Genomic DNA, 56,382 nt, shown 5'->3' with positions numbered 1-56,382 from the left:
AAGCAAAGGTGAGTCAAAAACATATACCTAAATCAGCTTTTTTGTCACCACAGTTGGGGCACTCTGTGAACTCATAGGTCAGCCTGTCACAAAATCATTCTGGCATTTGTCATGCAGCATTCTGAGGAGAAAGAACAAGCTTTCCCTCTTCCCCATATAGGGTAGCTGTTCAGGATCAAGCCTTATGCCAATAAGTAGGTCCTTTTCTTCTCACCTAGACATGATTATGTCTAGTTTTAAAATACTATAAGGCATTTATTAAGTTCTTTGACATAAAAATTTTAAAAATAAAAATGTGATTTAAATAATGTGCACAGGGATATAACTCCTCCCCTTCTTTGTTTTTTAAGAAGTTATAGTTTTTAAAGTTCCACAATACCTTGTCTTTGAGAATTATAAAAAGTCTCAGTAACATGGGTAACATTAAATTGTTGAGAAAACATCTCAAATACTTGACTATTATAGCCAGTTCCAATATCAGTTTTAATCTGATTTTGAACACCAAGTATATAAAAAAAAATTTTAACATAGACAATAGCTAAATACACTTTTAGTTGTTTCTTTTGTAGAGCAGTTGTAACTAAAAAACTTGAAAAGGTATTAATAGTCACATGTGCATAATTTCTTAATCAGAAATAAGAGTATCTATTTGCAGCAATTGATTAAGTATAAGTTCTCAAGAACTAACACCATTATGTGTAAACAGGTAGAAACTGAGGACACTAAGAACAAATTTTTACAATTTGACATGCACATTCTCTAAAAATACCAAAATATTATCTTAAGCCATTACTATTTTGATGATGTAAAGAACGAGATTATATGGCCAGTTATTCTTTTGTGGCCTGTAATCTGCCTGGGGTATAAATCTAGCATGGCATTGCCTTAAGAGGTCTTGTCCAGGCAATCTAGAACAAATTCTTAAATGTCCAAAGGCAGTCTTCTTAAAAGAATAGCATTTTTTCTTAAAAGAATAGCATTTTAGAAAATGCATAAACAATTGCAAATTAGAGAATTTATAGTAGCTGAGGGGCGAACAGTTTTAAGCAATTGTAAGCTCTGAGATATATATTAACTATTAGTATACAAATTAAAGCTTGATTATCCAACATTTTAAAACACCATCTAGCTGGGCGTGGTGGCGCACGCCTTTAATCCCAGCACTCGGGATGCAGAGGCAAGCAGATTTCTGAGTTTGAGGCCAGCCTGGTCTACAGAGTTAGTTCCAGGACAGCCAGGGGGATACAGAGAAACCCTGTCTCAAAAAACAAACAAAAAACACCATCTACAGCACACAATTTAATTATCTGTGCTGAAGTAGGAGGAAACTCAAAAGAAACATGTGATCTAATTCACATATACTTTCTCCCATAGAAGGGCTGTTTTTAAACACAGTAAATGGGATGCATGCATGCATGAATTTATAGAAGATACAAAAGCATGCATAAAAGTAGCTTTTAACTTATGTTTAGGGTACTGATTATCAATTTTATTTAAAATGATGGTATGCAATAGGCCAAATATCAATATTCTGCAATAACCAATTTAATTGCTGTTTGGAACAAGGAACAGACACTTTGTCAGATTTTTAAGACACAATTTTTTGTTATAGTTTTTCTAAAATATATGAATTTATCTTACAATTCTTAATTATCACCACAGCAGCCTTATAATAGGATGTCAAAACTTCACTTTGAGGTGAAGAAAGATGATTTTACATTAATGTTTTCTCTTGCCAAAGAATTGCTGTGGGCACATTTAATCACCATAACTAAAATAAGCAGCTAGTACTTAATTACCATTGATTATAATTGATAAAAATTATAAAAAATTCCTTTATTTTCTGCAAAACCTTTTGTTCTTTACTAGTTAATTTGTTTCTCTCGAGATAACATCCAAGAAAGGTTTGAAGGAGGAAAATTACTGAACTCTTCCTGAACTCTTCAACTCAGAGTCCTCCTACCCCTCCCATCTGGAGATTGTTCCCGGAACACTCCTGAACTTCTCACCCCAGAGTACATTCCTGAACTCTTCACCCCAGAGTCCGACCCCCTCCCAAATGAAAACTGTTCCAAGAACATTTTTTAGATAAGGGTCTCCTGGAACAAACCTAGTCCAACCCCTCCCAACTGAGGACTGTACCAGGAACATTTTTGAGATAAGGGTTTGAACAAACCTCAGAATGTTCCAATAAGATCGGGTACATTGCCAAAATATAGGACACGACCCCTTGGTTACGGAAAGCCCCTTGGAAAAACCCTTGGCAAAAACAAGCCCCTTGGAAAAACCCTTGGCAAGACCCTTTAATGACGTAAAACTTGTACTTTCCCTGCCCTGCTCCCCCCCTTGGCTTTTTCCTATATAAGCCTGTGAAAAATTTGGGCCGGGCGTCGATTCTCCTCTGCACCATGCTTGGTGTATGAGTTTCGGCCCCAGAGCTCTGGTTCATGTGCTTGCTTGTTGTTGCTTTATAAAATCTTACTCTCTACATCTTAAGTTCGGTCTCAGTGTCTTCTTGGGTTCGCGGCTGTCCCGAGACTTGAGTGAGGGTCTCCCTCCGGGGGTCTTTCAGGTTTAAGTCACTTTAAGACCTTAAGGTGAGGCCTTAGCCAATTAACATCTCCTGGAAGCTCTTGAAAATAAAATTTTGAAGCAAATCAATTTTTCATTCTTAGATTTTCTGTACCACAATTTTCTAGTATAACTAAAACCCTAAATATTAAAAAGATAATGCCTTTGAATCTTTTCTGGAGCAACAGCTACTCCCCAGAACTTAAAAGCAAAGATTTGAAGTAAGCTTCCCTGTTGCGGCCTGCCCGCAGTCCACAACACGAACGGTTCAACTGAGAATGGCAGTTCGAGCTGAAAAGAGGAATCTAGACGGGGCGGAAGAAAGAATGGAGCTAAGACAACATTCTGATCAAAGCTCAATTTTACTATTTCCAGACACTCAGTTATAAAGGAAGGGGGAGGGAACCCAATATCCCGCCAAGTAACTCAGGGTCCAGTAGCAGGACGAACACGTGTGTGCCTCCAGGCAGCAAAGGCAGGGTCCAGCAGTAGGCGTGGCAGGATGAATGAGCAGGTAGCTCCACCCTTGAGCAAGCAGGTTCCAGGCTGGGGGAAGGGAGGCCACACTTCCCTTTAGAGGCATTAGCTAATAAAATACTTTCCACACTGAAAGATTCAAACTGTTAGCTTCTTGTATTGCAGAGACAATAAAAATTTTTCTTACATGAGGTAAAGCTATATTAGCCATACCTAGAGGCAAAATTTTCCAGTGATCACCAGTTCACTAGAAGCAAACCCTTTACAATTATCAGGATGCAAAGGAAAAAACAAACTTAAATCTATAATAACTTTATATGAAGTAGGCAAGCCAGATTGTAATGCCTTTATAAGTTCTACAGCCTGATTGACTTTTTATAAATTCTGAATTTAAGCATTATTTTTAGAACAAATTCTGGATAGATTTGCAACATTGTTTTTTGTTTGTTTGTTTGTTTTGTTTTTTTCCCTAAAAGAAATTCCCCAGAAGGCAGGCAAGAACTTCCCTAGGCACTGTTTGCAAAACAAAAGAAAGCCACACAAGCCTGGCTGAGGCTGCTCTGAGCTTTGCATGGCTGTATGGCCATAGAGAGCTGTATTAGTGCTCTCATAAGATGATTACTCTTGTAATTATCCTAATTACAATATAATTTTTGGTGAGCAAAACCCAATTTTAAACAATTTATCATCTTTAAAATCAATACTAGAAACAGCAATATCATGTTACGAAGTTTCGCTGCCACTTTATACATTTGAATGCATGACAGTGCAAATTTTAATGCTTCATTAAAGAGACATTGTTTTAAATCTTATCTCTGTAAGTCTACTTTCTAGGATTAATTAAATATTATCTCAATTTAGAAGTATCCTAGAGGCCTAGTTTTCTGGGCTGGTTTTTGCCACGTGTTGTTATTTAAAATTACTCCAATCCTGAGTTACCAATTTAAAGCTAACTTTTGTAACCAATGTTACACCTCTTTGATCATACCCAATAACTATAAACCAATATTCTATGACCAAGACATGCAAAGCATATTTAGACCTTTAAGACCAGTCAAAAACCAAATGAAGGGGCTACATGAATCTTAGAAATTTAGACCAATCAAAGAATTTTACTTTTTATAGCTATAATTTTAAGATAAAAAGTACTTTGTCAATTGCTGAACCCAATTGTAGAGAATTTTCTAGGAAAAAAACCAACTATCTGCTTTTTTTGCCTTAGAACTAAGAAGCTGCAGACTCTTTTTTTTTTTTTTTTTTTTTTTTAACAGTTTTTCAGCAGGAGCTTCCTGGCTACAGTGCAGGGCATTTTAAATAAGCCTCTGCTGTGTAAACTGACTAAATCAAGAGATGGAAAGCCAGCAGATAAAGTTTTAACCATTTTTCTTTTTCGGTTTTTTTTTTTTTTTTTTTGGTTTTTCGAGACAGGGTTTCTCTGTATAGCCTTGGCTGTCCTGGAACTCACTTTGTAGACCAGGCTGGCCTCGAACTCAGAAATCCGCCTGCCTCTGCCTCCCGAGTGCTGGGATTAAAGGCGTGCGCCACCACGCCCAGCTCCATTTTTCTTTTTCAACATGAAACATAAAACAACAGTCATGGGCTGGTGAGATGGCTCAGTGGGTAAGAGCACCCGACTGCTCTTCCGAAGGTCCGAAGTTCAAATCCCAGCAACCACATGGTGGCTCACAACCACCCGTAATGAGATCTGATGCCCTCTTCTGGTGCGTTTGAGGACAGCTACAGTGTACTTACATTAAATAAATAAATAAATAAATATTAAAAAAAAAAAAAACAACAGTCATTCATACAACGAAACAAAGACAGACATGAATTGACACATGGACATATATTGGTGTACCAAACACAAACATCACAGAGAAGGTAGAGAACTTGATGTAACCAAATCTATGAGTGTCTCCTGTAAGGGCCAGAAAGAAGGCCGGATGTCTCCAGATTTCCCTGTGTCCCTGGGAAAGTTCTGAAATCCATTTTCCTTCTCTTGATCTCTCTCTCTCTCTCTCCCTATTTTTTCTTTTAATTTTACTATTTTTATTTTATTTTATTATTTTAAGCCCTACTCCTCTCCTCTGATGCAGTTCTTGACTGTGGACAAATGCCTGTTTTCTTTTTCACTCCCATTTTCCACTGTCAACCCCTAGCTGATATCAGCGCTGGGCCCACTGACTCAGTCTAACCTGTATCCCTTTGCACCTCCTGCAACAATTTTGAAAAGATGAAGTTTAAAGCCAGCACTAGCATGAATACAAAGTGTTGCTCACTGTGCCCGTTATATCTTCTTAATCTTTCCTGTAGAGCTCTACCAAGACAGTGTTCTCTCGGTTGATCCACCCATACTCAGGTCCCTGTTCGGGCATCACCTGTAAGCCGACTGCGGTCGCCTGTGCCCACACTAACTGGGTTCCTGAGTGGGAGGCCGGAGCTGTATGGAAGGAAATGACAAGAGAAATAATGGAGGCCAAGGCATGTTTCTGTTCAAGGCCCTCAAGTTTATTAAGAGTCTGTGCTTATAAAGTGGGAGGCCCATGCCCCGCCAATCCATTCTTGGTGCCTGTTGCCAGCCTGTAGGTGATCTGCTGTCTCCAGAATATCAAGGGCCTCTCAGTAGGTAGCAGTGTCTTGGAGAAGTGCAGCAGCAGGTGACAGAACAATAGAGCCATCAAAGTCGGAAGGCTCCACCCCAGGTGGTCTCATTCTCAGTGGCAGCAAGGTCAAAGCCAGCCTACTACTGAAGGCTGGGGGAGGCTACAATTAACAAATTTCATTACTAATAGGGACTACCCATAAGTTCTGTGACCCTAGAGAACCCTAATACACCACCCTTGCCTTACACTCTCCTTCCCCCTTATAGGTTGGCTACTCCAAGAAATCTTCACAATACTTTCTCTCTCTCTCTCTCTCTCTCTCTCTTTCTCTCTCTCTCTCTCTCTCTCTCTCTCTCTCTCTCTCTCTCCTTCCTTTCTTTTTTTTCCTTTTCCTTTTCTTTTCTTTTTTTTTTTTTTTAAGACAAAGCCTTAATAGGAAGCCTAGGTTCACCTCAAACAGCAGTCCTTCTGCCTGAGACATCTGAGACTGTAAGACCCCTGAAGCTGGGCCTCCGCTCAAGTCCAGGATGAGCTGGCCGATACCCCAATGACCCGAGAGAAAACCACACCTGATGCAAACTGCAAGAGGTTTTATTATCCGCTAGCTGAGGACGAACTCCTCGAACCACACAGGGCAGGGGAGTTCAACCCCAAGCTGTAACAATAAGGGGCTTTTAACAGCTAGCTGAGAAATTAGGAGGAGTTGGGAGGAGTTCTTCTCTGCCTGGTGTCCTTGGTGAAATTTACAAGGCATGAGGAGTGGGGAGTGAGTTCTTTATGAATTTTTATCTCCATGTCCTCGGCACAGGAAGCCAGGAGAAGTGCCTGGCTGGGTCTTTTACATCTCTGGTTGTAAAGTATAGAAACAAAAAGGCTTTTTGCTGGCTATAGAGAACAAAGAGCTTCTTTCTAGCTGGATTTTTAGAGACCAGGGAAAACAAGCTTAGGGAAATATTTTAGGGGCTTTACCTTTCAGAGAGAAATGCTTTAAGCCGGGGTCTCTCAAGACCACAGGGGGAAAAAAAGGTTCTAAAGTTGTAGCAAATGTGTCAATTTTCAGTCATATCTGCTCAGCACCCAAGTTCCTGTACTTGTTGACAACCCCTTCCTGAAAGTATAGATCTGCTCTGTCTGAAAGGTTTCCCTGATTACCAGAGAATGCTTGGCTCACAGGACATACCAGAAAAGCCAGCATGTTAATGTCCCAAGCAGCAACCACTATGCAATAAACACCCAGAACTGCTGTGGACCTAACTTCAGTTGCTTATTGCTGGCAACAAACCTCACCCAAATCTAGTGTCTTGACAACTGTTTTGTTGTTGTTGGGCAGAATATGGCTCACCTGTAACCCCAGCACTTGAGAAGTAGAGATAGGAAGGTCAGAAGTTCAAACTCAGGGGCTGGAGAGATGATGACTCAGTGAGCACTGACTGCTCTTCCCGAGGTCCTGAGTTCAAATCCCTGCAACTGCATGGTGACTCAAAACCATCCATAATGACTCTTCTGCAGTATCTGAAGACAGCAATAGTGTATTTATATATAAGAAAAAGAAGGAAGGGAGGGAGGGAGGAGAGAGAGAGAAAGAAAGAAAGTTCAAACTCATCTTTAGTTCCTGGGAGTTTGGGGCCAGTCTGAGATGCAGGAAACCATCACAAATAAAATTGAAATAAGGTATAAATAAAGCATTGGGGTCTGTTAAGGCACCTATTTGACCTTATTTTATTCCCTGCCTGCCCCCAGACACATAGCCAAGGATGACCTTGAACTTCTCCTGCCTCCGCTTCCGGGGTGTTAGGGATGGAAACCAGAGTTTTGTGTATACTAGGCAAGTACTCTACAAATTGAATGACATTCCAAGCCGCTATTCTTCATTTTAAATATATTTTGCTATAACATCTCTTTTTCCCAATAATGTGATTTATTTTTTGGCTCTTAGCAATGAGATCTCGGGTTAGAGAGATGGTTTAGTGGTTAAGAGCACTGACTGCTCTTCTGAGTTCAAACCCCAGCATGGTGGCTCACATCCACCTGTAATGAGATCTGATGCCTTCCTCTGGTGCATCTGAAGACAGCTACAATGTACTTGTGTATAATAAATAAATCTCTGGGGCTAAGCGAGCAGGGTTGACTGAAGCAAGCAGGACCTACCGGAGCAAGCAGAGGTCCTAAAAATTCAATACCCAACAACCACATGAAGACTCACAACCATCTGTTCAGCTATAGTGCACTCATATACATAAAATAAATAAATCTTTAAAAAAGAAATGAGATCTCACTGTGCAGCCTTGACCTGGAATTTGATATGTAGACCAGGGTGACCTCGAACTCAAAGAAACCTGCCACCTGTATCAGTGTCTCAAATGCCTGGCTGTAGTGTGTTATTCTATGGAGCACTGATAGGTTGAAACATAAAAGGAAAGGCAAGGGAGTGAACACAACCGTAGACAGAAAGAATTTAGTGTTTAGGAATTTAGGAAGCTTGTGCAATATTCTGGTCAAGATTTGATGAAGCCAGCTGTAGGGGAGCACACTGTGATCTCATGTGTATTATCACAAGCTCAAGACCAGCCGATCTCCATAGTAAGGTACCATACCAACCAGGGCTATAAGGAAGGACTCTATAAATACATGTGTGTGTATATATATATATATATATATATATATATATATATATATATATATATATTTTAACGTTGGGTAGATAGATGAGCAGTTAAGACCACTTGTTTGAAGAGGACTCAGGTTTGATTCTTAGCACCAGCATGATGCCTGACAGCCATCTTAACCCAGTTTCAGGGCATCTACCAAGTACACACACATGCATGTAGGCAAAACATACATATACAGAATGGAAAACAAATAACATCTAAAAATACTTTAAGGGAAAAGGAAAAATTTCAATGAAGAAAGGGTAGTTGACTGTGAACCTGATGAAAAACAAGCACTTTGGCTAAAAGCACAGACAGCTCACTGAGCCCTGCAGATGTCTACCAAGGAGCTAAGAGCCTTGGTTTTGTGAGTCTCTTTTGCTAGGAGCCATTCACTCCTCTCTTCTTGTTTATGATCAACACAGGATCTCCAGTATCCCCAGCTGCCCCTGAATTCACTATGTAGTAAGTATAGTGTAGGAAGTATGTAGTCTTCCTGTTTGCTTTACCTCTCCCCCAGGGCCTTGCAGTGCCAGGCAAGCCTCAAAACACTAGGTTATGTCAGCTTTTTTTTTTCCTTCTCCTTTTCCCCCCTAATTTTCACATTTCTCTGTTTGTTTGGCTTTGGAGGATAGAGTTGGTTTGTATGGACCCCCAGAATGGACTCTCTTCCTCAGGACTCTCGTTACTTGAGTACGTGCTGCCCAAAGCACTATTAACAAGCCTTTCACACTGTGTTCATTCAACAGTCAGTGAATGAATGAATGAATGACTATAATCTTTACTGATGAAGTGAGTAATGTTATAAATTATTCCAACTGGATTCCATTTTCTAGTTGATAAGACTTTTGTATAGGTGCCTTTGGGCATGGATAGGTCAGGTTTTTTGTTTTTGTTTTTCGAGACAAGGTTTCTCTCTGTAGCCCTGGCTGTCCTAGAGCTCACTTTGTAGACCAGGCTGGCCTCAAACTAGAGATCTCTGCCTGCCTCTGATGAAATTAAAGGTGTGTACTGACATCACCCAGCTTAAAAGTCAATTTTAACTTGGCTTTGCTTGCTAGTTTCCTGAGGTCCGGATTGGGTTCCTTGAACACCAACTGAGCATCTTCTGGGTACAAGGCCACCTTAATTTCCTCTGAGCATTGTTCTTTCTCAATGATGCATTTGCTGTGTGACTCCCTAGATTGCTTGTGTGTGTGTGTGTGTGTGTGTGTGTGTGTGTGTGTGTGTGTGTGTGTGCAGGCATGGGCTGGCTCCCATGGAGCTAGAAGTGAATGTGAGGGACCTACTCTATTCCTCTCTATCTTCCTTGCTTGAGATTCAGGCTCACTGAAGCTCACTGATGGGCTAGACTGGCTGGCCAGGAGCCCCTGGATGGTCCTGTCTCCAATCCTAGCTTTAGGGTCAGTGGTGCACGTAGCCTGGCTTTTTATGTGGGTGCTGGGACTCAGGCTCAGGTTCTCATGCTTGCAGCACAAGCACTTTACCTACTGAACCATCTCCCAGCCCTAGAGTGTTCTCGGATCTATTTCTTTGGGTAAAGGGGATATTTTGTTGGTTAGTTTTTCTTTTTTATTAATTTTTTAATCATTTATATGGGTGTGTGTCTCTCTGTAGGTGAGTGTAGGTACCCTGGGAATCTAGAAGTATTGGATCCCTGAAGTTGCAGGCAATTGTAAGTCACGTGCTGTGGGTGCTGGAGACCAAACCTGGATCCTATACAAGAATAGTCTCTCCAGGCCCACACTGGTCTTCTTGAGACAGGACATTACTGTACATAACCTAGGCTCACTTGGAGTTTGCCATGGAGATCAATTTTGCCTTGAACTTGCAATGATCCTGCTTCTGCCTTTCCAATGCTGGGATTATAGATGTGGGCCACTGTGCCCTACTGAGGTTAATCATTTCAATGCAGGTAACCCTTGGACCACAGTATAAGAAAAATAGCTAAGGGGATGGAATAAGCACACATTGGACTTTTTTTTTTTCCAAGACAGGGTTTCTCTGTATAGGGTTTCTCTGGCTGTCCTGGAACTCACTCTGTAGACCAGGCTGGCCTCGAACTCAGAAATCCACCTGCCTCTGCCTCCCAAGTGCTGGGATTACACATTGGACTTTTAAAAAGCTATCCTGCTTCATGGACTCTGTGGTCAAGAGCATCAGTTGTGAGACTGGAGTGATGGCTCAGTGGATAAAAGCACTTGTTCATCTTACGGAGGTTGAGCACCCATATTAGGTAGCTCACAACCTCCTGTCACTCCAGTGCCAGATGATCTGATGCCCTTTGACTTCCTGGGCATCTATCTGCATACACGTGGTGCACAAAGACTAATGCAGGCACACATACATACATACATACATACATACATACATACATACATACATGTAAATAAAAATAATTAACATTAGTTGTGGACAAGTATGATGCCTTAGCACGTAAAGGTGCTTGCTGCTAAGCCTGATGGCCTGAGTTTAGTCCCCAGAATCCATATGTGGGGAAAGAACCTACTTCCTTAATTTGTCTTTTGACCTCCATACACATACATACAAACAAAACATCAGTGGGAATGGCGTCAGTGGTGCTGGCCATCCAGAGCCCAGCCTACCTACCCCACTGCTGTGATCAGCTTCTTCATTTGATTCCTTGTTTCCAGTACTGAGGATCAAACCCAGGGTCTTGCTGCCACCTACCCTCACTCAGTGGTAGCTTCAGCCATCATATTCTCATTCTGAGAATGCTGTCGCATCTGCTACTACCACACTGCCCATTCACGAGATCACTGCACTTGTGACTCTTGGGGGTCTCGTCCACAAGTCACACCCCCACCTATCTGATCCAAACCTCTCAGTCAGTCCCGTTCTCACCAACTGGGCACTAAGACTGAGAGCCTGTGGCTAGACCACATCAGCAGGACCTTTTCTGTTATACTCATGTAGTAAGCTGTTGTTTTCCTTGGTACCCATGGAATAGAGAAGTAGCACACTGTAGAGAAAAAATACAGGCTTTGGGGCTAGGAGGATCTGTGCCATCACCACGTGGACAGATAAGATTCAACTTCCCCAACTCTCCTCTGCACTCAGAATGGCCATATTTTCTACCTCGGAAGAGTACTCAAACTTGTGCTTTAAGTGTGTGTTAAGTTAAGTCACAAATGACTGAAGTGCTCATAAATTGGATGCTGGCTGCCAAGTTCTGCCAGCATTCCTCAGTCTCTGTTACCAGGCAGGCCCTCCTGATTATCATTCCCTGTCCCCTCCCCTGATCTCTGCAGCCCAGGTATTTCCTCCTCCAAGCATTTCTGACGCAGATATAAGTCAGCCAATTTTGGCTATGCCAGTGCCTTGGCCAAGGCCTACCCTCTTGGTTGGTGGTTCCTTTCCCCTTTCTCCTCTCCCAACTCCTCACATATTCCAGCCTCCTCACATATCCCAGCTCGGGATTCAGGGTTGTGCTCACTCTGGACTCTCCCAATGTCTCTGGCTCTGCCTCTGTTCTCCCTCTTATCTCCAGTAAACCTCTTCCACCAGACCTAGGAGCAGTCATGTCCTTCTGTAGCTTGACTTTTGGGTTCTATGATCTACTGCCCTTCCAACACTTATTCCACCCTAATCCCTTCAAACCCTCCAAAGAAAAAAGTTAGAGAGGAAAGAGGCTGTAGGCCTTTTTAGACTACCTCCTGCTGATTAAGGGCATCAGGTTCCTGGGGGCAAGTCCAATCTCAGTCATCAGGATACCTCCAACCAGAAACTCAGCAATCCAGCAATAGCAAAAGCAGCCGCAACAGTGGGAACAGCAGCTGCCACAAGGCCTCTCGCATTTATACCTTCTCAAGAGTCCCCAGAGGGGGCTGGAGAGATGGCTCAGAAGTTAAGAGCACTGGCTGCTCTCCCAGAGGTCCTGAGTTCAATTCCCAGAAACCATTTGATAGCTCACAATCATCTGTAATGAGTTCTGATGCCCTCTTCTAGTGTGTCTGAAGACAGCTATGGTGTACCCACATACATAAAATAAATAAATAAATCTTTAAAATTAAAAAAAAAAGAGTCCCCAGAATGCCAAACATAAACTATATGCAGCTGTCAAAATTCACGCCCTCCTAGAGCATGAGACAATCACAGTCAGTGGCTATGGACAGTCTGAAGCAGCCCCATATCCCACACCTGGGATTAGAACAAAACCATGTTCACATATCATAACTGGGTTTTCAAAGAAACCAAAATTCTCACTATATCTTTTTTTATATTTTTATTCAAAGAGCCCAATGCAAGCCCTGGCAGATGTCTTCAACACCAGAGTGACACTCAGCCTGAAGGCCAGGATTGAAGGCTGGAAGTACAGGGGCAAGAAATACCTTTGAAAATACACCCTTGTCCAAACTGCTCACTGGTGAGCTGCCTGTGAGCCAGGGCATGAGGCTTTGGTGGGGTCACTTGCCAAGGGACTCCAGTGGAGCCAGCTTGAGGCAGTAATGCCAAAAAGCTGCTCATGAGAAATGAATTTCTAGGACTCTTCTCCTGGAGGTCTGACGAAAGTCAGCTCTCCAGTTTGGGTCAGTTTGACAGGCGTAAAGCCTGGAAGCTGTTCTTGAGGATCAGAGTTCCATGGTAATTCCCCTCCCGGAGCTTTGGCGTTTTCTCCTGAACCCATAATAATCAAATTCCCACCTCATTAGTCTAATGTATAGACTCACGTGCACTTTATTAAGCATTACCTTATAGTAAATGCCTTTTAAGATTGTATTCTAACATAGCTAAAGCCTTTTCCCAGTGTTCTTAGATTCCAGATAGCAGCAAGGAGTTTAACCTATTCAGTAACTAATTTAGGTTTGTACCATAAAACAATAAAATAATAACAAAAACAATAAAATAATAACAAAAACAATAAAATAATAACAAAAACAATAAAAGCACTAGCCATTAGCTCAGTTATCTGCAGAAAAAGACTAAAAGTCTCACTGAGATAGAAATATTTACTACAAACTACATTCCACACCACAGCAAGTTAATATACTATCCTGATAATGGGAATTCTCCAAACTAGATAAAATTTAACAAGGCCTAGAGAATTTCGGGGTCAGTGACACTACATTACTCTTGAAGCCTGTCAAGAGTTAAACCCCCTGGAGCAATTAACAAAGTGTAAAACTCTTGCCTGGCCAGGGCTGATTTGAAGCAGGCGCTAATCTCTAAGTAAACATAGTCCTTTTAAAGTCACTCCTCTTGCATCTGGAGGGATACTTATCTCTAACCTAAACATTTATCTGGTTCCTGCAAATTCTTTTGTAGTCACTCCTCTTGCACTTGGGAAACTTCAATGTACCTTATCTGTTATGTTTTACAATTTATGATATTCGCTGTAATATAATTAGTCTAAGCTCGACCAGAAAATTACATTCAGATTCAACACCTCTCTTGTGTGTGACTGTCTGTCCCATCCGACTCTTTGCCCATCTGCTCGAGAGACTTGTTTTTACGCAGGCACAGGAAAAAGAAGGTCTGCGGCAGTCACTACTTTTCATTCCCTCCAAGATGGACAAGATGTTTGTTTTGTGCACAGTAAGTGGAACATGGGGCCTCCGGCAGGGTGCTTGTATGTCCTCTTCAGAAACTAAGGTTTGTACTGGGATGCAGCACTGTCTGTATGCCAGACGTATGCATGTGCTTTTCATGAATGTTTTTCTGTCTAATCCCTGACAGCTAACCTGAGTATTCCCTATCAATTCTGAGGTGAGCCATAACTCAGAACTAAGGGTCTGAAGGCTGCTATCATAGACCATGAGCAGCTGCTCCAACCACAGCCCTGGCACAGACCTCCCATAAGAGCATTTCCACCTCCTGGGAAGATAAATTCATACTTATATGGTCTCTGTCTCTCCATCTTGTGAGTATGGGAGGAGTGATATGTGCATGTATTTAGAGGCCAAAAGTGTCTTCCTAAGTCTTACCTTTTCCTTTTTGAGAATGAATCTCAGGCTGGTGAAATGGCTCACTAGGCAAAGGTGCTTGCCACCAAGCCTAATTACCTGAGACTCAGATGGGAAGAGGGAACTTATGCTGTCCTCTGATCTCCAATGCATGCCTTGACACTGAGCAAAATAAGTAAATGAATAGGCAAGTAGATAAATGTGCAGTTTAAAAGAGGGAGTTTCTCACTAAGCCTGGCGCTCACATATTTGGTTGGACTAACTAGTCAGCCTCAGGGACCCCCTTTCCCTGCTTCCCCAGGGCTGGTTCTGGTGCATCTGGCTTTTTACGTGGGGACTGGGGATTCAGTCGCAACTACTCATGACTTTCCCGACTGGACCCTTTCCCTTTATCCTCCCTCAATTCAAATACACTCAATTTGGATCATATATGTTACAGCACATATGTGTGGGTGGGTGGGTGTGCCCATGCTGTAGCACAGATATGGAGATCAGAGGACAACTCGTAGGCATCAGTTGTCTCTCCTACTATGTGTGGGCCCTGGGGATCCAATCAGGCTGCCGGCCTTGGCAGCAGGCTCTTTGCCCACTGTGCTCTCTTACCAGCCCTAGCCTATCTATTATCCTTTTCTTTCTTCCCGTGCCAGGAATGGAGCAGTGTCTTGAACATGCTACACAAGCCCCCTAACAGCAAGCGAATCTAGCAGCTCTACAGACATCCTTTCACTGAGCAGTTATTTCTCCTCCGATGTTCTGGTCGCTGGGGGCAGCCTCCAAACACTTTTTGAAAAAGCTGGAGAGAAAGGCGAGCTTGAAAAGGGGAATGCAGGAGGCAAAGGGAGAGAAGCAGGCAAGCGACTCCACAAAATGATACTCATTCCTTTATTGTCAAATGTGTTCATCTCAACAGGGCTGGGGCCTGCAGGCTGCTGGCAGCACCAAGCTAAGGTGCATTTCCACTCAACAGAAAGGCCTTCATCCTAAACCAAGGGGGCAGAGGTTAATGCTTTATATATATTTATATATTTATATATTACATATGTCCCATATGTATAGAGTGACAAGAATGGGCTACTTTGTGTAACTTTAACTAAAGGCCATAGCAACAGACATAGAAATTTGATCCTAATTAAGGCCCGTACTTTGTCAATCAAATGTCTGATACAGTAAAAGAAAAAGGAGAGAGACAGAGACTGAGATCCAGCCACCTCCGGTAGTCCTGTCTCCAGGGTATCTTACATTGAGTGCAGTGCCCCCTGTACAGGTAAACATAAACACACACACATAAACACACACATATAATACCACAGGCAGGAGCACCTCTTCTGACCACACCTTGGGCCCAGCCTTTGGCTGCGGTGCTGAAGTGGGGTATATTGTGCTATAAGACTGTGAGGTTAGTGGACCAGACAATGTGGAGTCAGTGTGTCCAAGTGATGAATGGGGTGACTCATGCAGCTTCATCTACAAATGACAGAGAGGTCAGGGGGAGGTCCCTCAATGCCCAGTTCACATCAGGAGATTTCTACACACAGCTCCTGTTCCAGAGAAAGCCATTCCTCTGATTTGAATCCTGAGTATCAATCACAGGGTTCTGACAGAAACCTAGGATTCCCTTGAAGGGCAGGCAGCCGCAAGGCTCAGCCATTCAGTCCAGTGGAGCAGTAGAGAGCACAACAGTGGAGTCAAAGCAAGTGATGCTCAGACAGGACCTTGAATGGTGCAAGAGGGACTCATTTCCCAAAGGACGAGAAGGGCCTGCTGCCCTTTGCCACACAGAACTTCTGGCAGATCTGTCAGCTTCATGTCTTACATAAGTAACAGACCTGCTCATAAGCCAGGGAAGGAGACTCCCAACATTAGGGCACTGGAAATCCTAACTCCCTGTTTTCTCTCCCCAAATTTACCCACTACCACCCACCAAAGTATGCATATTGAAAATAAGTCAACATATTTGGCAGTATGATTTTTAGTACTAAGAGAATTTCTTAATTTTTCAACCTAATTTTATACTCAATAAATAATAATTAAGTAGTGAATTGTTAAGTGTTGACAGCAGAAATTACAATTCCTTATACAACAAACTGTGTGCTTCTGCATAGCTCCAGGACTTGGAAAAGATTCAACATTGGGCTAGGCATGGTGTTACATACCTGTAATCTCTGCACTCTAGAGGCAGAGGCAGGAAAGTAGCTGTAAGCTTCATCCATGCTGGTCTACACAGTGTGTTCCAGGCCAGCCAGGGCTACAGACAGAGAGACCCTGTCTCAGAATAAAACAAAGCAACACAAAACAGCAGAAATAGAGGGTTATAGATCTTTTTTTTCCTTAGAGGCATATCAGAAACACAATTAGGGAAGGAATCCAAGTTAGTTGTAGAACAGCTAGAACTGGATAGTTTTAATGTAAACTTTTAAATTTATTATTTATTTTCTCTTTTTTGCTATGGAGTCAAGGGAGACTTTGAACTCCTGGTCTACCTACCTCTGTCTCCCAGGTGCTGGGAGTAAAGGTGTGCATGCACCAGACTCCGATCAAACCCAACTATAAGAAACTTATTTCATCTTTAGTTATATGTGTGTCTGTATCTGTAGGAGGGTATGTTCACGTGTGCACAGGTCATGCAAAGGCCATAGGAGAGTTCCAGATCCCCTGGAGCCGCCTGGTGTGGATGCTGGAAACCCACCTTGGGTCCCTCTGGAACAGCAGCAAGTGCTATTAACCACTGAACCTTCTCTCCCGCTTTGAAAAAATTTTTTAAACAAGGTTTCAGTTTATAGAATGAGCTATCATCACTGGCAATTCTTCTACCTCAACCTGAGTGACTCTAAACAATTTTTGTGGAATTGCATATATACATATACACAAAAACATTTTAAAAATAAAGACTGGGCATCATAGCTCACGTCTATAACCCCAGCACCTGGGAAGCTGAGGCAGGAATACCTCAATTTTGAGGCAAGGTGGGCCACAGAGTAAGTGAATACTAGTAGCAAGCCAGGACCACATCTTAAAAAAAAGAAAAAGAAAAAGAAGAGGAAGCAGCCAGACGTGGCTCAGCAGTTAGAGCACATTGCTCCTCCAGAAGGACCTGAGTTCAAGTCCCAGCACTCAGGTCAGGTGACTCCAGCTCCAGGGGGTCCATGCCTCTGGCCTTTGCACTCATGTATGTAGACACACATGGTTTAAAAATAATAAAAATAAATCTTAAAAAAATATGTTTTATCTTGCATGTAAAAAATAAAGGTCAATGAAAATTAACTTTTTAAAATAGAAATTTACTTATCACTTGCAATACCCGGAGACATTTGGGGTGGTCACAAAGGAAGGTGAGGAAGGACCAAGTCACACAAGTAGTAAAGAATGGATTGATTTTTCAACAAAATAGTGCCCCCTCCCCCAAGATGTGACTAAGAAATAGGGGTAAAAGGTAAATCTGGCAAAAATTGGGCCTGGGTTTGTTTCTTGTCTTAGCTGGAGGCACAAAGCAAAGGATTTTGTCATCTGCATTCAGTAAGGGGAGAAGAGCACTGGTTCTCTCCGCTGTGGACGGAGACCTGACAGCTTCAGGGAACAGTGATGAGCGCAGGAAGGAGCCACATCTCACTGGAGGAGAGGTGGCCTGATGGTTTGTTCTCCAAAGGAGCTTCTTGGAGAAGGGAGGGCACTGAAGAAAGATTGTCCCTGACGGCAGGCCATGTGTTCTCCACACTGTTCCATTTTCTGCAGGTCTCGTGGTGGCAACAACTGTTTGGTTGACAATTCCCAATCCAAGGGCAGAGAGGGCTGGCAATGAAGTGGAGTTGGGGAAGCCACAAGTTCCTGCCAAGGCTGGAAAGCCTGGGATGAGTCTTGGGCTACTGAAAGTCCTTGGGGAAGAGCCCTGGAGGCTGGAAGAGTCTAGGGCCCAGAAAGAATCGAGCACAGCTCAGTCCACTGGGAGTGCAAGCCCAACACCATTAGGACACCTCTCACCCTCAGAGGACACCAGCAGTCTCCCTGTGCCAGAAAGCATCCACGGCTGCTCACCATCACACAAGAAGATGGAAACTGTGGACTTGGATGGGTAAAGGAAGCACTGTCTTCTCAGGCACTAGCCATCTTCCCTCTCAGGGGCAGCTGACATAAGGAGCTCGGGGCCTGCCTAAGGTCTCTCCCTAGTCAAGAGAACAGGAGGCTATGCTGTGACCATGGCAGGACCAGGCATCTCAAGCAAGGGGATCTCTTCTCACTAACCAAGCTCCATGAATAAATAACATGAATTAAATAAAGGAGGCACAGAGAACAGGCAGAGACACCACCTGACAGTTTCTTGCCCCTTCACACACACTGGTACACACACTAGTTCACACACACACACATGCATACATACCACACACACAAACACACACGCACCAAGCATCAGATGGGATGAACCAGGGATGGGCAGCCTGACTGGGGGGTATCAGTCATGGTCTACCACTGTTGCAGGGTGCAGAGGAACAGAGGTCACGGAGGCATGAGCTGTGGAGGGTGGAGGCATCCGCTGAGGACTCTGGCACCTGTAGAGAGGCAATGAGATGGACCAAAGGAAAGATTAGGAAAATCAGAGAACAGAAATCAAAGCTTTTCCTCCCCTCTCCTCAGCCCCCACCCCCACCTCCCCACACTCTCTTTGGTTGCCACTCAGACCCTCTTCAGCCTTGACCAATCCGTGCAGTCCCACTTCTTAAGTCCAGTTGCTCACTCTGACCAAGGTTGTACTAACCAGGATCTCGACTTTCGCACTTTAGTTGTGGACGGTCTTTCCAGAAAGCTGTCCAACCTCATGAGCCTCTCCATGTGTAGTACCCGTGGGTCTTGTTCTTGGTCATGAGAAAACTCCATCTCAAAGATAGCCGGTGGGGACACATCCAGTTCCAAAAACATTATATTTTCAGCCTGTGGTAAAATAATGCATCTTCTAGGCACTGGGTCTTAAGTAACACAACTAGGATGGGATATTTATAAAAGTAATCTATGAGGGTTCTTCCTACACTCTAGCCCTACTAGCTCCTGAATAAGACGCAAACCTGATACAGTTTTATTAGTGAGCTGTAATCCTGGCAGGTTCTGAGTTGTTCGTAGCCGTAGGCCCTGTGTTACTTGCCAACTGAGACTTGCTCTTTTTGCTCTGCTCTTTATGGGTCCTCAGGGTGTTTTTTCTCTTGACCACATACTACTATTGGTCCATCCTGCCTCATGACCACCTCCATCTTCCCTTACCTTCTTCCTTCTCCTCCTGGTCCCTACCTGAGACACACATATCCCCATCTCAGGCTCCACCTTCCTCTCCTGTCCAGTCACAGCCTCTAGCCTTTTATCATCCAATTATAAATAATAAATAATTATAAATTATTGGGGTCACATTGGTCAATACAGTGCGCATATCCAGACTGCAACCTATCTTGGGGCACAGAACTTAGCATCTGAATACATGCACGTAAGACCAACCCCAACCCCAAGAGGAAGCACATGCTGTAAGCATCCCTTCTCCTTGGGTTTCTCTCCCTTCCTGGTTTCTGCTTCCCAGCTTCTTACTCTGTATCTGGGATGGGACCCCATTGCCATGGCAACCCGAGCATACTGGCTGATAGGTCTCTTGTAGCCCACTGCAGAAGTTGGACGCTTCTTCATTTGGCTGTTATTCCTGTGGGGAGATGGGATAATGGAAAGAGTTTATTGTTGGTTTAGTGGGATTTTACCTGTTTTAAGATGCGGTCTCACGCAACCCAGGTAGGCCTTGAACTTATATAGCCGAGGATGATCTTAAGCTACTGAACCTCCTGCTTCAACTGCCAAATGCTAGGATTATAGTTCTAAATCACCAGGATGGATTAGAAGGGATTTCCTCAAACCTAAACTAAATGACATCATTAGGAACTATTACCCAGGTAGCTGGGAGGCCCTGTGCACTAAGGGCTCTACAGTTTTCTTGTTCCAATACAACCTGACAATGTAAACTGGTATAAGGAATCAACATATATCTGTTTTATGACTCTCTCACAATAAAAGGGCTGATTAAATGCTGGGATGAGGAGCTGAGATTAATCCCCAGAGCCTATGTGCAGCGGTTTGAATGAGAAAGACTCACAGATTTGAATGCTTGGTCACCAGGGTGTGGCCTTGTTAAAGGAAGTATGTCATGGGGGTGGGGGGGACTTTGAAGCTTTCAAAAGTCAGAGCCAAGCCCAATGATGCTCTCTTCCCTTTGCCTGTGGATGCAGATGGAGAACACTCAGCTGCTTCTAGAGCACCTTGTCTGGCTGCTTGCCACCATCACCATGTCGATAATGGACGAAATCTCTGAAACTATGAGCCAGCACCAATCAAATGCTTTCTTTTATAAGCGTGGTCATGGTGTTTCTTCAAAGCAATAGAACACTGACTAAGATACCACATAAAGCCAGGCGGTGGTGGCTCACGCCTTTAATCCCAGCATTTGGGAGGCAGAGGCAGGCAGATTTCTGAGTTTGAGGCCAGCCTGGTCTACAGAGTGAGTTCCAGGATAGCCAGGGCTACACAGAGAAACCCTGTCTTGGAAAAACAAAAAAGAAACCATGTTAAAAAAAAAAAAAAGGCAAAACATGGTCTCACACACACTTATAACCCTCATTCTAGACACAAAGATAGGAAAACCTCAACTAGTCAGTCCTGCCCAAGGCCAGTGAGGGACTCTGTCTCAAACAAAAGGTGGATGGTGCTTAGTAATGACACCTGAGGTTATCCTTTTACCTCCACAGGATGTGCATACATGCCATGTATACTCTAGCATGCATGCATTCCTGTGCACATACACACACACACACACATTTATTATTGATGGTCTGCTTTTCCATGTCATTTATAAGAGTTAAAACAATAAAATAGTTAATCTAGGTGCATGCTTTTGGTCCCAGCAGGAAAATCAAAGAGTTCAAGATCAATCTGGGCTACATAAACGCTTGTCTAAAACAACCCAAAAAGGTGAGAAGCAAAAAAAGAGAGAGAGCTATGGATCTGTTCCAGTGCAAGAACACTTGCTTGCCATGTTCAAGACCTTAGGTTCAATCCCTAGCACAACAAAAGCAAAGGAACAGACAGGCAAACACAGAAGGAGAAATGGAGAGTGCCAGCACTTGCCTTTTGTCTTGAGACAGTGCCCATGTAAAAGCTAGACAGAGTAATAACTCCCAGGGTTGGGAGGCATCGAGAGAAAGATCTTCAGAGATTGCTCACCAGTTAGCCTAGTTTAATTGGTGAGCTACATGTTTAGAAATAGACCCTGTCTCAAGAGGTAAGGTAAGGCTGGCTTAGGGGTTAAGAGCATTAGCTGCTCTGCCAGAGGACTAGGTTCAATTCCTAGCATCCACATAATGGCTCAGAACCATCTGCAACCCCAGTTCCAACGGATCTGATGCCACCTTCTGAACAATGCATGGATGCAGTACATAGGCATATGTGTAAGCAGAACACTCATATACACATAAAATGACAAAGATTAAAAAATAAGGTAGCTGGCTGTGATGGTGCACACTTTTTTTTTTTTTCTCGAGACAGGGCTTTTCTGTGTAGCCCTCCCTGTCTGTCCTGGAACTCACTCGGTAGACCAGGCTGGCCTCGAACTTAGAAATCCGCCTGCCTCTGACTCCCGAGTGCTGGGGTTAAAGGCGTGGCTGCCACTGCCCAGCAGTGGTGCACACTCTTAATCCCAGCACTCGGGAGGTAGAACAGGGAGGTGTGCGGTGTGCGTTCAAAATCAATTTGTTTACCTTTCCCAGGCCAGCCAGGGCCTAACACTCTGCTTCAAGACAACAGCAAAGGTGAGCTGGGTATTTAGCTGCACGGGTACAAGCATTTACACTCTTGCAGAGGACCCTGATTCCAATTCCAGGGGCTCAAAATATCCTCTTCTGGTTTCTGAGGACACCAGGCAAGAACATAGGTACACATATAGACATGCAAAAAACCACACTCATACATAAAATTAATTAATTCATAATTAAGAAAAGCTGGACAGTGGTGTGGCACACACCTTTAATTCTAGCATTTGGGAGGCAGATGAATCTCTGAGCTTAAGGCCATCCTGGTCTACAAAGCAAGTTACAGGATGACCATGGCTACACAGAGAAACCTTATCTCAAAAACAGAAACAAACAAAAATAAATTATTTTTTGTAAGTTGGCTACTTGACCCATCCCTGTGCTGTTTTGCTTTACCGAGACTGAGTGTCACATAGGCCAGGGTGACCTGGAACTTACTATGGAGCATAGCAAGACCTTGGGCTTTTGATCCTTTAGCTTGCACTGTCTGAGTGCTGAAGTTATAGGTATATATAATACAGGTAATTTATCATGACACTAGGGACCGCCCAGGGCTTCATGCATGATACGTAGTAGTCTACCAACTGAGCCATGCCCCTGTCTCTTTTACTTTCTTTTTCTTCTTTCTTTCTGTTTCAGACAGCCTATGTCACCAATGGCTGGCCTTTAACTCTTCATCATCTTGCCTCTACCGGCCAAGTTCTGGGTTATAGGCTTGAGCTACCACATTCAGCCTGTCCTGGTTTTATACTGTAGTATCTTGCTACGTAGCTTAACCTGACCCCAAACTCTTCATCATCCTGTAATCTTGCTCATCCTGTCTTGTTTTCTGCAGTGCTGGGATCACAGGCATGAGCTACCATGTCCACACCTGCAGACTTCTCCTCTGAGCAGCTTGATGAATGTAACATACTATTTGAATTGCTCAAAACAAATAAGCAGCAAACAAAACAAGAAATTGATGTGTAATTTAAAAACCAAAGGGTGGGCTAGAGAGATAACTCAGCAGTTAAGAGCACTGGCTGCTCTTCTGAAGGTCCTGAGTTCAAATCCCAGCATCCACATGGTGGCTCACAATCACCTTTAATGAGATCTGACGCCCTCTTCTGGTGTGTCTGAAGACAGTGACAGTGTACTTACATATATATATATATATATAGGTCCATAGGCAGGCCTATAGGGCATTTTTCTTTCTTTCTTTCTTTCTTTCTTTCTTTCTTTTTTTTTTTTTTTTTTTGGTTTTTCAAGACAGGATTTCCGTGTGTAGCCCTGGCTGTCCTGGAACTCACTTTGTAGACCGGGCTGGCTTTGAACTCAGAAACCTGCCTGCCTCTGCCTCCCAAGTGCTGAATTAAAGGTGTGCACTACCACACCCAGCTCAGGGCACTTTCTTAATTAGTGACTGATGAAGGGCGTGCCCAAACTATTGTGGGTGGTGTCATCCCTAGGCTGGTGGTCCTGGGTTCTATAAGAAAGCAGGCTGAGCAAGCCATGAGGAGCAAGCCAGTAAGCAGCACTCCTCCATGGCCTCCGCATCAGCTCCTCCCACCAGGTTCCTGTCCTGCCTTCCCTCAGTGATGAACTGTTACCTGAAAGTGTAAGCTAAATAAATCCTTTCCTCCCCAACTTTCCTTTGGTCATAGTGTGTTTCATCACAGCAATAGAAACCCTAGGACAACCACCTTATTTTTGTGGCAAATTCTGAACCTAGAGCTTTCTAACTAGGCTAGATTGGCTGCCCAGCAAGCCCTCAGGAGCCTAGGATTTCTGCCTCTCCCGTGCTGGGATTACAAACATATACTACCATGCCTGACTATAGGTGCTGAAGATCTAAACTCGGGTTCCTATGTGCGCCACTGATAGAGTCATCTCTCCAGCCCTGAGAAGTTGGTCTTAAATATAGTTTACCATGCACACCAAAAAGTGCCCAACTCCACTCAGTGGTCCTAACTGAGCCTCTTTACAAATGAAAACAAGGGATAAGAAGGCTCTAAAAGTCCTATTTCCTTTTGTTCCCAGGGGCTCTAGGAAGCCAGAAAGGCTAAGTGCCAGAGAGGCAGCTTTAGTGGCAGCCTTGCACACAGGTAGAACTGCATCATCGCCCCACAGAGAAGAGTGGGAATACCAGGAAAGTAGTTTATCAATGAGAAGGAACACTCCACATCTCTTTGAATTTTCTAACAAAGCTCCTAAGGTATAGATGAAACAGGGAGACAGGCTTAGAAAAGCCAAGTGCCCTTTGTACTAAGGTCATACAATTAGCAACCCCCAAATCAGACCCTCCCCAAGTACTCTTCGTAGGACTCTGCGCTGTCTCTCACGTGTGTGTGGGACATGCTGGGGCCAGCAACAGCCTTTGAGAACGCACACTCAGGGAGTAGGACAGAGGGACAAGGCTAAGTCGGCAGAGCAGCAGGTCAGTGGGAGCTGGCAGTCCGACCCAATAAAGCGGCCAGGGTTATTCTGGGTGGCAGGCATAGGGAAGAAGGGGCTGGGGGAAGGGAGTCTGGAATTGGGACACCAGGCATCCATTGCTCCCTTTGCTGCCCAGGCCTACTATGTAGTAAACAGGCTATGGCTGGGGTGCGGCTCTGTAGTTATCCACACCTCCAAAGGACCCAGAATGACAGTTAATATGTTCAGCAGATCCCAGGCTCCTAGGAACCCTGCCCCCAATCGACTAACATCATATCTTTCTCTTTAATATTAAAACCCTACTCCTGGGGCTGGGGTTGTAGCTCAGTAGGTAGAATACTTGCTTAGCATGGACAAAATTCTAGGTGTCTTTCTCAGGACCACATACATCTACCAGGCAGGGGCATACTCCTGTAGTTCCAGCACTCAGGAGGCAGGTCTTTGTCTACACAACAGATTCAAGGTCCACCAGCCAGTCCAGGGCTACATGAAAACCTGGCTTTAAATTCAATGGAAGAGAGGCTAGAGAGATGACTGTGCTGAAGAGCGTTCACTCAGTTCTCCTAGAGGACCCCAGTTTGAGTCTCCGCACCCACACAGGAGCTCACAACTTCAATTCCCACGAATCCAACACTGTCTTTCTAGCCTCTGTGAGCGGCTAGCACAAAACTGATACTGACATTCGTGCAGGCAAAACGCCCATATAAATAAAACAACAGTGGTAAAATGGAAACTTAAGCTCCATTTCAAGGGTGGACACTGTTCTCATTGTGAGTTGTTTCTAGTCACTCTCCTTTCTCTTGAAAATGTGTGTGTGTGTGTGTCTGTGTGTGTGTCTGCAGCTGGAGTTACAGGCAGGCATAGTAATCTGCCTGACACAGGTGCTGGGACTCAAACCCAGATTCTGTGTAAGACCAGCATATACCTTTGACTACTGAGCCATGCCTCCAGCTCCCTGCTACTGCGTTTTCTTACTCTGAGAACAGGCATCCAGCAACCCCTGGACTTCCTGGTCTTCCATACATACCCAGGGCAGCAGATGGGACTTTTCTGTGTCTGCTCCCATTTTCTCTCTCAGCTTGTGCCTGTAGTACCCGCTGTTTGAGGAGCTAAGGGAGGAGAATCCTTTCAGACCAGGAGTTTGGGGCCAGCCTGAGCAATGTACTAACACTGGTCTTTATGCTTCCTTTCTTTCTTTCTTTCTTTCTTTCTTTCTTTCTTTTTTTTTTGTTTTTTTTTTTTGGTTTTTGGTTTTGTTTTGTTTTTTGTTTGTTTGTTTTGCTTTGCTTTGTTTTGTTTTTTGAGACAGGGTTTCTCTGTGTAGCCCTGGCTGTCCTGGAACTAACTTTGTAGACCAGGCTGACCTCAAACCTAGAAATCTGCCTGCCTCTGCCTCCCAAGTGCTGGGATTAAAGGCATGCGCCACCATGCCTGGCTAAGACTGGTCTTTAAAACAAAGTCAAGCCCAACCATTTTCTCATGTGACAAAGTAGACACCAAACTTCAGAATTGTATATATATTGCATGCACATATATTACATTTAATTTATTTTACTTTATGCATTGTGTGTGCACACAAGAGTATTCAGGTTGAGATCAGGAGAATTTGTACAAGTTGGTTTTCTCTTTCCACCATGTGCGTCCCAGGGACCAAGCTCATGTCCTCAGATTTAACAGCAAGTGCCTTCGCCTGCTGAGCTATCTCATCAGACACCAAATTCAAAATGTTTTCAATCCAAGGCTAGTGTCCTTCAACTGCACCATGATGATTTTGCAAAGAATCCCAAGGACTATTATTGCAGAGGCCAAAGTGCTAAAGTCACAGTATAATATCGTGAACTATAAGCTAGGTGCTATGGGCCTTTACCAAGTATATAACCCTTAGAAGGTACTTTGTCTATAAATGTGATTAAAATGTAAGGTTTGGTGTATGTGTGTGTGTGTGTGTGTGTGTGTGTGTGTGTGTGAATTGAACCCAGGCCCTCAAACATGCTAGCTAAGTGCCTATCACTGAGTTTAACCTCTATCCCTAAAAGCAAAACAAGGGAGAAATTAAACAGGCACACTCACAAACTGGCATAATCCGCCAACTCTAACCAAAATATGAAGGTAAAAGAGACAAAAAGAACAGACTTCCCAAATAAGCTGATATAGCCATGTTCAAACATTGTCCCATGGTAACAATGACCCCTTGCTTTGGAGAGGGGCCTGGGCGGGGTGATCCTTGTGGCTGTCATCAAGGGAGGGTTGCTGCTTCTAACAAAAGCTGTTTCCTAAGGGACAGCACAGCCTTAGGTAATTTGTTTCAAACAATGTCTCTCCACTCTGCAGTCTTCAGTGTTCTCATCCCAGAGTCTCCCAGGCCTCAGCAAAGCAAAACAGCCCACAACTTGAACAATGCTTTAGTGGTGAGAGACTGGGCTTTTGTGTTTTCCACTGCCTCAGATTCCAGAGCACCCTCTTCTCACAGAAACCCATGTTCAAGGCCTTCCCCTCCCCCAAGCTCCAGTTGTGAAAGTAGAGATCAAGGGGACAGATGTAGTCTGGGAGATGGGGGGTGGCCACCAGCCCACCCCCTGGGCTTCTCTGTGAACTCTCAGTCTCAGCTAGGGTTTGGAGGAGGAACTATTTTCTTTATTCTAACACTAACAACTTTCAGATATTAAAAAGAAACAAGGAGTGGGGTCTGGGAAGGCAGCTTGGTAGTTAAGAACACAGGCCACTGCTCGTCCCGAGGAGTCCTAGCACCAACACAGTGGCTCACGGGGGATCCTGTGCCACCTTCTGGCCTTTGTAGCCACCAAGAAAGCACATGATGCACAGACATACAGGCAGGCAGAGCCCGCAGGCACATAAAACATAAAATTAAACTAAAGAGACAAAATAATATTTTAAGAATTACCTCAAATGGATGAGGTTGCATGTTCCTGTAATCCCAGCCCTGGGAAGCCTAAGACAGAGGAGCAAGGCTAGCCTGGGCTACATAATTGAGGCCCTGACTCAACTAAGTATGCTGGCTCATGCCTGTAATCCCAGATTTGGGAGGTGGAAGCAGGAGGATCAGGAGTTCAGGGACAGCCTCAACTACATAAAAAGGGCAAAAGGGGCAGGTACACCTGCCTTCATGAGTGCTTACCTCAAACTCACACACAAACACATACACACACAAAGCATGCACTCGTGTTTTGGCCTGGCAACCTGAGTTCAATCCCTGGGACCCACATGGTAGAGAGACTCAACTTCTGTAAGTTGTTCTCCGACATCAAATGGGTCAAGCTCACCTATCTCCCAACACACAGCTAAATGCAATAAAAACTTAAATAAAAATTTAAAAAGAAGGAAAGTGACTAGTTGGCAATTAAAAAATAAAATAAAGTATGTTTTTAAATAAAATTAAGTTAGAATGCAAAGAAATGGGTTTCATGGTGGAACTGTCATACATACATGTCATATGCTGTCCTCATTTGTTTCCTTTACTCAATTAAACAGGGCACATGTCACACATACCAGTAATCTCAGCATGCCTGAGGCAGGAATCTGGAGGACTGAACTCAGGAGCTCAAAGCCAGCCTGAACTACACAGTGAATTTCAGGCCAGCCTTGGCTACATTGCATGACTCTTGTCTCAAGGAAAAAACAAAAACAAATATCCTTTCTCAGTTCCAGATTAAACAGGCACTTAAATGAAATAATGATCTCAGGGCTGGGGGCAGGGAAACATCTGTAAATTATATAATTAGGGAACTGGAAAAAATGAATATAACCTATATAATAGAATTAAATTCTCTCAGTATGAAACTTCCTAAAAATAACCATTGTATGTGGTAATGGAAGACAACGTTTTGCTTTGCTTTGCTTTTTGAGATAGGATCTCTATATACAGGCTGGCCTGAACTTTGCTAAGTAGACCAAGCTGGACTCAATCTCACAGAAACCCTGCCTGTGTTTCCCCAGTGCTGGGATTAAAAGTGTACACTAGCAGACCTGTCCCAAACAGTTGTAATGCACTTAGACACTACCAACCTTGTACTAGCTTCCATCCCAGCTCTGGGGAGGATCCTGCCCTGCCGTGGAAGTAGCTTCCCTGGTTACAGAGAGTAAAGAATCTCCAGAGAAGTACTATCCTTCCATCACTGTATGTATACAGATTTGGTCCCGCTGCAGGAGGCACTCCGTCCACTTGTATGGTCCACCTCTTTCTACACAGCTACCAGCAGAGGGCGCTGCAGACCCAGCTAACTGATGCAGCTGCACATCATGCGCAGACTTCAAGCTCTCCAGGGTAGAAACAGGTGGAATAGCTGAACATCCAGCTGAGAAGCTAGAAAGACTGCATCAGGCCTCTATGGTGCCCAGTCATGACACTTCTCCGTCTTTCCCTCTGGACCACAAGCTCAGAAATGTCTGACTTAACTTCTGCCTGTATTCTTACACAGCAGAGGTGAGCAAATATTAACAACTGTTGCTATTTCTGGCAACCAACACAAGCCCACGCATGTATCCACGCATGTATCCACGCATGTATCCACGCATGTATCCACTAGAACTATCCACTGGGGATGGAGGCGCTTCCCACCACAAGCCCCTCCCCTTACAGGCTTCTTTTCCGTCCTGACCACTTCCTTTGTGGAGACCCATACAGGATAGATCCTGGCAAAACTCATCCATGTGCACCTCTTAATCTACTCCCCAAGCCCCAACCTGCAACAGGGTCTCAAGCCCCTCACCACTCATGACCCCTGGAGAGGCTTGCAAGTCCCTAGGTCCCGACAGACGGCCGCTGGGACTCACACTCCAGCTGGCACCAGTGGCTGGAACCTCCACTGCTCCTCCTCACAGTCCAGGAAAAGGCGGTTCATGATCTTGTTCTTCTCCTCAGGGGGGATGAAGTTCTCAATGATGAGGTACCTGGGGGTGGGTACAAGGCAGAAATGGAGGGAGGGAGGGAGAGATCTCAGAGATCACAGAGGGAACAGGGGTGGGGGTGGGGGGAACAAGGGTGGAAGGGATGCCATTGCCACACAATAATAGAACTTGAAGACCACAGCTTCTAAGGCAAAGACTGTGGGTTATTTTCCACTAGCACTCAGCAGACACTCTTGACAGAGGGAGGTGGAGCCATCAAACCAGGCTGAGGAAGTAGGACAACTTAAGAGCTGGTCTAGCTCATGGCTCCAGGTTCAGTGAGAGACCCAGTCTTCAACATCATCATGGTCAATGTCAACCCATGGCCCCATATGCAAGTCAAAGGTGTGCATATACACACACCTTAGACCCAAAACACGAAGATGCACAAGCTGCATAGCCTGCCTATATGTGCTAACCCAGTAACTGGAAGACAGCTGAGTCTCAAGACAGCTTGAGCTATAGAGTGGGAGGACCCTGTCTCAAAAAACAAACAAACAAACAAACAAACAAACAAACCCAACCCAAGCAGAAATGCAAACAAGGGGGGAGGAATGGACATATGAGTGCTTAGTCAAAATATGGCTGTCTGAAGAGTCTCTTACAGAGGCCCTGAGGGATGAGGGAGACTGTGGGGACCCAGAACCAGAAGAGGAGCCAGCCCTACTTGAGCTTTAGTTCCCGGGTCTGCTCATTCTGCGCCTCCTCCAGGTCCTGCCGCACGCGAATGTACTCCTCGTGTTGGTCCTGGATCTCGGCCTTCACTGCCTGTAGCTTGGCATAGAGCTGTACATGCACAAGTGTGACTCAGCGGAGTTCAGTCAGGACCCAGTCACCCAGCCTGGGCTTCCTGCTCTGAACTCAGAATGGCTGCCTATCCCTATGAGTCTGTCAGGATGGGCTATCTCAAGGGCAGCCGCTGTCCTCCCTGTGACTCAGTCCCTCCCACTCACTGGGACTCACCGATCTCTCTCTCTCTCTCTCTCTGTATCATCAAGTGTTCAAACTGAAAGAGAACTGAGGGAATGCATGCTAGCCTGACATTTTCTTTCTCCCTTTTTTAATTTTTTTTTAAAAACCATTATTTATTTATTTTTAGTTATATGAGTACGCTGTAGCTGTCTTCAGACACACCAGTAGAGTGTGCACCGGATCCCATTACAGGTGGTTGTGAATCACCATGAGGGAATTGAACTCAGGACTTCTGGAAGAGCAGTCAGTGCTCTTAACCACCGAGCCATCTCTCCAGCCCGACATCCTCTTTCTACAGGTGAGGAAAATAAGATGTAGACCAACTAAAAGGTCATAAGGTCATAACTAAATAAAAAAGAGTTGAGCCAGGCCACATGGCGGTGGCCCACACCTTTAGTCCCAGACCTTGGGAGGCAGAAGCAGATGAGTATATTGAGTTCGAGGCCAGCCTTATCTACAGTGTGAATTCTAGGACAGCCAGGGCTACAAGGAGAAACCAGTGCCAATTTGAAAAACCAAAAAATTAAATAAACATAAACAAACAAACTAAAAAGGATGGAACCATGTCTAATTTTGGAGACCCACGGTTAGCGTTGGAGGTAAAATGAGTTGAGAAGATAACCCACTCAAAAGTAAGGGCATGAGAGCCAGCAATGGCTTTACCGTTTCCCTCCTAACCACTGAGTGCTGTACTAGTAACTGCTATAAGGACTGGGCCTGGTCAGCTCGAAGTGGCCACAATAATCATCCTGGGGCCTCCCAGGGCTCTTTCCTGAGTACACTGGAACTTCCTACCCTAGACCCCATCTCAAGTCACAAATGTCCATGACTTCTGCAGGATCCGGGTGACCAGATTCTTGTCCCTTGGTGTGGTGTGTAGGACCTTTTCTTCCTCCCTGGACGAAAGTTTCCATAGCCACATCATATTCCCTGACCCAGCTACCAAAACTAGGATTCACTGGTGACTCCCAATGTAGAGAAGTTAGCCAGGACCATGAGGATGACCACAGAGTACACTGCAAGTGACACCCTGGCACCAGATGCCTGCCCCCCCACCTCACAGTCCAAGCTCAGAGGTTGAACTTTGGGGAGGGGCCTTTGAGACCCACCCTCTTAGACAGCGGCCTGTTTAACCAACTGCACATCTTACCTTCTTGAGTTTCTTGGTTTTAACTTCCACTTCCTGCTGCAGGGATGAGTAGGTACCACGTAGCTCCATGGTCTCTTCATCGCGGAGCAGCATCTCCTGCTGCATTTCCCGTTCACGGCGTTTCTAGGGCAAGGCAGGGCAAGGGGATCACAAGGGAAAACCACGCCCACTGGGGAGGGCTACTGGAGCACAGGGGCTGGCTCAATCTGCCTGTTGTAGCACCTGGCTTGTTTGTGGACACAGACCCAGTTTTTTCAGACCCTGTGAATACAGCTTCTTCAGGTATGGGCCTGTGTGCATGGAGGCCCCAGCCCTAAGAGCCGGCATACCCTGGGGGCATTACCAGTAGCATCATAGTTGACTGGTAACTAACTTGATGACTTAGGAAACAGCCACACAAGCAATGAACTCATCCCTGTGCAAGGAGTCTTGTGGAGGCTAACTGCATGGGAAGCTACCACTTCCTCTCACCCAAAGAGAGACCCTGAGCTGGTACACCCAGGGAAACCAAGCAAGGTAGTGCGGGTTTTGCATTATAATTCCCGGATTCCCAGTCCAACAGGGCTTACACCCCAGCCTATCCAACACATGACCCCAAGGCCATATGCCTCAGAGAACCGGAAGCCAGCAGCCTTACCTGTTCTGCAATCTCCTGTCGCTTCAGTTCCAACATCTTCTGTTGCTCGTTGGTGTGATCCATGATGTTCCGCCCCCCAATGAGTAGCTTGCTTTCCATGGCCTGAGAACACAAGGAGGGGCAGGGTCAGAGACCAGACTGGCAAAGGGCCATAGGATCTCAATTTTGGACTTTGTGTTTGTTGGTCTCAGGGCCTAACCTTAAACCTTCTCTGCAGTGGAGAACAGCAGTGCTAGGATTACAAGCGCGTTCTAGCACATAACTTTATTGGTTTTGTTGTTTTGTTTTCGGGTTTGGTTTGTTTGTTTTTGGGTTTTGTTTTTGTTTTTTTCAGTCAGCATTTGTCTGTGTAACAGCACTGGCTGTCCTGGATCCTGCTTTATAGACCAGGCTGGCCTTGAACTCACAGAGATGGGCCTGCCTCCACCTTCCCATTTCTGGGATTAAAGGTGTGTGCCACCATACATGGCCCTTCCCTTGGTTTTCTGAGAAAGAATCTCACTATGTAATGTTGGCTAGCCTGGTACTTACACTGTAGGCCACGTTAGCCTGGAATTTGTGGCATTCCTCCTGTTTCTGCCACCTGAGTGCTGGGATTGCAGGTATGTATTATCATGCCTATTGACAGTTTAAGATGCTCAGCCCAACTGTGGTAAGACCCACCTTTAACCCCAGCATTTGGGAGGCAGAGGCAGGTGGATCTCTGTGAGTGTTAAGGTTAGCCTAGCTGGGCAGTGTTGGTGCACGCCTTTAATCCCAGCACTTGGGAGGCAGAGGCAGGCGGATTTCTGAGTTAGAGGCCAGCCTGGTCCACAGAGTGAGTTCCAGGACAGGCAGGGCTACACAGAGAAACCCTGTCTCAAAAAACAAAACAAAACAAAACAAAAAGGCCAGCCTAGTCTAAAGAGCAAGTTCTAGGACAGCCAGGGCTTCACAGAGAAACCCTGTCTTAGAGTCTTAGAGAGAGAGAGAGAGAGAGAGAGAGAGAGAGAGAGAGAGAGAGAGAGAGAGAGAGAGAGACAGTGTGTGTGTGTCTCTCTTCCTCCCTCCCTCCCTCCCTCCCTCCCTCCCTCCCTCCCTCCCTCCCTCCCTCCCTCTCTCCCTCTCTCCCTCCCATTATGTAATGTAGCCAGGGATAGCTTGAACCTCTGATTTTTCCTGCTTCCACTCCATAATTCCATTCTAAGCAGGACCACAGAGCAGAGACTCCATCCCTTTTCCCTTTGATCCTTTTAGGAGAAGACATAAAGCATATCTGTATGGATGGAGCCTTGTAGCCATTGGTGGGAACGGAGTTTTCCCCTCCAGCCCCTAGAGCTGGGGCACAAAGCTCCCACTGTGGACAGGATCCTTAAGGATGAAAAGAAGAGAGAAGCCCTTTGGGAATATAAGGCACCTGATCTCTGCTATGGATACAAGGAGCGGCTGGGTCACCATGCCTGCGAGGAGGGTGGGTGGCAATCTATTCCTGGCAGCCAAGCCCCAGATGGTATGCAGCAGGAGGAGAAACGGCAGTCACTGGGCAGCCCAGCCCTGTACTGAGTTCCTGACTCGGGAAGACAGCTCATCACGGGGCAGCAGGAAACCTTGGTCTAATCTTGGGCTGCTAAGGAAATCAGAACAACACAAGGGAGAGATTCCATAGCAACAGGGGACAAAATGAGGCCCCAGAGGCTGTATCAGCTTTAGACACCACCTAAAAGGTTCCAGCTCTGCCAACTAAGCGGGAGGCACAGTCAGGCCCCTCGGTCCTCGGTCCTCACATCGGCAGCATCAGAACCTCAGTTCTTTTCTGGACAGCTCACAAGCACGGGAAGCACAATGTCAGGTGCTAAACAGAACCCTCAACACTGTTCATTTCCCCATATAACAAATGGAGAGAGAGAGACAGACAGACAGACAGACAGAGAGACAGAGACAGAGAGAGAAAGGAAAGGGACTGAGAAAGGGAGGGAGGAAGGATAACTAGTCTTGGACCACCAGTGAGGAAATAACAGATCTACATCCCATGTCCCCAGCCTTGCTGTGTGAAAGCCCCCACCCCATCAGCACCTTCAGCAGGTGCTTCTGAAAACCAATGCTGACACAAAAATGGAATTGAACAAAGTGTGACTCCCTGAAATGCACTGTCACTGTTGGAAGGAAGAGGGCACTTTCCTTGGGCAGCCAACTGCCCTTTGATTTCATCGATGGCCTCTTAGAAGGTTGGCATCACCTTGAGCCACTGGAAGAAACTGGCTGTCTCCCACTGGAATTTGTCCCAGTGGGACCAGCTGACATGTCTGAGGGCTCTTAGAGCTGGGGGTGCTGCCAGGCTGGGACAGGGGGACAGGCAGCCCACTTCGAGCATTACATCATTGGGAACAGAGCAGAACAGGGTTTAAAGCATGCTGTGTGGAGGTCGGAAGCTGGTTCCAGCAGTATGGCCGATGGTTGGAGTTGCAGGAGCCTCAAATCAGCCCTGTACAGTCACAAAGACAAAGGAGAGAGCAAGGGGCTGTTGAGGGGCAAGCTATTCTTGATGCACACCACAGCCCTCTGCACCCTGGATGGCTGTCTATCTTTCCATCCAGTCAGCCCATGGCTGTCACAGGATTAGCTCATCTTGACTCCTCAGTTCAGGGTTATGATTTGTATAACCCTCTACGTTGGTGCCCTTGGCAGCTCGCCTCTGCATAGCCTTGTGCTCACCCCTATGAATGGCCAGTCACCATCAAATGCTTCTCAGTGCAGTTTACATCATTGTCTCCTCCTTGTCCTTACTGATACCCACTGTCCTCACTAAAATCTTCTAGACTAGCCTGAACCACCCATAGGCTTTTACAGTTTCCTCTTCCATCCATCTGGGTCGCCAAAAACACAAGTCTAAACAATGTCTCTTCTGCTCAAATTATCAATGGGCTTCTACTCCCCACAGGAGGATATCTGACATTGTCTTCTCCCCATTCCACAGCTTCCTGGAAAACCGTTGCTCATCTTGAAAGACCGAGCAGAACAGCTTAGGAAAATGTCATCGATCCCTGCAAAGCTGCCACCTCCACAACCAGGGCACATTCCTACCGTTTCCCCATTCCCTGCCTCATCCTGTTAGCTCTATGAAGGCAGGAGTCATGCCTCCCCTATCTGCCAGGGTCCCAGCACAGTCCTCGATGGACAGCAGTGCCCCGTGAGTATTTGAGGAATGGTACAGAATCCTTGGGATCATCCCAAGGCAGGCCCCAAGCCTTGTTACTGGCTTCCATGCCAGCTTCTTTTATCCATTAACTCACGTTCCCTGTCATGGGGAATCATCTACCGGGAAACCCAGCAACGTGCGGGAGAGGTGTGAGGCAAAGCCCCGAGCTAACACACCCTAACACTTGGATAACAAGTTTCCAAAGGCCTGCCATTCGGTCCAGACTTCATAGCTGGCACATTGTCTACTCCAGCCCTGAACCTTTACATTTCCGTCAGCACTTTATGTAACTCTAGCATCCTTTACTTTGGCACTAAGCAAAAAGATAATACTTCTCAAATTTTGCCGCATATTGGAATCACCTGGGAGAGTAACAGGCCACCCAGACTCTGCATCTCTTTCTGTGGACTTTGTGGGTAAAAGGCATAATAAGCATAATAAACCTAAGTCTAGTTCAGCAGTGCTAAGAGGGGCGATGGAGACAGGAAGGTCCCTGTGAGCTGCTTGCCAGCCAGGCTAGGGCCACTGACAGAACTTGTCTGAAACAATGAGGTGTGTAAGGTAGGAAGAGATAAGAGGGTAGATAGTAATGTCAACATCTGGCTTCCATAGGCACGCACACACACACACACACACACACACACACACCTTCATTTTTCTAAGTCCCTAGATGATTTATGTGTCCCTGTGTTGAGGACTTTAGAAAACGGGACCAGCTACAGGAAAAGCAACACATTTTCAGTAAAAGAAGATTGCGTCTGACCTCTCAGAGCTCTTTAAACTGGGACAAAATTACTACAGCACTAGGGAAGCCAGTAGCCAGAACTTTAGATGTTAAAACGCCCCGTGAGAAGGTTGTACATCAGTGGTCATTCAACATTGCATGGGGACATGGGGGATGGAGAAAGGGAAGAGGGTTAGGGGGAGGAAACACATAGAGTGTGCTGGAAAATGCCCAAGTGTGGGATGGCAGATTCATCTGTTAGAAACTCTTCAAGGAAGCTGGGCCGTGGTGTTGCACACCTTTAATCCCAGCTCTTGGGAGGCAGACTTGGGGAGATGTCTGTGAGTTCCAGGCAAGCCAAGGCTACACAGAAAAAATTTTTCTTAACAAACAAAACAAAAACAAAAAGGCTGAAGAGATGGCTCATCGGTTAAGAGCGTTGGCTGCTCTTCCAAAGGTCATGAGTTCAATTCCCAGCAACCACACGGTGGCTCACAACCATATGTAATTGGATCTAATGTCCTCTTCTGGTGGGTCTGAAAATAGTACAGTGTACTCATATATACATAAAATAAATAAATCTTTAAAAAAAATACCCCCAAACCAAAAAAAAAAACACTGTACAAGAAAGCACATACTGATTAAATGCTCAATTTCACAGAGACTCTCAAATCAGTCTAGGTTGTAAGGAACAATGTGAGCTGATATAAATAAATAAATAAAGGCAGGTAGGCAAGCTTTTGTTACAGCTTTCCATTTGAGGGGAAAGTGATCCTGACTCTACTCATTAAATGATAGCTGTGGGCAAGGAGCTGTGAGCCAGAACAGGACAGGAGAGGGAAGGGAGGGATTCTCTCCTGCTCCCAGAAGACAGCAGCTTAATGTGCTGCCACAGCCGAAAATCCTACAGTAGTGGCCAAGGACCTTTGTGAAGGCTTTTTGGAAACAGATGAATTATCCCCTTGCAGAGAGCAATGATGCAGCTAGATCTGGAGTGCTGTGTACAGTTCCATTTCAAATCTTCAGGGACTCAAAGGAGACAGGAGAGTCAGAGAAGGGCAACAAAGACCTTCCCATGGCTACGGAGTCTTTGGGCTGCAACAACAAAGAAGGTTAAGAGGCTGTCTTGGAACTCATTCAGGAGACCAGGATGGCCTCAAACTCACAGGAGATCTGCCTGCTTCTGCCTCCCTAGTGCTGGGATTAAAGGTTTGCACCACCACTGCCCAGCTTTTACTTTGTTTTTGAGACAGTCTTGCTGTGTAGCGAATTTAACCTGGAACTTACTGTATAGACTAGGCTGCCCTTGAATTCGTGTGATCCTTCTGCCATTCAGGCATGTTCCATGATGCCCAGCTGGGGTGACTGTTGAGTGAACATGTGGACCTTTGATATCCAGCCTCCATCTTCCCTTGGTACCTATATCTAGGCTCACATTCTCCTTATCCAAAGGCTACATATTACCTGGCTACATATCCCATCTGCACATCATCAGACAGAATACGAGCTGGCTATCAAGCCTGGCATCTAGAACATCAACCAAGACTATATGAGTCCCCAAGATCCCAGCCACTCATTCACAGTCACCATGGCATGAGTCTCAGCCTGCTTCCTGTACGGGCTTCTTGGACCTATAACTGCTTCAAGACCCCTCCTTCTGGCTGGACTGCCATCAAGATCTCCTGGCTTAGCCGGGTGTGGTGGCACATGCCCTTAGTCCCAGCACTTGGGAGGCAGAGGCAGGCAGATTTCTGAGTTCAAGGCCAGCCTGGTCTACAAAGTGAGTTCCAGGACAGCCAGGGCTACACAGAGAAACCCTATCTCAAAAAAAAAAAAAAAAAAAAAAAATCTCCTGGCTGATGACTGACTGCCCATTTCCACCCCATTCTACTTATTCAGTGTCCCTCTCCTCAGCTGGCCCCGCCCAGGCCAAATGACCACTGAATCTGCATTATTTCTTTCTTGCTAAGTAAGTCTTGCACGTTTACCCAAACCCTTAGTGTCTTCCAGGCTTGGCAGACAAGACCAGCCTTGTGCTAGGAGAGATGGGCTGGTCCTGGTGTGAAACCAAGATTGAGGTCCAGGGGCAAAGTCTCAGCCCATGCTATTTGACTCCCACACTGTGAAATATGTCACACACCAGCTTCTTTATTTGTTTGTATTGTTTTTTTCTTTTTCTGTTCTTTCTGAGGATAGCACACTCATCTCCTTTGCCTTGGAGATCTCTCTCCTTAGCCATCGCCTGTGGAAAGCAGAGGGACAAGGAGCCTCTAACCCTTGTCCAGTTCAAGCTGGGTGTGTGGGGCAGAGGGGCTGCCATTTGGGGTGCTGGTCCTAAGAAAAAGTCCCTGGAGCTCTCAGCTGCATGGGTCAGTGCTTCCTTTTCAATCTCTCAAGGCACACGTGTGGATGGGTGGGGCCTGGGGACAGGACCATTTGCCTCTCTGAATGTTAAACAGATCCAGTGTGAGTAAAAGGCTGTGGGATAGAGCAGATCTGACTGGGAGCTCCAGGGCACCATGGTCTGAGTCTTGAGAGAAGGAAACTGAGCACACGATGACCGGGTAGACATTGCTACAGAACTCCATGCATTCGAAACAGGACACAGAGGCCCAGAAATGCAGCGCTCCAAGCTTGCTGTCTCCTCACTAAGGAATCTGTGTGCATAACTCCTGTTACATTAACTCTGCACTTTCCAAGTAATTTCCCAATTTGATTAGGGCTCCACCATGGGGTATCAGAGGCAGTCGGCTGCTGTACAATTAAGGGATGACCACAGGGGACATGTCAGCTTGTAGACACAGCCTTGAATTTTCAGAGGTCACTTTTCCCAGTTCCAGGGAGCAGGAGTATAAAACCAGAGGCTGAACTGCGAATGGAGGCATACACTTGTGATCCTAGTACTTGAGAGGCTCAGGCAGGAAGACTCCAAGTTCAAGGCCAGTGTGTGCTACACAGCAAGATTTCAGTAGAAGGAAGGGAGGGGGAAAAGGAGGGAGGCTGGGGGATTTCAATCAGTTGCTTGCTTAATATACAAGAGACCCTGGGTTTGATCCTTAGTACCCCATAAACCAGGCATGGTGACACATTACTATAGGTGTGCTCTGAGAGAGAGAGAGAGAGAGAGAGAGAGAGAGAGAGAGAGAGAGAGAGAACCAGAGGAGCTGGGAGCCGCCCCCACCCTCCCACCCCCCAGTGCTTTTCATTAAGTGTTGGTCAGAAAAGCTAAAGGGCATCAGCCAGGCCACTCTTTGGAGAGGATACCATCAAGTGTGAGTCTACAAGAACAGAGAAGGCAAACCAGCTTTGGCCTGTTACTGCCAGCTATGCTGAGGCACACTACAGAAGACAAGAATCTCAGATGTGCCGGGCAGTGGTGGTGCACACCTTTAATCCCAGCACTCGGGAGGCAGAGGCAGGCAGATTTCTGAGTTAGAGGTCAGCCTGGTCTACAAAGTGAGTTCCAGGACAGCCAGGGCTATACAGAGAAACCCTGTCTCAAAAAACCAAAAAAAAAAAAAAAAAAAAAAGAATCTCAGATGCATCTGTGGCTAGACTGGGTCTCTTTTATAAAAATTGCATGCATATATTAAAGGACTCGAAAGTAAAGGTCAGAGGACATCGTTGCAGGGGTCAGTTTTCTTCTTCACCCTGTGTGCCTTAGGCGATCAGAACAGCGCCTCAGTCACTAATCTATCTCCCCAGTCCTGGACCAGATCGTTTTCCCCTTCATCATTAGAACCTTATGACATGACGTTACGCTTGTGGTCTCTACTTGACACATAATAAAACTAAGGTTCAGACTTGCCCACAGTTGTAGAGCCGGCCAACAAGAGGATATCTAGATGCTAACCTGATTCCAAATCAGTGCTCTTATCTCTGTTCCTGGCTACCCAGTGGGTTCAGGGCAGCAGTATGTGGAAAGAAGCTGCATTTGATCTTGTATCTTTGCTGACTCAAGAGCCACCAGGAAAAATAAGAGCACATTGACTTCTTTTCCAGCTGAGACAGCTTTTGCCTGTGCTGGGCACTTATGGGGCCTCTGCGATGAGGGTGGGCTAGGGAGCTCTTACCCATACGCTGGGGGAGGCTCTATCATTAGAACCAGAGAGGCTGAAGACTGGAAGGCTCATGGGAAGTGTCCACAGTACAAGATGTGCACCCAGATAGCATGGAGAGTGCTGGGCATGAGAGCGGGCCTTTCCTCATATGCTCTGCCACCTCTGTTACAGCGTCTGAGGTGTCAGCCCTCTGGGTTTCAGAGGACTTATCTGTAAAGGAGGAGCCAGAACACACTCTCTTATAAGCTTTGGTTAAAGAAGACTGGTTAGGCCGCAGATAGAAGTGCTTCATAAATGACCATGTATACAGGAATGCTAGGAATGTAGCTCATTAGGTAGAACTCAGGCCTAACAAAGCCTTGGGTTCCATGATAACACTGCAAAAATAAATCAGTTAGTGGTGATGGTGCACATCTTTAGTCCCCCGCTACCGAGGCAGAGCCAGGTAGATCTCCGAGTTTGAGGCCAGCCTGGTCTACAGAGTCAGTTCCAGGAGAGCCAGGGTTACACAGAGAAACTCTGACTTGGGAAACAACAACAGCAAAAACAAACCAACAAACAAACAAATCAAGCACAAGGAAATGAAATGTGGGTAACTCACTGGCTGAACCACTGGGATGCACTCACCACTCATGGCAAAAGACCAAACCAAAAAACCCCCGTCTCAACAGTCCCTGCCTCCATCTCTTAAAGAGACAGCCATTTCTACCCAGCCCTCTTTCTCCTTTTCAGGCTCCCTGACTGCAGATCTTGAGGAGTCAGCAATGAGGGAAGAAAGGAGAGATGAAGGGGAGAGGATGAATAGGTCTATTTTCAGATGAATAGAGCTATTTTCAGTGGTTTTCTGCCCTGGGGACATAAACTAGGACATTATGTCTGAGTCTCCTCCTCAGATGGCTCAAATGCAACATAAATGACTGATGTTTCAAGTGCCAAGAATACTCTCATTAGGAAAAAGAAAAATTAGAGATTGGGAAAAACATTGTCCAGGAGTGGGGTAGGCCAGGCTCTGGTCTCAGCACTGGACAAAGTGGGGATGCCCAGAAGTGGTCCTTCCATGCCAGAGAGGAGCACTAAGAAAAGGGTGGGGCCGTTCCCTGCAATGGGCAGAGCAGGAGCACCTAGGCTGACCTGTAACTCATCCTTCTTCACAATTACCCTCTCAAAAAACAAAACACTGTGCTGGGCACACGGTATAAGCCTTTAATCCTAGCACGCAGGAGGCAGAGGTCAAGACACCCAAGGCTACAGAAATACCCTTTCTCAAAAATTATTACACTTATTTATTTATTGTGTGTGCACACGTGTGTGCTTGTGCTGTGGTGGTGGTGTGGGAGTCCTCGGCCATTGTCTTTACCCAGGGGCATCTATGTCACTGGACTCACCATTTCCCTCTTGTATTTGTAGTTTTCTACAAGGTTCTCTCCAATATCTGACATGCAAACCAGGAGAAGAGCATCAGACGTGACAAAATCTAAGGATGCATGTGGGCTATCTAGCCTCAGTGTTTGGCAGAGGAAGTACAGGCCCTAGAGGGTTGGATCACTCAAGGTGACAGTCTCCAGGCTTCCGGGTCCGCTGTCAATCCTCTCAGGCTGCCTGTGCCTGAGTTCTTGACCCTCGGCTTCCTGGCAGGCCTAGCAAGTGATTCACTGAACGACGACTGAAGGATTACTCCTTCCATTCCTCGGAAGATCAAGAGATGCGTACAATCTCAGGATTATCAGCAACTAAATCGAGTAAGTATTATTACAAACCCCGACTCCTCTAAATTATTTACTGCTTTTAAGTCAATCATTCTACCAGGGCACAGACATACAGACACACAAACAGGCACACACACACACTTTTTGGGGAGCAGTATACTGGGTTTGAACCTAGGGTCTCATTCTTCCTAGGCAATCATTTTTATTGTAACTCAGTTATAACGATAGTCTTTTCACTTTTTGAGACAGTTTCACAAGTTGTCCAGGTTGCCCTTGAACTCACTCAGTAGCCAGGTCAACATTGAATTTCTTTTTTTTTTTTTTTTAAAGATTTATTTATTTATTATATGTAAGTACACTGTAGCTGTCTTCAGACACTCCAGAAGAGGGCGCCAGATCTCGTTACGGATGGTTGTTAGCCACCATGTGGTTGCTGGGATTTGAACTCTGGACCTTTGGAAGAGCAGTCGGGTGCTCTTACCCACTGAGCCATCTCACCAGCCCCAACATTGAATTTCTAATTCTTCGTTTCAATGTTTGTTTTTAATTAATCATGTATCCAGGCACAAGCCTGTGATAGTCCACATACATGCAAGATCTTAAGGCAGCCAGGAGATGGCATCATAGTCCCTAGAGCTGGTGCTCTGCTCACGAGCCACCATGTGGTGCTGGGAACAGAATAAAAGCGTAAAGACCCCATTAGTCATCGCTTGAGTAGCGGGGATCACCTGCCTTTGTAATTGGGATGGGATTAACACTTTTTTATTTTTTCAAAATAGGTTCTTCTGTAGCCTAGGTTGACCTCAAACTCTCTATGTAGCCAAGGCTGTTCTTGAACTGCTGATTCTACAGTTCAAATACCGGGATTACAGGTATGAGCCACCACATCTGGCTTTCTTTCTGTGGAGTCTAAACTAACTCTCTCTCTCTCTCCCCTTTTTAACCACAGAACCCTGACAAGAGTTTCTTTCCTTCATTTAAAAGTTTAGGTTTGCCGGGCGTGGTGGCGCATGCCTTTAATCCCAGCACTCGGGAGGCAGAGGCAGGCGGATTTCTGAGTTCGAGGCCAGCCTGGTCTACAAAGTGAGTTCCAGGACAGCCAGGGCTATACAGAGAAACCCTGCCTCAAAAAAAAAAAAAAAAAAAAAAAAGTTTAGGTTCATTTTTATTGAATATAAAACTGTGTGTGTGTGTGTGTGTGTGTGTGTGTGTCTAGAGATGGCTCTCAGCAGTTGGGAGCACTGGCTGCTCTTCCAGAGGACCTGAGTTCAAGTCCCAGCACCCACAAGGCATCTCACAACTGTCTGCAACTCCAGTTCCAGGGAATCGACACCCTCACATAGTCATACATGCAGGCAAAATGCCAACAAACATAAAGTAAAAATAAATTCAAAACCCAAACTCCTCAGGCTGGCAAGATGGCTCAGCAGGTTTGAAGTACAGAGGTACATACCGCCAATCCTGACAGACTCCCAAATGTTCCCCTCTGACTTTCAGGACTGCCCCGTCACCAACACCCTTTCTCCATACAAATAAATAAATGTAAATTTTTTAAATTTAAAAATGAAGAAGAAAAAAGAGCCAGGCAAATGTCATTAGTCCTAGTTCCTAGAGGGTCTAAGGCAGGAGAGTCATAAATTCAGGGGTAGCCTGGACTACATAGTGATTTCCATCATAAAAATAAAAGGCAGTAGGCCTGAAGATGTAAATTATCTGCAGAGCACCATAGCATACATGATATTACATTGAATGCCCAGCACTGCAAAGCAAAATATATGCTTTTTTTGGGTTTTTTTTTTTCATTTTTTGGTTTTTCCAGACAGGGTTTCTCTGTGTAGCTCTGGCTGTCCTGGAACTCACTCTGTAGACCAGGCTGGCCTCGAACTCAGAAATCCACCTGCCTCTGCCTCCCAGTGCTGGGATTAAAGGCGTGCGCCACCACTGCCTGGCAGCAATATGTGCTTATTGTAAAAATAAATAAACAAGTGGAGTCTGGCAACATACAGCTGTGGGGAAGACTGAGGCAAAAGGATCACAAGGTTCAGCCTGGGCTACATAATGAGTTGCAGGTTGACTTAGATTATATAACAAGATCCTGTTTCAAATAAAATATAGCTGTAGCATAATGGTAGATTCCTTGCCTCGTATCCATGTTCAATGCAGAGAATAAGTTCAATCCCCACTATTGTCTAAAAAGAAAATAAGTAACTTATTAAACAAAATATCATTGCTTTAAAGAAAAGGTAAAAAGTACCGAGGCATCGGAGGCTGGAGGTTCAGGTGGAAGGATATCGAGTTCAAGCCCAGCCTGGGCTACAGAGCAAGTTTTAGGACAACTTGGCCAAGAAGATTGACTTTAAAAAAATTTTTTGGTAGGTTTTTTTTTTTTTGGAGACAGGATTTTTCTGTGTTGCCCTGGCTGTCCTAGAACTTACTCTGTATAGACCAGGCCAGCCTAGAGATCTGCTAGCCTCTGCCTCCCAAGTACTTGGATTAAAGGAGTGAGTCACCACCATCGGGAAATTTTAAGATGAGATTTGATTATATGACTTGGGGTGATGGCCTGAGTACAGCAGGGTCTGAGGGCTTGCATCATATGGAAGGGCGGGGTTGCTGAGTTAAGCATCCCAGGAGGCAGGAGCTCCCACTGGGACCTGTTAGCCAGGGATCTGGCATAAACTTGATCAGGTGTGTTGCGGGGGGAGGGAAAGAAGTCATAGCCTCAGTGCTCCGGAGCCACCATGTCCGAGGCATGTGACACTCCGGAGCCACCATGCCCGAGGCATGTGACACTCCGGAGCCACCATGCCCGAGGCATGTGACACTCCGGAGCCACCATGCCCGAGGCATGTGACACTCCGGAGCCACCATGCCCGAGGCATGTGACACTCCGGAGCCACCATGCCCGAGGCATGTGACACTCCGGAGCCACCATGCCCGAGGCATGTGACACTTCAGCATCCTTAGTTGTCACATGGAAATTGGAACAGCACTGCTTCATGGTGCTGCTGTGGGGCTGAGATGTATCAATACTCATAAAGAGCCGGGCGTGGTGGTGCACACCTTTAATCCCAGCACTTGGGAGCACAGAGGCAGGCGGATTTCTGAGTTCGAGGCCAGCCTGGTCTACAGAGTGAGTTCCAGGACAGCCAGGGCTACACAGAGAAACCCTGTCTCTCTCAAACAAACAAACAAACAAACAAACAAACAAAACAAACAATAATACACATAGAGAATGTATCAGTGTTTGGCCTTAATCACCCCTGGGGGGAAAGCTTCACTATTGCTACTATTGCCCTTGGTGTCTTCCTGCCAGCCAGATGAAGAAAGGAAAAAGTCTGCATGACAATTACTTCCTGCAATAAAAACAGCCAACACAAGCCCTGGTGGTCTACTGTTTGGAATATGTAGGAGCTAGCACCCTGAAAATGGAGGCAGAAGGATCAGAAGTTCAAGGCTAGCCTCAACTGTATAGTGAGTTCCAGGGTATCTGGGTTAGGAAACATGAAACCCTGCCTCAAACAAACAAACAAACAAACAAACAAACAAACAAGCAAGCAAGCCAGGCATAGTGGAGTTCTTATATTACCCTAGCACTTTAGATATGGGGGCAGGAGGATCGGGAGTTCAAGGTCATCCTCAGCTATATACAGCTTAGGACCAGCCTGGGACACTTGAGACCTTATCTCCAAACACCAAAACAAACAAATAAATGAATGAAATCTAGGAGGAAAAAGACAATTGGATGGTAACGGTTTATTTTGACTGGGAGCTAATGTCCAGGGCTTTCTCAGGATATTAAAGGTTCTAGTCATGGGCTTAGGGCTAAAAGATAGAGCATGGCTTACATGCATGAGGACTTGGTTTCATTCTCAGCCCCAAAAGGTGAATCACAGTGGGATGTGGTGGCACACGCCTTTAATTCCAGCACTTGGGAGGCACAGGCAGGCGGATTTCTGAGTTCGAGGCCAGCCTGGTCTACAGAGTGAGTTCCAGGACAGCCAAGGCTACAGAGAAACCCTGTCTCGAAAAACAAAAACAAAAAATTCTAGATCCCAACCCTAGAATGCAGATGGTCTACGGGCTCCAGCATAGAGGTTGGTCTTCCATGCCCACACAGCAGTTACTACGGAGAGACAGTCTTCTATCCACTCAGACTTGCCACGCAGTTCTGCAACTACAAAAGAAGTGCCCAGGGCCAGGCACAATGGCTAGGAGGGCCAAGTCAAGAGCAAAGTGCTTTTCTTGATCTGAATTCCAAGTGTTCACTCTGAGTCCTCAGAACACAATGGGAACATTATCACAGCCACTTCATCCAATCTGTTTCCGGAGGCTGGAAGGACCAAAGGCAACAATGCTCACCCCTTCCTCCAGCCAGCACAGAGCTGAGAGACCTGAACTAATCCAAGGGTCTTCTTCAACCAGAGCCTGAAGCCCAAATCACAAATGGAAATATATATAAACCATTTCATATATATTTCCCAATGGTCAAATCATTTTTTTAAATGTATTGTCAGCCATGATGGTACATACCTGGGGTATGAAGGCAAGACTATCAAATGTTCAAGGCTAGCCTAGGTTACAGCAGACCTGCCTCAAAAACCAACCAAAGAAACAAACCAAGGTACCAGGGAGGTAGCTCGGCTTGTAGAGTGCTCACAGGCATGCACAAAGCCCTGGGTTCCATCTCCAACACCACATAAACTGCAGATGACTGTGCAAGCCTGAGAGCCCAGAGCTAAGAATGTTTAGGCAAGAGGATGAGAAATTCAAGGTCATCCTTGGCTACATTTACGGTCTGACCCTGTCTCAAAAAAAAAAAAAAAATTCTCATTTTTCAGATCTTTAAATCAAACTCAGGACCTTGTATCAGCTAGGCAAAGCTGTGCCACTAAACCATATGCCCTCGGATTCTGGGAAAGGGTCATAGTCAGTGTCTTCCTGCCTCTACTTTTCAAGTGCTGGTGCCACCACACCTCCTCCTTGGCTTCCTCCAGTCAGATTTTTATCTTACAAAATGCTCTGGGCACAGAACTGTTCTGTGAACTGAGCACACTCACCAGGGATTAGAAGGGCCACAGGAATACTGATACACGCCCACCAACAGGAGAGGCTATAGGCAATGACTTATATGTTAGACCCAACCTGGAACACGGGCCATGTGTTACCACCAAGTTTTGTCAAAGATCTGACGGTAGAAGACTCAACTGGGATGGGGTCAGGGTACACGCAGAGCTCTGATGACAGGCCCATTTCCCATTGCCTGCACGGGGCTTACGTCCTTGAGAACAGGTGTTTGAAACCAGATCAGCTTTTGGAAAGAAGACACTGTCTAGGTTATTAGGCAAGTTTTAAGGGTGATGTCCAGCCTTATTTAGATCTTGACAAATTGAGCGACTATTTTACCACTGAGCTCCACTTCCAGATAGAGCTTATTACTGTATCAAGGAATAGTTAACACAAACTAATGCTGCACATATTTAATGCATTCAAATCAATAAGTTTGGAGGTAAATACGAACCCATAAAACCATCACCACCAATGTCACCCAATATGTTGTTTGTTTTGGAAGTGGGCCTCATATAGCACAGACTGGCTTCCAATTTGCTATGTAGCCAAGGATGACCTTGACCCTTGACCCTCCTGACTTTTCTACCTTTGAGTGCTGGGATTATAGGCTTGTGCCACCAGGCCTGGTAACTGCTGAGTACTGGGTCCACAGTTTCAGGCATGCTATATAAGTAAGCACTCTATCAACTAAGCTACATCTCCAGCCCACACTCATGCTAAAAGCAAGTGGATTCTGTCAAGCAGTTCTTGAAAACAGGCATGGTGGTTCATGCTTACAGTCCCAGCATTCAGGACATTGAAACAAGAGCTTTGGGATTTGGAGACTAGCCTAAACAACACAGCAAGACTTAATAATAATAATAATAATAATAATAATAATAATAATAATAAATAGTTTGCAGGGCTGGAGAGATGATGCAGCAGTTAGAGCACTTGTTCTTGCAGAGGACCCAGGTTTGAGTCCCAGAACCCATATGGTAGCTCACAACCATCCATAATTCCAGTTCCAAAGTATTCAACGCCTTCTTCTAACTGCCAGTGTAGTGCATGCAAGTGCATGTGCATACACACACACAAAATCCCCCCACAAAATAACAAAATTAAATTTAATTAAAGAAATGATTTTGATAGGTATGTGGTATACAGCTCTAATTCCTGCACTTGAGGAGCAAAAGCAAGCTCATCTCTTAGAGTGCAAGGACAATCTAATCTACTTACCAAGGTCCAGATCAGCCTGCACCACATAGCAAAATCTCTCAAAACCAAACAAATAATAATGATGATGATGATAATAGTTTTAAAAGGTTATCTGTGTTATGTGGCGGAATATTGCTCAGTGGCCCATTGCTTGTCTTGTATAAATGAGCAAGGTGCTGGGTTCAATCCACAGCACATTAAAAAGGAAACCGAATTAAAATTAAAATCAGGTTAGGAGTGTAGCTCAGTGGTACAAGGTTGACCTGGTGTAGCTAAAGCCCTGTTTTCAATCCTGGTGCCTCGAAAGAAAAAAATAAATAAAATGGAAGCAGTAGCGACCAACTTCCTGGAAGTTGCTAGCGCATGGGTAGAACAAATGACCTCATTTGCATATCTGCATATGATTTGGCAAAATAGATCTTAGTAAACCTCATTATTATTGCTGAGATTGTTAATGCTTGAGTTGAAACTTCCTGTCTGCCAACGCCATAAGTGGGTAGTGCTCATTCTCCAACACAGGAGGAAGAAGAGGAACCCACAAAGGGGACAATGGATATTCAGTTCAGTTTGTCCTCCCCAGGGTGATCTCATCCCTCTGGCTTCGGGGGCTGTTTCTGAGGGTTCTTTTTTGAAACCCACTACAGAGAGAGAGCTGGGCTCCAGCCAGAGTCCTTGCTTCTCACTCCATCTTCAGACCTGCTTCCTCCAGATTCACCCCAATGCTGCAGTTGCCCTGCTCCTGCTTCAGCCTGGGTTTTGTGTCCTACCCACCTCCCGCAAACAGTTTCCTTTCTACCCAATGAGAATCAAATTTTGTAGAATCAATATCAACCTCTCAAAAAAAGTTAAATCTGAGCAGACCTTTCTTCTCTCAGTCTACAGAGTACACCAGTGTCTGTGCAGTCTCAGAGCTGAGTCGTCACTGTGCACTTGTAGTGCACTGTGCATCTGTAATGTTATTTATTCCTCCTACTTCATAGGATGAGATTGCTATTGAGTCCTTCAGCTCCCTGGGGATATGACCTAAGTATGTGGCTTGCTAATGATTAATGCTAAACAGGACAGCAGTCATCACCAAAACCTCACATGTCTGTCTGTATACCTATTCTGAGCCCACAGCAAATGTGGTAAAAGCCAAAGAGATTTAAAAAAAAAAAAAGATTTAGAAGAGACAGGCACAGTGTTTGTGCACACGGAGAGAACAAAGAGAATCCGAAACCTTGGGGGTGACAGGCAGGGAAAGCAGGAAAGACATACAGAAGATGAGTCAGTCACAGGGAATGAGGGCACTGGGTCCACTCAGCGACACTGAGCTGGCCTCGGGGATGGTAAGAACTGGAGGAAAGGAATGGCAGAGGGCAGGAAGTGAGAAGGGCAGCTGATGCTTAACTCAGAAAGTAGGCAAGAGTTAACTGCACACAGAAACAGAAAACTCCCAGGCTCCTGAGGTCTCCAAGACCTTCCCCACCAGGCTCTGCAGAGTTGGGACAAGGCTCTTAGAAAAGCAGGGTAAAGAAAGAGTTAAACGAACAACAAAAGTGTCAGTCAGACCTCTGCTTGGCAGACAGAAGGCACCCTGCGGCTGCTAATGCCCTCCATTCCTTTCAATGTTTTCAACCTATTTTAAATGCCCACACGCTAAGGAGCTCATTTCATCTCCTGTGCAACCCTGGGAAAGAGGCAGGACAGGATTGTTATCGATATCCTGTGGCTCCCTAAGGAGCTGTCAAAATGTTTCTGCCATCTCAGAACCCGTGCACTGCTCTACCAGGTTGTACTCTAAGGGCAGCACAGGAAGGCTGGGCCCTCTGCCTGGGTTCCATTCTGGCCTCCATCCCTGCTGGTTATCCTGGGGTGGCTACTTCAGAAATCACAGCATATGGACTCATTCTTCTCCTGGAATTTCTCAGGCTGCTCTTCCCCTTCAGCTTCTATCTATCTCACAGCCAGTACTTAATGGGCATCTCTCCCACTCCCCATCTCACCCACTCCCCGGGAATCTCTGTAAAGCTTCTTTTCTCATCAGAGGACAGGGAACCCAAGGCTCAGAGAGGCAAAAGCCTTTGCCCGGAGTCGCACAGGAGGCAAACATGGAGAAACCTTAGGTGATTTGAAAAGAACACAGGACTGGGGATATCAGAAGACCTGAATTCTAAAACTGGCTCTCCACTTAACCAGATTTATAGACCAGCCAACATCTCCTAGCCTTGGTTTCCATAGTTGCAAAATTAAAATGATGCAGATGACTTCTGGTTGTTGAAGGAATAGGATTAAGACGTTATAGTGTAACTAGGTATTAGTGCACACTTTTAATCCCTGCACTGGGAGGGCAAAGGCAGGTGGATCTCTGTGAGTTCAAAGCCATCCTGGTCTACATAGTTCCAGGACAGCCCGGGCTACACTGAGAAACCCTGCTTAAAAAAAAAAAAAAACCATAAAGACAAATTACTTGAGCTGGGTGGATGGTTTCCTGATTTAGTGCTTACTGATCTCCAGGGTGTTCAGGCGTTCAAGTTCAGTTCTCAGCACCCACATGATACCTCACAATTTCCTGCAACTCAAGTTCTAGGAGATCTGATGCCCTCTTTTGACTGCTCTCTGCAGGCTCCTGCACATACATGATGCACATCAGTCAGGCACACACATACACATAAAATAAATACACCCTTAAAAATTATTTTCATGTAGTTAGTGGTTGCTGAAGGTGGCAGACATCCCCGTACCCCACAGTGGTCTAGGTACTGGTAAGGTGTTAGTGCACGTGTAAGCAACCTTAATGAAATTCCCTGGAACACTCTAGCACACACACACACAAAGAAGAAAGAGTAAGGAAATCAGTGGAAGTAGGGAGAGGACAAGAGAGGGTATAGGAAGCAAGTATAATAAAAATACATTAAATACATGTATAAAAGTGTCATGATGAAACACACTGCATATAACTGATATACACTAATAAGAAAAAAAATTACACTACCAGGAAGATTGTAATATTGTATGGGCTATACCTGTAGTGCAGGGATTCTAGTTCTGGCCACCTCAGTCTTTATTTTGATCAATTGATTGGCTGATTTAATTGTGAGTTTATTTAGTTTCGAAATGGGGTCTCATCACGTTGCCAGGCTTGTCTCAACTCCTAGGCTTGAACTATTCTGCCTCCATCTTCTGGATGGCTGGGATTCCAGACGCATGCTACTATGCATGATTCTTCCCTGATTTCTTGACTGTCTTATTACCGGTGTTCTTACATTGCCTTAAATTCAAATACCTTATGGAAAAATACCAGTCAGTTTCCTATAAGAACATTTAACGTATCCACTTTCTCCCTTTCTTAGCCTGTATTACCTCTATGGCCTCCCAGCTTAACAGGGTAAGGGATGTCTTAGAGGAGAAAGCAATGACTGATGGACCAAATAGGATTTTCCAGTCAATAACAGCAGGCTGCATGTTAGATTCTCTCCCCCTGCTAGACAGGACTGGACTAACAGCCTTGCCTTTATCATCTTGAGTTTCCCTGGTATCAGACCCTCTGAGGAAGCAGTTCAGTTATAACCCTGGTAGAGCTTCTCCATGAGTGAATTAAATATTAAACACGCCAGGCCACAGCCCCTGGTGCAGCAGCACATTCCCAGTACAGAGACAATGCACAGAGATCAAGCTGTCACTCTTCCACTGGCTGTGGGCTGGGCCTCCCCATTCCTAGCCCACACTCCTATGAATAAATAAGAAATGTTTGATCTTCCCAGTGAGTTCACGGGTCTTCATATTTTTCCTACAATCCCACTGTGGAAGGCTCCAGGGAGCCGGAAATGCCTGGAACACTGGGTTGTGATATCTGCAGCACTGAAATTTCACGGGCAGCTGGGGATGGAGCTCAGTTGGTAGAGTGTTTGATTAGAATGTTCTAAAATCGAGGTGGGGGGCGGGGAGGGCGTTGATCTCCAACTGTGCATAAAACCAAGCTTGGTGGTGGTACTTGTCCGTAATCGTAGCAATCAGCAGATGGGAGGCAGCAAGATAATTACTTCAAGGTCATCCTCAGCTAAATAGAGAGTTCTAGGCCAGCCTAGACTACACCCGAGATTCCATTTACAAAGAAGAAGAAAAAGCCGGGGAGGGAGAGGGATGAAGAAATTTAACAGGTCTATAATTGACTCAGTAACTTAGTTCCACGTAGGGACAGAGGTTCTCTGGGAAGTGGGCAGCTCAGGAAGGATGCAGAAGCCCTGGCATCTCTCAAGACAATAAGGAATTAGCCATAATTGACAAGAGGCTTCAGTGTGTAGGCCAGTTGCTTTTTCTTTTTCTTTTTTTCCCCTGGATGATTGGTAGAACCCCTGACTAACATCCTATTTATAAAACGGGAAATGGAGGTAGGAAGAAAAGGGAAACCCACAGCCAGTCAGCCACTCGATGGGCCTGAGCCTAAGAGGCCCAGACTCCAGGTCTCTGGGATTGAGCCCACTTCTCTCTCCATCCTACCTCCTCCTACATGACACTCTGAGTCTCCTTATTAATGACACCAAGGGGTAGGCCTGGCACTTTGTCATCCACTGGGCCATTTCCATAGGAAGCAGGATTCTCTGGCCTTGCTACTGAAGACTAAAAGCATGAAGTTTGCAAGTAGCATTTCAGCCCAGCTACTCTGAGACTAGAACCTTGGCACTTCCTGAGCCTTAAGTCCTCAACAGTAAGATGAGGCTTTAAAAGCCACTCTTTGGAATGGCTCCTATGAAGATGAGACAAGATGATATAAAAATGGAGTACTTTGTAAACTGTAAAGTGATATCCAAATATCCGATACTATTAATATGATACAGGGCCCAAAGACACTGCAGAGAGAAGAAAAATTATCAGGAGAGGGGGCCATGCAGAAGTGAGAAGCCATACTCACAAGAGGTCCTGCGTGGCTTCTCATAGACCTGGCCAATCCTGGGGTCATTTGCACAGGTAGACAGTGGCAGAGGTGGTCAGAGCATCTGGAGTCCACTGGTCCAAGACATCTCCCCACTTTGCTTGGTGTGGATGCTCGTATGTAAGTGCACTTGGCTACCTAGTATTATGGTACTTTGCTTAGCTGCTCCAGGGCAGTCATCAGTGTGTGGTCCTGAGGTGGGATATCCCACTCAGGCCAACTCACAGACCCTCAAATGAAAATCTACCAATCAAAGTACTCGAATCGTCTGGGGACCTTACCTTGTACTTGGCTGCAAGCAGCTCTGTAGCCTGCTGCTCCCGCCGTAGATCCTCCAGCATCTTCTCCTTCTCTTCTAGAAGCTTCTGCTTCTCCTCACTCACAAGGCTGCGGTCATCCTGGATGGCAGCCTTCTCCTCCTCCAGCCGTTCCTTCTGTTCCTGCAGGTAATTCTCCATGTTCTTCTCCAAAGCTGCCTCCAGGATGGGCTGGGGTGGGCGGTGATTGTTGTTGTTATCATCTTCCTCTTCCGCCACCCAAGCCTCAATCACGGACCCCTCTGGATAGCCGGCCGGGGCAGACACGGCCTTCTTTCTACGACTGCTCTTTCTCCGAGGTCGCTTGCCCAGCATCCCCTTCTTCTCCAGCTGGGCCTTCAAGCGAGCGATCTCTTCCTGGAATTCCCTCAGCAGCGTGTCCTTGGGGTCCTCGTTCACCCGCGGTTTGTTCTTGATGTTCTTGGCTCGGTTGGCAAAGCGCAGGGTAGAGAGGCTCTCGTCGTAGCTGTGAGAAGCTGGACCCAGTGTGGCCACCATGATGGTCTTGGCATTGCCCCCCAGTGAGTCTTGGAGCAGCCGGGTCAGCTTGGAGTCCCTGTAGGGGATGTGGGTGCTCCTGTTGCCAGCCAGAGCAGCAATCACATTGCCCAGGGCGGACAGCGAGAGATTGATTTTAGAAGCTTCCTTAGGCCTCTCTCCGCTGCTGGCAGACCCACTAGCGTTGCCACTTCCACTCCCACCACCAGCTGTTGGCTGTGTGGCTGGCCCTCCAGCTGCGTTGGGACCTGCCTTGTTCTGCCTCTCACTGCCGGCCAGGTCTACCAGGTTGAGCTTGCCTACTCGGATATGGTCCTGGCCATCAGAGCCACGCTCACTGCACTCCACTGTGATAACAAAGATGGCATGGGACCGAGAGCTGACCTCATTCATGTGGGTGCTGCCCACTGCTCGGGCTTGGTTCCCCAGATTCATCACATGCTCAATCTCCTTGACGTTCTTGGTGACAAAGGAAGAGAGGTCCTTGATGTAGACCCCTGTTTCAGGATTCTCCTTCAGCTCTAGCCTCTTGCCTGGCTCCTTGGATAGCAGGTCTCGGATCTCCTCCTGGTAGATCTCCAAGTAGGAAGCACGAACCAGGTACTGCTGGTTCTGGGAGCGGGAGATGTGGGTGAAGATGTGCTCAAAGGCATTCGGGATAACCCCGCGGAGCTCTGGCTCCACCCAGGTCCCCTGCATGGTGTAGGTCTTGCCAGTGCCAGTCTGGCCATAGGCAAATACGGTGCCGTTGAAACCCTGAAGCACTGAGTCTATCAGGGGCCTCACCGTTTCGTCATACAGGTCGGCCTGCTTGGAGCTAGCATCATACACAGCATCAAAAGTGAAGGTCTTGGGCAGCTCCCCGGGTGCCGCGCGGGGGTTTCGCAGAGTCACCTGGCCCAGTTTCACGTCCATGGTCAGAATCTGCTCATGACCAGCAGCCTCCTCCTTCCTACTGAGGGGGCGGCACCGGGCCACCACCTTCAGGGCCTCGCTGGCCTTGGTCTTACTGGCCATCTTGCACCTCTGTCCTTCCAGGTGGGCCGCTCTGCAGCCTGGGCGGTCCTCCTGCCCTACTCCTAGGTCGGGATCAGTCGGGCTGGCCCAGCCCTCAGGCACCGCTCTTCAATCCGCATGCAGCCTACCAGGGTGGGGATGCAGGGAGTTGGCCCCGAGACTGCTGCAGTCCAGGCCTCCACAGCTCTCCACGGCTTTCTGGGCACAGTCTGGAGAGGTAGAATTAGGCAGAATCCCCAGGTTACCGCGCAAGCTGCTCCTGCCGAAGGGCAGTGCCTGGAACCCACCCCATGCTGGAGCAAGAGTGAGCGCTACGGCTACAGCTTCGGCAACAATGAGATAAAGGAAGAGGAAAATGAGATGAGGGTGGGCGGCAGAGCTGTCTTTTCCTCCTCCTTTTTCCCTTTCCCTAGGGATCCATGGCGGAGGATGCGAGTCCTGGGCGGCCCGGAGGGTCCCGATCCTCCCGAGGACAGAGGCTCACCTGGAGTCCTCCCTTCCGGGTGGGGGATCATTCATTGCAGCCAAGGCTGGCTGCTGTTGCCTCTCCTTCGTCTTCCCCGCCGCCGCAACAGAAGAATGAGAGAAAAACAGAAGGGGATGGGGCGGAACAGCGGCGGCGAGAGTGATGTTGCTGCGGCCGCTGCGCTGCGGCCCGGGTTAAGTCTCCCGTCTGGGGTGGGGCAAGGGGCGGGGCCGCGGGGCGGGGAACAAGAGCCCGGCGCGGCCCTTGGGCGAGGGACAGCGGTGCATCGCCGCCCGCACCCCGCCGACCCCTCAGGGATGACAGGCTCCGGTGCCCACCCAGGTCCCGCGCCCACCAGTCGGATGCGGCGCAGCCACCGCCAGCCGTCACCCCACCGAACCCGAGCATGCTGGGAGATGTAGTCCTTCCTTTGTTAACCCGGTTCTGTCAGGTTGCTAATGCTTTCTCCAGTCCTCAAGTCTGGGAGCCCCTCCTCCCACATGCAACCCCTGAGTGTGTCTGCTGAGGCTGCACTACCCACGCGTGTTCTATCGCAACCGCCATTCTCGGTTTCTCACTGCTCCAGCCATTTTGCTTGCAGATGGGCACATGCCACTGACCTCCATTTCTCAGGGTGTCACCAGGCCTCCTAGAGCTTAAACTCCTAAACATTATTGGGCTCTGTGTTTTCTCTCCCTAGTCTGGTTTACTCCTGGCCTTCCTTTTAACACTCTGCGGGAAGCACAGTTAACTGATTCCACCTCTTGTGTCTGTACATGGCCTCTGGCTCCAACCACTTCTCCATGACCTTCCGTATCCCTCGAAGGCCTGTCCATCTTCTGACCTCTCAGCCTACCTCCACTACTCTGATCCACTCTATACTCCTAAAAACCATGCCGACACACTTTTCTAGCTCACGTGGAGCCCTGGGACTATTCTAGGCGCCGAACCCTTCTTAAGGAGACAACAGGCTGTAATAGAAATGACAGTTGCACCCTTGTGCCTTTGCCCAGAGATCCTGTTACAGTTCTTCCTCTACTGCTCTGCCACTTGGGCAGCACAAGCATTTCATCATCTGTGAAGCTGTGCTGGTCAATTTTTGTCAACACAAACTAGA

General features: G+C 46.1%; 1 protein-coding gene across 2 annotated transcripts; it reads right to left on the bottom strand.

Moving 5' to 3' along the window:
- Positions 1–17,480: 17,480 nt before the first annotated feature.
- On the bottom strand, positions 17,481–55,628 carry Kif3c (kinesin family member 3C). 2 transcript variants are annotated; one of them, XM_021179345.3, is made up of 9 exons: positions 55,284–55,628; positions 53,249–55,008; positions 32,123–32,224; positions 31,486–31,608; positions 30,031–30,149; positions 29,250–29,366; positions 19,783–19,891; positions 18,971–19,143; positions 17,481–18,764 (listed from the first exon to the last, which is right to left on the bottom strand). In XM_021179345.3, exons 2-9 carry the CDS (start codon positions 54,797–54,799, stop codon positions 18,668–18,670), a joined length of 2,391 nt encoding a protein of 796 aa, XP_021035004.1. In that variant the 5' UTR covers positions 54,800–55,008; positions 55,284–55,628; the 3' UTR covers positions 17,481–18,667. The 2 variants fall into 2 exon arrangements, with proteins under 2 accessions (XP_021035004.1, XP_021035003.1); XM_021179344.2 differs by having other exon boundaries at positions 53,249–55,628.
- Positions 55,629–56,382: the final 754 nt, after the last annotated feature.

Source organism: Mus caroli, unplaced genomic scaffold (assembly GCF_978045245.1).
Source record: "Mus caroli unplaced genomic scaffold, Mus_caroli_1 scaffold_14, whole genome shotgun sequence".
Lineage (NCBI taxonomy): Eukaryota > Metazoa > Chordata > Mammalia > Rodentia > Muridae > Mus > Mus caroli.
The sequence above is the reverse complement of the archived record's forward strand: the minus strand, read 5'-3'. Positions and strand labels throughout refer to the sequence as shown.

What these genes read in the sequence shown, in the direction of transcription:
- Kif3c (XM_021179344.2), bottom strand. Translation starts at nt 54,799, where the DNA reads ATGGCCAGTAAGACCAAGGCCAGCGAGGCCCTGAAGGTGGTGGCCCGG. An exon ending in AAACCAAGAAACTCAAGAAG is followed by an intron (nt 30,150 to 31,485) that starts GTAAGATGTGCA and finishes GTGCATGTACAG; the next exon opens with CTCTATGCCAAGCTACAGGC. An exon ending in GGTCCCATCCCAGATACAGA is followed by an intron (nt 19,144 to 19,782) that starts GTAAGAAGCTGG and finishes ATTTTACCACAG; the next exon opens with GCTGAAAATATAATGTTTTT.